Genomic DNA, 72,089 nt, shown 5'->3' with positions numbered 1-72,089 from the left:
GGCAGGCTGGAGCGAGCTGCGGTCGGCGAGTTGGTTCTGCATCGGGGCAGGGCAGGGCACCTCACTCTGGGAGGTCCACGGGTCGATGTAATTAGCCCCGATCCAGAACAAAGAGTTCAGCGTAGCGTCATCAAGCCCCGTCCACACAGCGATCCCGCAAAACTCGCGTGCAAACTCCCCTAGTGGGAGATCCTTATGGGCCAGGGCAGTAAGGCGATCGGCGAACTCCATAATCGGTATTGGTCTCAGTTTCTGTTACGGTTTTTAGTGGTTGTAGTAAATAAATAAAGGTTCAGGAGAACGAAGTCTCATCAACACACTTTTACCTTTTATTAAACAACATTAAACTGAGACAAAGTCAAGGGGAGAACTGAGGACTTATAAAGGGACAGGGACAAAAGAGCAAACAAGATGATTAATACAAAACGGGTGAATGCAATAAACGATGATTAACTAAACTAGAACAGGAAAAACCAAATAAGTTGACACGTGACAACAGCTCAGAGCTTTGCTTTGAGTTTGAGTTTTCACACTGCCACTGCTTGCATTCACACACACACACACACACCTGGAATATGTTTGGTTTGCAAATCCGTAGGAATGGGTTCTTTTTAAGGTTTGTAAATGAAAACGAAAAGTAAAAAAGAATTCAAAATTTGAGAAGTTTCAGTATGTAAAAGTGGTTTGGCTTCCTGTTTTTATTTTTATTTTATTATTTTATTTTTTGCTGTTGTCCTAGTGAAGTGCAAATGGTTTCGGCGGCTCTAATGTGTTGCGGCTACCGCATACATTTCTTAGCCGGAGTGTGTCGAGTGGAAGTTTTGAAGCTGAGAGTATGTGGCGAAACGTCTGGGTTATAAGGTCAGCGTTCTGGATGAGTTATAAGAGCTGAAGTCGAGACCTTACCTCGTTAGTATGATGTGAAGTCGGGATGTCACGATGTGACAGACTACACCAAACATGGCCCAGCATTCTGCTGTGTCACGGCCTCTTGGTTATAAATACCCGTGTTTCCATCGCCTAACTTCAATCTTTTTCTTTATTGCTTTCTCTTTCTGCTTTTTTTTATTGCTCAGTGGTTGCTCTTTCATATCTCAAGAGAATAGAGAATAGAGTTATTTGTATTTTAGTTGAGTTTCAACTGAGTCTCATACTGTATGTTTCTCCTTAAGAGAAATAAAAAATTATAGGGCTATAAAGTGAAAATATATTAGCTTAAATATTTCAGTATTGGAAGAACGTGATAATAATAGGATGTTGAATAATTAACTGAAAGGTCTGAAAAGTAAGAATTTTCCAAAAATAAAAAAATGAAATAAAATAAATGCAATGATAGAAAATACAACTTGTAAGATAATAATAATAAAAATAATTATAATAATAACTATTATTATTATTATTTCTCATAAAATTCTTACAAGACGAAAGCATCTGAGCCATACTATCTACATTCATTTTATAACTCTGTACTTTTTTTATTTTTATTTTATCTCTCTGAACTCCTAAGGAGAAACGTGAGATTATTAGGGTAATTTCAGAAGAATAACAGGAGAAATCCGAGAAGCAGAAGACTTCTACAGACTCCTCCTCTTCTATTCATTGGATTCCATTGCTGTCTACTATCAACAATTGAGATATTAAAGAGATCTTACGTCTTTCTTATGCAACTCTGTTTCACTTCTAATCTTCTAACTTCTAGCTTTCACGTCTAAAGAAGTCTTTTTCTTTTTCGTTCTCACCTCTACTCACTGTTCTTTGTTTTTCTTTCTCCCTTCCTTTCTCTCTTTCATCTCATAAAAGGACACAAAATGGCCAACAAATCCTCAAAACATGTTTATGCGTCCCGTGTTACCCTCTCTTTATTCATTTCTTAATTGCACCGACCAAACTTGTTTTCAAAAACCACACACTCCTTAAAAATCACCATCCAGTCTCTGTCCAGCCAATTTAACGCTCTTTCTTTCGCCATACACACATCTGGTTCAAATTTCTAAACCTTATATTATGTTCTACCTCCTCAGCAGCTCACAATGGCCTTTTATAAAAACGTCAACCCGTCCTACTGTACTACCATTGATTAAATGTTTGCTTTAACGTAATGTGCTTCCAGAGATATCCACTCATCTGGCCGAACAATAACTCAAATTATGTTTGACATTGTTTGATTGGTGTTTATGAGCGATACGTCCTCTCCGGGCCTCTGTGTGACACTGAGTTGAGGAATGCCAAGTTAATATGTTTTTAAAATTCGCAAGCTTGTTGTCCATGATCATCAATCATATTGAATTTTGTTGTCTTAAAGTTGCATTAGTAGCAAAAGAAGTGATAGATGATTTCTTTTTGCAAATCATATGCATCAGAGCACCCTATTGGATCCGTTAGGGACCAGGAATGCGTGTGATTGGTTGACATTTTATCCTTTAAAAGCCAATAAATGCTTCACAGCACAAAATATTCAGTTTCATTCTAACAGTAAGTGAGTTTAAGTGTTTTTCAATGGTTCAGACATGCATTGAGGTAAAAAAAAAAAAAAACTGCTGGATTTTGCATGAAGATGGAAGTGCTTTCCACAAGTAGCTCACTCATTTCTCTTTGTTTACAGTCAATAAGCTCCGGGTGCTATTTCAACCCAAGGGGCCAAAGGGCTCTGACCCCATTTATCAATATCTCAAAGGTATGGAAAGATATTCTTTCTTTCTGTTTTTCCTCTTGTCAAGCCAGTTCGTTCCTGATCACACACTCATTTCGGCACTCTCACTCTCAGAGATCAATTAGTGAATCGAGGTGGTTGCACACCCTCCAGCTTTCCTGCCATTGGCTTGGAACATTCCAGAATTGCACGAGGCATCGAGTAATAAGTCAGCAGCTTCTGAGGTCAGGGGTCAGAGGTCGCCAAACCATGAGGATCCCCAGGGCTATTTAAGGGGTGAAGGCTTTGCCCTTTTGAAGGGTCACCTGTAAATATCACCTGTAAGATGTGAAGGAACTTGAAGGGTTGAAGGATTAGTTCACAAAATTAAACTTCTGACATTATTTAAAGGGGTCATCGGATGCCCATTTTACACAAGTTGATATGATTCTTTATGGTCTTAAAGGGATACTCCACCCCGAAATAAAAATTTTCTCATGTCGTTCCAAACCCGTAAAAGCGTTGTTCGTCCTCGGAACACAATTTAAGATATTTTGGATGAAAACCAGGAGGCTTATGACTGTCCCATTGACTGCATAGTAAATTGCACTGTCAAGGTCCATAAAAGTATGAAAAGCATCGTCAGAATAGTCCATCTGCCATCAGTGGTTCAATCTGAATTTAATGAAGTGACGAGAACACTTTTTCTGCGCAAAGAAAAAATTTTTTATTCAACAATTTGTCTCCTCTGTGTCAGCGTAGCACTATTTTGGAGAATATCCACTGGACGCCAGCAGCATACACTGTTCTGTATCAGCTGCACCGCACAGATACATCTCCTACATTTGTTTACACTTTGAATTGAATGAAAACAGCGCATCCGTGTGGCTCGGCTGACACACTGCTTGCGTCCAGTGGATATTCTCCAAAATTGCTCTACGCTGACACAGAGGAGACAAATCGTTGAATAAAATAATTTTTTTTGTTTTCTTTGCGCAGGAAAAAAAATGTTCTCGTCGCTTCATTAAATTCAGATTGAACCACTGATGGCAGATGGACTATTCTGATAATGCTTTTCATACTTTTCATACTTACAATTTACTATGCAGTCAATGGGACAGTCATAAGCCTCCCGGTTTTCATTAAAAATATCTTAAATTGTGTTCTGAAGACGGACGAAGATTTTACGAGTTTGGAACAACATGGGGGTAAGAGATTAATGACAAAATTTTCATTTTGGGGTGGAGTATTCCTTTAATGAAAAGTCTATAACATACTTTGGTTAAAATTTCTCAGTGGTAGTGTAAAAACCACCTTAATCTTTACCCTGTAAAAAGCAGCTCCATCTTCAGCACGCTGGTCTAGTCAATGTTGCTTTAAATGCTAGTGAGCTCTGCTGACTCCAACCCTCTCTTCCGTGGAGTGACGAGCAGACCATAGATATGTGTAGAATCTCTATTCGACCGCTGCAGATATGTTGACGTGTCAGCCATCTCACATTCACCATAATAATCAATGAATATTCAAAGATATACAAGCGTATAACTTGCTGTTGCAGACTCACACAGTCATTGCACTCAAAGATTCGCAGATCGTTCCAAAAATGGCGGATGTCTTATGTCTCGCGGCCCATAGAAACAGTCGATAATGAGGAATCTAGGTATATATATCTATGGAGCATACTAAACTTCAGCCACGAAACTGGCTAACTAGCACATTATTAGGAAAGGCGATTTGCAAAGATTCATAAAAACCCTTATATTCACTTCTTCTGTAGATAAAGCTGGATCACGAATGATTTGCGTGAACATAGACACATTTAGGCAGGTCAGGATCGGCGCATTCACTTCAAAGCTAAAGTAACGTTAATCTTCTGCATCTTTAGCAGCTCAGATGTCGGGAGTAAATGGTGACTGCTATATTCAATATTACTTCGAACAACTAAACACTTCAATCGCTTAATCGGAGACATCTAGTCTTCCCCTGCACCGGAGCTGACACAATGGCGGACAGCTCTCAGCTCTCTCAGGGCGGGTCTAAGGTAAGACGGTCTTGTCTACGTCATTCTGACAGGAACCTCAGAACAACCTGATTTGAGAAAAAGGATTTTAAAATAGGGATTTTAAAAAAAAACACTGGGTGGATTTTTATCATTATAGGATGGATCTGTACACACACTGCCAACACACATTTATGTTCAAACAACTTGAAAAGTGAATTTGGCATCCGATGACCCCTTTAATCCCCTTCATGTCATTCCAAGCTTGTATAACTTTCTTCAGTGGAAGACAAAAGGAGACATTTTAAATTATTGTACTTGTCATGCAATGACAATGAAAGGGGAAATTGAACGGATCATTCACCCAAGAAAGAAGATATTTTGAAGAAAGCTGGGAATCAAACAACACTCCATTTGACTTTCATTGTGTAGAGAAAAAATACATATGTATAGACATAATAAAAAAGGTCATACAATTTTGGAGCGACATGAGGGTAAGGGATGCCAGACTTTAAAAAAGTATTTTAAAAAAGACGTAAATGCTTCATAACAGCAGCCCGTACAAGTCATAAGATAAATTTGTGTGAAAAACAGACATATTAATAAGTCATTTTTTACTGATAATCTGAGAGTTCTTAACCACTATGACTGGATCATTGAGTCACTAAGTTGGAATCAAGAACCAAATGAGTCATGAATGAATCATTTACTATTTTTGTGAACCGGATCAACTGATTCATTGGAAAGATCTGACTCAAAACAATGATTTGTTAATGAATCATACTGTAAATTGTCACTGTACTTCTCTCATGAACATGAAACTAACACAGATTTCAAGATTTTCAGCTGATAATTTAAATTCAGTGAGTAAATTACTTAAAGGTTTTCTTTTTGAAGTTGCATTACTAGCAAAAAAAGTGATAGATGATACTTTTGGCATGATTCATTCAAAAATTAATATACGCTAGAACAAAACCGGTGCGACTTAAATATACAAAGTTTGCATTATTTTTTGTGCTTTTTATCTGCAATGAAGATTAAAGATTGAAATGAGGGCCTAGAGTTAAACATGGTTTTTGTGGAAAATCTGTGTTTGTAAGCATATGTGTCTCTGTATATTCCTATGTGCCTCTGCGCTCTGTCTTTCATCCTTCTAATGGAGTAAGCTTTAAAAGAGAGGACCAGTGGTTTATTTAAGTAAAGCACATACATAACTTTCACAAAGCCAAACCCTCAAAGCCACACTGATCACCCCCACTGCACCGTCTCTAAATTTACCACAGTCATTTAAAAATGGCAGAATTTTTTATATTTAATTATAAAAAATTTCCTGAAGCACCTCATTTTTACCGCCACCACCCATGTAGCATCTGTAGGTGTCATATACATTCCTTGTTTTAAAAGCAGAGGGGAAGTGGAGCTGTCAGCGATGAACTCTCTGACCCTAATAACAGAGCTATCAGCTGCCTCTCTGGTCTTTTCTGCAGCTCTGGATTTAATTGCTCTGGCTGCATTGCTGCTGCTGCAACGCTGCTTTTGTTGTGTGTTTCTCTGTTTTGCTGCAGCGTTCTATAATCAACCACTGCATTGCTGCATCAGCCTGTTTGCTGCATTAGCAGCATCTCTGTATGTTTGTTTGTGCGGTTTCCTCAGCCTTATATTGTGCACCACATTTATTTGTGCATTCTGAGCTGCAGAATCTATCTGTATGATTACATACAGTATTCAGCCCTGGATAGTTTTAATGGTGCAATGCAACTTTGTTTTTTTGTAGACAGCTTTGTTGATTTAGTTTTAATGCTTCACACAATGCCACAATGTGTGATGATATAAGTACAGTGTAACTGTAGGTTGTCGGAGAAGTGTTGCAAAGACATGCAGTTCTGCATATATTGGCTATTTTGCAATAGTTTGCAAATGCAGTGATTTTTTTTTAGACATATTACTGTTTTGAGGTTTTTTTTTTCAACTTTGGTAAGACTTTACAATAAGGTGCACTAATATTGTTCAATACATTACATGAACTAGCAATGAACAGTTATATTTGAATAAAATAAAAAGCATTAATTAAGCATGCATTTTAATTAGGTTAGGGTTATGTACTGATTAGGGATGCACAATATTGGATTTTGCCGATATTTTTCATATAATTTTGGCCGATACCGATATATTTCCTTTTTTTTGGAAACAACACCAAGTCTCTCCTGCGCAGAAAATTATTTTTAATTTTGGTTAGTTTTTAACGAACTTATTTATTGGAATTAAATAAAAAATAATGAAGGTTTTTTTGACAGTACATTGAAGCTTTGAAAATAACTATAAATAAACCAGGGCTTGACATTAAGCATTCTCATGTGGTAAAAGTAAATTTGTCATTTACTTGTCCAAGCATAAACGTTACTTGCCCGGAGAGAGAATTTTTTTTTTAATTGAGTTATAAATATAATTATTTAACACATTTAGTTTATTTAGTTAGATTTTTCGTTTTAAATAAAATAAGTAAAAAAATAATAAAGTGCGATAATACTGTTGTATTTTAAAATAAAAAGGGAGTATTAATTACAAATACAATTATTTTATTTTATTTTAAACTTAAAAATAAAATGCTAATATTTACTTCTTTATATGGGAATTTTCAAACTTAAATTTTAAATATTTTAATTAGAGTTCAGTTTAATCTGACAATTAGTATAATAAGACATTTGGGCTGTTACCAAACAAATGAAATCAGTATCAACAAAATGCATCTTTGCAATGTAGAGGAAACACAGAAACTGCATCTGAAGTGGAATAGATATATTTACCCACTGTTAATGCAGCTCTGAGGGACATGGAATGCTTTAATCCGCAGTTACAAATGAATAAATAATGTTTTGATTCATAAAAAGTTGAATACTGATATTTGAAGTAAAAAAATAAATAAAAAAATACTGTAAATGTGAAATTAAAACCACCAGTAGGTGGCATCAAGTCACTGTTAATAAATGATTCATTGCGACTGAACCGAATCATTTAATCGGTTGATTCATTCAGGAACGAAACACCGGCATGTTGCTCAGAGACACAAAACAGTGCTGTAGCTGTGTTTGGGATTATTTTTGTTGGTGAAACAGAGCAAAAACAGGAAATATGGTGTCTAAAACGTAAGTCTCTTAATGTTAACTACTTGTTTATTGAACTGTTATAAAATCACATTTGTAATCATGATGGTTTTTGGAGAAAAAAAAAAACGGCGCTCGATCTTCGTGTGAAATTATATAAATATATAATATCCCATATCTTGAATTTTCTGATCATTCTTCATGTATTGTAATACTGAATCATGCAGTGAAAGAACGCTCTTGCACGTGCTCTAGTCTAACCTGGACGACTTTACGTAATTATGCGTGCACTCTGTAGGTGTGTTTTGATTCTTGCAGTACACTCGATAAAACAAAGAAATGATCGCAAAAGATATATATAATAACATCCCTATAACAAAGGCTAAATCATAAATAAAGGCAGTTATTATTGTTTTTGGTTATTGACTTTTTTAAGTTACTTGTCCGATTGGGCAAGTACATTTCTCTGTCACTTGCCCGACCAAAACATTCACTTGTCCCGGACAAGCGGACAAGCGTTAATGTCGATCCCTGAATAAACTATCAATTGCGCATTTTTTGCGCAAATTGGGGGTTGAATTCAAAGGAACTATACTAAATTGTAATTTAAAGAAAATTATGAAGTGAAAGGGGTGAATTTTATAATTTTATAAATTCTTGTAAAATAGGCAGTAATTAAAAGTATTTTTAATTTGGGGTTACATTTTAATTATACTGTAAAATACTCATTCCGTTTGAAATTTTGGTCACATGACAGCATACTGCAGATGGACGTTGCCTACAGTATGTCGTAGCGTGCATGTGAAATACAGTTAAACATTTGTTGTTTTTCCCATTGCTTCCCCTTGCTCTGTAATTATTTGGAAACCACCGCCAGGACATAATACAATTTTATTGAGTCTAAGCCCACACATGCTGGCCTGACTGCAGGTGTGTGAGTGAGTGATGGCAGCAGTTCATTAAGGGGACGGCCAGAAGTGGAGAAAGACCCTCAGGAGACACATACCGAATGTTATGATGGATGGTTGTATCAGTCACAACGGACCACTCACTTTTACTGTCAGAGGCTCCTGTTTTAATAGACCCACTACAGCATATGATAGGGAGACAGAAAGGCAGAAGGGTGTAGGGCGAATTATTCATAGAGAAAGACTCTCAAACCGAACGCCCCCCAAACCTTGTAGAGGTGTTCAAACGTCTGAACCGATCATAATGACTCATAAAAGGTGGAGAGAGGATCGAGACGAATGAAGAGGAAGAGAGACAAGGGATTGTAAAGGCCACATAAGAGTTGAGAGCAGGTCATGCGTTGTTGTCGACACAAGATGACATTTCTTAATGAGCTGATGGGACTGGCTCTAGAGGAGCTTGGACTAAAATCACTGCCACTTGTACACACACACTGAGTTTGCATATAGTGACATTTCGTCCCTAACAGACCCTTGAGAAGTCAGTGGAGCAGCACAAATGAGTGTTGTACTGAAGAAAAAGTGAGAAGAGATGCCATTGTCTGGAGATGTTTAGATGGTGCTGATAAAGGAAATTAGATTTTTTTAGAGTTGTGTTTGCCAGTGCCACGCTGCTAGGGTGTTATGGGTGTTTGCTAAGTAAATTTTCATGTTTTCCTCAAAGATCTTTTATTTAATGCAAAATTTAATGCAAACTTTTAAGAATTTAAGACTCCTTTTTTAACTAAACAATTAGTGCTGTCAAACGATTAATCGTGAATAATTGCATCCAAAATAAAAGTTTTTGTTTACATAATATATGTGTGTGTATTGTGCATATTTATTATGTAGGCTATATATAAATACACATACATACACCATATATTTTGAAAATATTTACATGTATATATTTATATTCATATAATTTATATCATATATAAATATATTTATATATATTTTTCTTTAATATATGTGTGAGTATTTATATACACATAATAAATGTACACAGTACACACACACATATATATTATGTAAACAAAAACTTTAATTTTGGATGTGATTAATCGCGATTAATCGCTTGAGAGCACAAAAAACAATCATATTTTGTGATTAAAATAACAAATGGTGTCACCAGTATAGTTTTATATACGTTTCTACTAATTACATATAGATTACATTATCTTTCTTTTTGTTATTAAATAATATGTTCAGTATTTACACAATTGCTCAAAACCTTGGGGTCTGTAAGATTTTAGAAATGTTTTTGAAAGAAGTCTCTTCTGCTCACCAAGGCTGCATTTATTTGATCAAATTTACAGTAAAAGCAGTAATAATGTGACATATTATTGTAGTTGAATAAAACCGTTTTCTAATTTAATAGATTTTAAAATGGAATTAATTCTTGTGATGGAAAAGCTGAATTTTCAGCAGCCATTACTCTAGTCTTTCAGAAATCATTCTGATATGCTCATTTGCTTCTGAAGAGACATTTCTTATTATTATCAATGTTGAAAACAGTTGTTCTGTTTACTTTTGTGGAAGCCATGTTATATTTTGCACTTATCACGTCACTCGCTCATCTTTTTTTGAAAGATTCTTTGAGTAGAAAGTTTAAAAGCAGCATTAATTTGAAATAGAAATCTTTTGTAACATTATAAATGTCTTCATTGTCACTTTTGATCAATTTAACGCATCCCGGCTGAATGAAAGTATTAATTTCTTTTAAAAAGCCAACTGCATTTTTAGTTGGCATGTATCAGTACAGATAAAATTACAAAGGCAATCTTGATTCTTTTCAGTTTGCCTTTTAAGGTTCGCGAACATCCTATGATCCAGGCCCCTCTTGGGATATATTTCACGTGTTTTTTCATCTACTTGGCAGTAACCATAATTTGTCTTAATTGCTTTCAGAATAAAGGGTGGTGGAATTTACTGTTTTTATAAAGTGGACAAGAAAATAGGTGAAAACAACAATTATTTGTAGCACAAACGATGCACACTAAGTCTAATAACCCATGCTACTGTAGTATGAGCAATAGTAATGATGAATATGAATGATCAACAGGATTGACTCTTTTAAAATGCCATCGGTGTATAAATATTAATGCGTGTGCTCTTAAAGCGTGTTTGTGCGTGTGTATATGGCAGAGATCGATGGATTGAAATGGCGTTAGCGCGGCCGGCTGATTTGACAGGAAGAGAGGATTTATTCAAGTTCAGAGAACACGGGCCCGCAGCTCCGTGAAGAAAAGGTCACCGTCTCATTAAAATGGCCTGTATGTGCAACACGATGTCCAATCCCACCCGTGCTTTCACACACAGATAAATGACAGTGTCAGATGTTGGAAAACATGTCAGCGCGGGATGGATGAGCTTTTCGCAAAGCATCCATCGATTGTGCTCCTGTCTCATTGAGTGATACACATCCGATAGACGTCTCTGTTTGGCAATGTCGCACTATTGATTAGTAAGCAGTTCTGTGTTAAAACATGTATCTCTGTATCGATCGGGGTCAACACGAGTCTCGGATACGAATGACCAATGGTAAATGTCATGCAAGGTCAGATATACTCGCCAAAAGCATGTTTGTGAGGCACTTTTTGATGCCAAAATCTGCAGTCTCAGAGTTATTTCCCTCTCATTAGGAGTCGTGGTCTTGTTTTTACTCCAGTCCCACAGTAAATAAACTCAATATGCTGGATTCTTGTCATCCAAGGCTTGGATTCGGTCCAAGCACTCATGCTCATTCAAAAGTTCCATTCACTGCCATTAAAATGGAGCTGTACCGAACCGCTGAATCCATCAAAAAGCCATGTTATTGTCTCCATAAGCACATAAACTGTCAAAGATGTGGCGAGCCTTGCATATCCCAAATAAATATTCTTGACGTCTCTGCAGTGGGATCTCACCCTGCTGCTCTGAAACAACAAATAAGAGCCAACGGAGAAACAACCAGAGAGAGAATGAGTTTAGGGAGAGCGATCCAGACACGCAGAGCGAACACAGACGGGAGAATGTTACAGGAAATAGTTTTACGGGGGGCTGGTGGGGTGGAGAGGAGGTAGACAAAGCAGAAACAAGAGGCAATAGCGATATTTTAAAGTGATATAGTACTAAAGTCATTCATTTCCTATCTATTATGTGGGAGATACAATCAGGAAGTGGTACATTTCCCTAAAGAGGGTCTGGGTCATGAGTAATAATGTAATCTCCTTATAAATGTTATTGTTTCACTGTTTATCCAGATTTGATCATATTGCTTAGGTCAGCGCCTAATGGCCTTTGGCACGGGTTATCTCCTGTTATGAATTATGATGAGGTTTGTCTTCATAGATCTCATCTGAATCAGTCTTTTTATTGTTAACTAAAACTACAACAGTTAATAATGATTTTTGATCATTGAAATGAGGCTAAATTGCAATAAAATATGAATATTAGATGAAAAACGTAAATAGAAAAACTCGAAACTAATTTAAATAATTTGAAGTACTGAAGTTATTAAAATTGAAATAAAGAAATGTAAGCTGTATATAAATAAAATAACTAATTGTATTAATTATTTTAAACATTTCTACATGTTTATTTTTTAATTTTCAGTTTGTCATTTTAACACTTCATACTAATGAGTATTAATTAGTTAGGTTTGCTAATTTTAGCACTTCAACTTAAATTTATTTTATTTCATTGCTTTTTATAAAAAATATACCAAACATAAAATGAAAATGAAAACTAAATATAAAACTAAAAGCTTATTTATAATATTACAAAACACTATAATAATACATAAACTACACTTTAATAACGCTGATCTGAATATACCGCACGTCTGTTTTCAGGCTCAAAAAGTGTCTTGCGGCTATAGAAATATTATGACAGTCATCATAAATCAACTGACCGCATCCCTCATGGGCTTTCAAAAAAAATATGAAATCAATTGAATTACCGTGGCAGCTTTAAAGTCAGACCGCAGTGGAAGTCAAAGGGCTTGTGTGTTTCTCCCGATGCGTCTGACCTCTGAGAGAGTTCATGTTGTATTTAAGTCAAATTAATGTCCAGAAGTGTGACCTCTGCACCTGTGGACTGTAAGAGTTGGGTGAATGGATAGTGTATCTTTCCATCTCCGTGTTGTTCTCTCTCTCACACACACACACACACACACACACCTGTGGTGAGAACCAGCGGAGGACGGTGGCGGATCACATGTCTATCTGGCTGTGTGGCAGTAAATTAAAATGAGGAGCAATTTCCTGAGCTCCAATTAGCAGAAAATTGGTCCTGTCTGTTTTCAGCTTCTCCCGCGAGCCCGGTCCAGGGAACGGTGTGTGTGTAACTGTGCCAGAGGAGTGTGAAGACATGGGGGGAGAGAGAGAAGCAAAAACAGTGGGGAAATTGTGGCCGAAATAGATAGCAGAAACAGTGTAGATGCTGCGTGAAAAGAAAGAGATGCGGACTAACCATCTCAAATTATGCTGCAAAAATTAAAATAAAACAGAAGAATAAAACTTTATTATATATATACTTTAATATATACTTTATTAAATTATACAGAAAAAAAGATCCTTTGTCCGCTACCGTTTGAATTATGTGTTATGCTACCCTGTGCTCCTGGATTTCATCCGTTTCTTCTGTGGATTATTATTAAAAGACTATTATTTGGAAAACTCCCGTGTTGTGTGCTTTTATAGCATAGCACCCGTAACACTAGTATAGAACTTTAGTTTTTTAAATTAATTTATTATTGCCTGAACTAATATTTTCATGTAGAAATTGCATGTGTTTTTCTGTAGTATTCGCTTCAGTACACTTTTTTTTTATCAGTGCATGGTTCAGTCAGACATTGAGAAAAGACTAAATAAATGCCAAGAGAATGATGGAGGGGGAAAACGCTATTGGGGAAATTGGATAGCTGTAGTGTTGGCCACTGCAGCATTATGGGTAATGAGCTGCACATGCAGTCTTGTCCCATAACAATTCGAACCGGAACGAATGGCTCATCAATGGCATTGACATGACGGCTAATACAGGCTTCAGGGTTTAGGTCAATGTCGTGCTGGTTCTTATCGACACGTGATCCTGGGTTTTAATGGAACCTGTGAAGCATTAAAGTTCAGTCATGCAAAGGTCGAATGCAACGAGGGACAAATGAATTTTCTTCACAGTCAGCACTAAAACAAAGTTGTTATAATGGCATGTAAAATGCTAAAATGCTTCATATTATTTTAATCAACACTCAGGTCTTTATTTGTATAGTCTACTCATCGGGCCCTTGAATTTAAGCTCTGACCCTGACTGTTCTCAGCAAACCCGTGCCGTTATTGATCCATTTCAAAGGCATCTATTGTCAACAGCACACATTAGTTTGTGTTGTAGCCAGGTTAGTCTGGCATGTGAATGCGGGGTTAATATTATCGGACAGCCTGACTCTGTCAATAAAGCATCAGTGTTGTGACTGACAGCATGCTGTGATTGATTGAACTGGATACCAGTCATGACTGTCATCGCTCTATTATCTTCTCCATCACATGCCCTGATAAGCAGCAACCTGTCCGCATGAAGCTCCTGTTTGTCTTCATCCTCCCCTCTCTTCCTGGCTCGGTTTCAGAAATGTACCTGTATTCTTTTTTTTGCCTTTGTCTCTTCTCCCCCTTCCTCCATCACAATCTGTCCCTCTTATATGTAGATAAGCTTTGGCTTGTCCAAATGTTGGCTCTTTCAACTCTGTCTTGGGCTGCCATTGGCTCTGTGTGTTGTGATATGCCCCAGGCACAGCAAACATGACACTTTGACCCTCGCTCTCTTGCCCGCGTCCATTAAGGGACTTTGTGTTAAACTAGTGACCCCTGTTCAAACACTGCTGAAGGGCTTGAGGGAAAATGTACTTTCAATATGGCTGCTGTTTTTTTGGCTAAAATGTGGAGTGATTGGCTGGTGGGAGCGCACACACCTAGACCACTTTGACATGGGTTAGTGTACAGCAAACTAAGGAAAAAAAAGACTACTTTTGAATAAATGAATAAAACTTATTCAAAAATAGGTGTTAAACAGACTCTGCGAGTATGTAGATGGGTCATTGACCAAAAAAAAAATATTTTTTAAAAGTCTTAATTAAAACACTTGTTCAAGTTAATTAAAATAAAAATCATAAATTGCCTCTAATTACTAAACAGTTACATAATATTTTTTGAGGATCTGTAATGATATTTTACAACCTGAATTAATCTTGCTTTGTAAAAAAAAATTACTCAAATTAACTGATATTTTAGGAGACTTACTGACTTTGTCACAAGTGTCTGTAAGCATTCTCTCTGTGATTATAAATATATTTTCTGCTTCTACATGTTTTTTGCACAACATGAATGACATTTTTCAGACAGTAATTTTCAAACATTAATAAGCAGTGAAAGTGTTTTATATTAGCAGTTTTAAAATGTATATTTTTATATAAAAACAGTAATAAAACATTTCAGGATTTTTAGTTCCTGTACTGTATAAGGACATTTGTATCAGTTTGACATTAAAAAAAATCAAAACGAAAAGTAAAAAATCCAATCAAAGTCCAGTCCAAATGCAGTGAAAAAAATTATCATGGAAGAGATTTATAAAAAAAAAAATTGTATGCATTTTTTATGTATTTTAGAATAAATTTATGGAAGAGATTGTAGATGGTTTGCACTCTGAAAAACTAGACAAAGTCTTTTACAAAAAGAATCAAATATTTTAATAGAGCAAGAGCAGACGTTTCAGCCATCCAGCTATTCTCAATGCTCATAATGAATAAATTTATGGGACATAAAAATGAGCATCTAATCACTGACCCAAAACTTTTTCGTTGTGGCCTTGGATGCTACTTGGCATTTGTCAGTATGGAATATCACCTATATGGGTCAGTTAGTCCATGACTGTACACATGGTGTCCATTTTTTTTGGTGGCTTGGCATTGGCTTTATTTGCTGTATGAGATATGGGAAGGTCAATTGATCATCCAGTAGTCTCCATTCACACAGCCAGCCATTGTTAACCTTGGGCTTGAGCCCTTGGGAAAGATGATTTTTGGGGGACACACAGGCTGTATTAGGCCGAACGGGTGGTGAGTTGTTGAGGGTGTAGGGACAAGCTGGAGCCATAGCCCCCAGGACCCCTCTGTATGTCTGAGCGTGATGTATGACTCGCCGTCTGCAAGGCTACAGAGAAACTTCAAAGAACAATAGAGTGTTTATGTGAGTACAGCCTGATGTGGGATTTATTAATGTCAGGCTCTCAATGTTATACCCCACCACACGGGTTTCATCCACTCACACACTCAAGAACACACTTGCATGCTTCATGTGTGCAGCACTCAGAGCCTTTGGTTTGTTACCAAGGTGGGTTGCACTGGACGTCAGGCCAGACCACATTCCTAAAGTCATTTCCAATGGAAGAAGGTTAATTGATTAAATTACTCCCTACTGACTCCTTGAGAATTTAATTTGACACTAAACAGAGCAGCATTATTGGTTAGTAAGGAAATAGGTGCCAAGGGATTTAGACGTGCTGCTCGGAATTACTGTGAATTTAAAGGATTAGTTCGTCCAAAAATAAAAAATCCATTATCATTTACTCTGCCTCATGTGATCCCCAGTGTTGGTATTGTTAAATAAAACCAGAACTATTAAAAACACTTTTACGAAATTAAAATATAAATACTTGATGAAAATTATAAATGAAATTAGAAAAGTTGCCTGAAATAAAATAGGATAAACTAAAATAAAATAAGCGCAAGTTGTAGTATTAGTAAAACTAAAACTAAAATAAATAAAATAGAAATAAAAACGGATGAATATATACATACGAGCACATAGCAAAAATACTAAACCTACTAAAAATAAATACTGAAAATATGAGAATAAATAAAAAGCTAATTAATTTATAATGTATAAATAAATAAAAAGCTAATTGAAAATGTCGTTAAATACTGTAATAGTGCAGAATTAATAGTATAGAAATAACACATTTCGGTGATCCTGAACCCATATGACTCTTTCTTCCTTGGGACATAAAAAAAGACGTTTAAAAGTATGTTCATGCTGCTCTTTTTTCATGCAGTGAAAGTGGATAGGGGAAAAAAATATAAAAGCATAAAAAATAGCAAAATAATCTAAAACCATAAAATGGAATTGTGTGAGGAACAGACTGAAATTTTAAAATATTGCCCTGAAAATCAAGCTCGACAGCTTTGGTCACCATTCATTTTCATTGTATGGGAAAGAGCAGCATGGAAATTCTTTAAATATCACTTTTTTTGTTCCACAGCAGTCATATAGGTTTGCCTAGAAATTAAGGTTTTTTTAGTGATGACAGAATTTTCATTTTGTCTGAATTATGCCTTTAAAATCTTTTATGTTCATAAAGCAGGCAAAGTCTCAGCTGAGATAACATCAGAATCTCTGGAAAACTTTGTTTAGTCTGCTGTGCAAAAATCATTTGGGAAAAAACAATTGCCACTGTGTAATTTCTCGGATAACATTTTTGAGATTCAAATAAGCATGTTAACAAGTTGGATAGAGTGTAAAGAGCACAAAAAGGCTTTAAGATGTGGGGCGTTTGTAGAGTTGGGGCTACCTCTCCGTGGGTGATCTCTCCACAGCAGGGTCCGCACCTCGGAGGTTAACAGCTACACATCATTAGCTGTACCGCACTGGAACACTGCTATTACTGCCGCGGAGCAGTCTGCTTTTCTTCGGCAACCTCTGGCTCTCAGAACAGTAGCGCACAGAGAGAGAGTCAGCAGGAAAGAGACAGTTTGTTGACGGAAAATGAGAAGATTTAGGGGGGAAGAATGTGGGCAAAAAGGACAGAATAACAAAAAGTTCAAGAGGCAATGCAATGTGTATTGTAGACGAAGAAAAAGGACTCAAGTGGGTTGAGCGAGGGGAAAAAAGTGAGAGTTGACGGGGGGAAAAAACATCAAGTGGCTCAGCCTGAAAAAGCGGAAGGTGCCAGGAAAGAAAGAATGAGATTTAAGGGAGCAGAGAAGTGGAAAATCTGATGATACACCTGGAAGCTCTCAGACAGTCATTCAGCTGGAGGTCACAGAGACGGATTACACATTACACTGACTCAGATTACATAGTACACTGATTTCAAATGTTCAATCCAGTGCGGTTTAGGTTTCTTTTGAACACGAACCGGTCCTGTTGCTGCGTATGGCCGGTCCGTCCCTGTTTATCGCACTGACACGGTCAGGAAAACACAGTCAGGCACATTTAGTAAAGTAGGCTGGGACTGGAATAATCAAACACATTACCTTGATAGAGTGTTGCTTGAGTGTATGACAGTTTTACAGACATTATGGCCGGAGGGAAGAGGGTTAGCGCAGTCAAACACATTACAGTGATTGAAAGGGAGGGGGACATTTCTAAACACATTATGGCGGAAAGGAGATGGTGTGCTTAAACACTCAACGGTGATGAAGAGGAGGGAGAGAGGAAGGTCAAGTGAGCCTCTGTTTTAACTCAGACAAGTTAGCGAGCTAGCGCCGCGCCTATAGCGATTCTTCAGCGCTGACTGAGTTTTGACAGCCTCACCTTGTGCAAACAAACAAGTTATGCGTAGTTGATCGCTGTCTCCTTTAACTCTGAAGTGTCTCTTGTTCTTCCTGTTGGGGGGATGTGTGATAGTGCCGAGTCTTTGTGCGAATTTGGAAATGGCAGATAAGAGTGCGCTTGCTAGCTTTGATTGGTATTTATATTTTTTGCAGGTATACTGGTAAAAAAAATGCAGCTGGGTCATTCTGGGTCTGTACTTCACCATAAATTTCCTAATATCTTGGATAAAATATTATGTTAAAATACTACACATTTTATGGCTGGAAATCATATTAGTTTTCTTTCATCACAATATCACAATTAAATGAACATGCGGTTCATGTTTAAATACTGCATATTAAAAATGTACTTTTTATGTTTTTATAATGGTTTAAACAGATGTTGCCATGTTTCAGGCATTTAAAATGAAAAATATTTAAATGCAACTTTAAAATCAAAATTATTTTAAGAAATTCTAAGAAAATTTAATTAATTAAGTTTCAATTAATTAAGAAATATTTCTGATGGTTCTTCATTTTTTTACATTCTACACTTTAAACAAAGAATGAAAAATGCTTTAAACAGCATGTTTAGGATGAATTAGGAATATTGTTTGTAAATTTATAGCTTTTTAAAATGTCCTCAATGTCATTGTGTCATCCTGTTAGTTTTTTTTTTAATATAACTCTTTGAAATATTGAATATAAAATTCTTTGAAACTTTATGTATTGTATATAATTCTAAAGTCTGTAGAAATGGTAATAATAATGTCTGTCGGGTTGTCTCATTCACTTATTTGTCAGTGTGCAATAATATTATTATTATTATTATTGTTATTTAATACATGCCATATATCAGGTGTGTCTTGTTTCCCATGTGTTACAACACTTGTAATGTGTTACGTACACATTACATTCAGTAATGTGTACGTAACCCAATTGCGGGTAGCATTTAGCAAAAGCATGTGTGCTCTCCAAAAGCGTGTCCTGCATTATATATGAAGATTTACTCTAGGTAACATGGAAATGTGTCTGTTCCACGGACTGTCAATCCTTGAAGAACGTTTTGAAACGGTGCCTCACACAACAATTCTGTTATGATTTACTCACCATCATGTCATTCCAAACCTGTATGACTTAATTTTAGAGTTTGGAATTGACACAAATTTCACAAATTGAAATTTGAATAGCCTATATCAGGTACAGTACATGTATTTTTCTCTTGTGGAAAAAATCTCTCTCAACTAATGCTGAAAACTATACAGGGAAGCCTGTCAGTTGGTATGTGTTCCCCATGTGTTTCCATGTCCTTATTTGGTTTTTCCTGTTCTTGTTTGGTCCCCATTCTGTTCATTTAGTCCCAGCCGTGTTTGGATTATATTCCAGGTGTGTCTCGTTAGTTCTGTCTATTTATAGTGTGTTCTGCGCCATGTTTCCTGTGTGCTGTTAAATGTTTTTTTTCATCGTTCACTCCGTGTTTTTCTTTGTTTGATTCCTGTGGATTATTAAAAGACTGTTATATTACAATACTCCAGCGTTTCCTCGTTCCTGGGTGAGACTGTGACACCATATTTGATAAAATTTATTATTATTATTATTATTTCAGATTTTTTTTGGGGAGGCTTTTTTGTCTTTTAGGCATCCTGTTAATCCAGTTTCTTTTCATTTTGTAAATTGTAGTTATAATTACTTATAATTAATAAAACTGACTTTTAACACAGTACATTTCTGAAAGTCCCTCTGTAGAAATTCTTAAATGAATAAATTACTAGATAAATAGATTCACTTTTTAGTTTTAGTGACAATTTCATATGTTAAAGTAAAGTCGTGATGTATTGTCAAGTATGGTGACCCATACTCGAAATTGGTGCTCTGCGTTTAACCCATCCAAGTGCACACACACAGCAGTGAGTAGTGAACAACACACACACACACACACCGTGAACACACACCCGGAGCAGTGGGCAGCAGGCGCCCGGGGAGCAGTTGGGGGTTCGGTGCCTTGCTCAAGGGCACCTCAGTCGTGGTATTGAGGGTGGAGAGAGCGCTGGACATTCCCTCCCCCCACCTACAATTCCTGCCGCCCGGGGGCTCGAACTCGCAACCTTTCAATTACGAGTCCGACTCTCTAACCATTAGGCCACGACTTCCCCGTTGTTGTCCCGTAACAGGAAAAACCTCAAGGCAAAAAACATCTAAAACGGATTAGCACGGTGCCCGCCATTCATAATAAAAGCAAGAAGAGAATTGACCTCCTCTTCTTTTGTGGCAGCACTTGAGTGGATCTTTTCTTGCCTATTAGTCAGGTTGACTTTAGATGGTTAAGTAAGTCCTCAGCTTGACAGGTTGTCAGACTCGTCCAAGCCTCTTATTGCGGGGTAAGCGCAGCAGGACTGCAGCGACGCAGCGCCACAAACCCAGACGGATTGGGTCCAGCTGGGACTGGATTAGCCGACGGATCGGGGGCCTGGAGCTAGTCTTTTCTGGAGAGCCCTGGAGTGTTTTGCCTGCACAGTTTGAGTTAATCTCCCACCCTCTGAGCAACCTCCCATCAAGACTCCCCTGACTCACCCCAACATGTGGCCAAAGCCTGAATATCGCGGATTATTGCGTGTGTAAGTTTATTTGCTTCTGTGACTCAAGCATGCAAAAAACTCTCTGATTGTTATTAATGCAATGTGTTTCTACATGCATCAACTCAATCTCCTTAACCACAAGTTTGTTGCTATAGTACATATTCTCCTTCAAATGAGTCATATCCCATAATCTCATGTATGTCAGGTTGTCAGGAAGAGATATTCACTTAGGGTGGTCTCCCTAAACACTGAATTAGACAGACAGGTGTGCATGCGCTTTCTGGAAGAGCATCGCATGAGCTATAAATGTATTTTTTTGACTCGATTGGCTTTATTTGTGATCGCACGCTGACAGAAATGTATAGATGGAGGGCAAGTCTGCTCGTTGCACTACTGTCTGGACAACATATTTCCCTGACAAATGTTGTTTTAGAGTAAATCTCCCATGCATGTTGCAAAGCTGCGATAATCATAAAGGAATTAGCCGAAAAGGTAAAACCTGTCTTCAGCACATGCAACGTTTACAAAACGTTTTCTTTGGGCGGCTAAACACTATTTAAGGGATTACATTAGCAAGCCAACAAACGCAAAGGTCTGTCTGCGTTTTTCCAAATCTGACTATTCAAGTTGTAACTTGAGAAACACATCAGGCTTTTTAAGTATGAGGGGAAAATGTTGCATCATACAGTTACTTACATTTATTTGTTAAAGTATCCTCTTAAAATGCTGTCTTGTACCCTGAGGCTTCGTATATGTGATTTAATATCATTATAAAGGGTTTACATAAAATTGTACAATAAATGAAAGCTCTAGATGACGTAATCACAATAGCTGGGAATCAAATGACAGGCTTCAAATGCCAGTTTCCCATAACTCTAAAGTGTCTCCTCGTCCAAAACTAACAATGCTAACAGGGATTCTCTGATCTGGGTATGACAGAGGAACCGGTCTCATTCAAAAGTCAGGGGTGAATCTGGCCAAAAACACCACTGGGACAACAGATAACCACATCAGAGGCAGAGCATGATGAGAGTGCAAACTCATAAAGACACATACAGAGCTTTTAAACTGACAGATGTTGCTCCAGATGCTTGTTTGGTTTCGTTGCCCAAGGGTGCTGCTCAATCTCTGCTCATTCTGTTGAGAGGAAAGGTGTGTTTTATGGCACAGTGTGAACCTTGTCGAGTACAATGACAAGTAATGGATGAAAAGTTGGCCCGAATGAGGCATTGTTAGTGACTGAGATGACTTGATGAATACAGCGCTCTCTTTGAAAGAGGGTGGTGTGATATTTAGACTAAGTGGACAGGAGACTTGAGGTATGCATTCCTCCAGGTACGGGGAAGGTTGCGAGTCATGGTTCTAACCGCACAGGTTATTGATGTGGCTTTTCCACCATCAGCCCCCATGTCTAACTTTACAATCTGCACAGGAGTCACATCAAAGTGAAGCTTCTTGCACATTTTATCCAGCAGTATCATCTTTTGTTATGGTAGCTAAAGGCCAGGATTATTATTAACTAAAGCTAAAAGCATTTAAAACATTTTCATTACTTTAAATAAAATGTCCTCTCAACTAAGGCCAAGCAATAAAATTAGCTCAACTTAAATATTTTTGCCCTTCTAACGTTTTGTTAATTAGATTTTTTACAGTGTAAGACTAATAATACTATATACTGTAGATAACTGACAGTATATACTCAACTATTGTTTAAAAACGACTATATTTCTTGCTTAAAATGAACCCAAAATAGGTTGTAAAATAAAAACCAGATACATAATTACTAGAGGCATCAGCAATAATCAAAAGACCCTTTAATAATATGCAATTTAAAAATGTTTTATTTATTATTTATTCAACTTATTAATCAATGTTCATTTATTATACATATTAATAAATGTTATTTAACAACCTATTTTGTTCAAAAATGTTTAATGCAATAAAGTAAAATTCTAGTTACATGCATCAAATGTTTTCCAAATTATTTTCTCTAAATGAGCACATGGAATAATATTTAATGATATTAATTCCTTAGATGTGCCAATGTACCAAGATATGGTAGGATATCTACCTACATATATGTTTTTTAAAACATTCAAATATATTGGAAGTTTCAGTCAGAAACTTTTGTGTGCATTTCTGAGTGATGACAGAAACGGGCTGTTGAATCGGAATTTTAAACTGGTTCATTTAAATGGATAGTTTGTCCCTTTTAGTAACAGAAATGAGCCAGATTTACCAGCTCTATGTAGTTTTATATTGTTATTGTAGTATTGTATTGTAAAATTGTAGTTTTTGTTCAACATATCACCCAGCCCTAATAGCTGCAATGTTCACACACAGCTATTCTCAGTGACTTTATGTCCTGCATGAATATAAGAGCATAGGCCGTGTGCATGTGTGTGTATGTGGATCTGATGAGGTATAATTCACGGTCATTAGCTGATCCTTTAGCTCTGTTCCCACCAGCAGGACAAGGGGTTGTTTTCAAAGTGGAGCACGTCAGATCTCTGAAGTGTCTCGCTGATGGGAGCGAGAGGATGATATTGTCTGTAAAGGAATGAATGAGACTGATCTTCTGCCAGGGAATTTCTGCTGCGGGTACATCCAGAAGAGCCTTGGCCTGCCCATAACTTTTCCGTTAAACAGCGCATACATGATAATAATGCGAACCATCTTCAATACAGAAGCGTTTATGAGATTAAGGCAGTTTTTGGTCATGATACTATGATTATGATCATTATATTTGTGTTTTATTAACTGTCCATCATGACAGTAGTGTACTTGTCATATCAGCATGTACAATAATATCTCAATGAGATGCCTGTTCCCAGCCAAGTCTTCATTGCATGAGCCAAAAGTTATTGTCACGAGTGCCAGTGCCAACAGTTGAATAGCCATTAGCGTTTCCCTAAAGCAACCACAGAATGCACACTAGACGTCTCTGATGGATGGCATGTCATATAGGAATGAGGACTGAAAGAAGGCTTATTTATGTACAAAGCCTGCAGACTCCAAGGATAGAATACATCTCATTTCAATTACAAATCTTGGTTAACTGAAGAATTCCCACTGAGTAAATCAATGCTGTCTTCATTCTAATCACTTAACCCCTTCTTCTGTGGGGAAATGCCCTAAACATGCTTATTATTTGACAATAAAAGATAATGGAGTGTTTCAATTGTGGTAAAAAAAAATGCAATATAAAATGTTGGTTAGAGAGCAGATCATATAATCAAATATTAATCAAAGTGCAATGAATGTTTGTCATATTACACAGAAAAATCAGTTTAACAACATGGATTTTTTTTTTCTGTTGAATGGATGGTTTTCTTGTGTGAATTAGGGTTTTGAAACATTAGAACGGAATTGAGAAAGCCTTTTGAATTCCAATTTAATAATGGAATTTGAATTGAAGTAGCAAATAGGCTGCTAAATTGCAATTCAGTTTTGAATGTAAGAGCAGTTTAAATTCATTTTAAATTCAAAGTATTACTTTTTTAACAAGGAAAACAAAAAGTGTTTTGCTTAACAAATTCATGAATGAATGGATGGATACATAGGCAGATGAATGGATTAGTTTGTATAATTAAATTTATTTACAATAGCTTTTGTGGATCCGGGTGGAAGAACATGTCATTTTCCAGAATGCTTTAGCTGCTTTGAATTTCTTCAAAGTCAGTACATTCCATTTCCTGTCATTCCAATTCAGACTCCAATTCAAAATCATTTGGAACCAGTCCAGTTCAAATTCACTTTTCTTTAATTGACTTTTGCCTGACCCTGATATGAACGCACTCGTGTGTTTTCCACACGCTCCCAATTCTGTTTCTACTTAATTTCAAATCAAATCGTGCAAGTTACAGATTTACTGGGTGGAGAAACACTATTTATTTTTCTGAAAGATGAAGTTGTTTGAAATCAGATATGCTGCTGGAATACATTTTCTATCCCTGGCTGTCCCATAAAAAGAGCCTTTCTTTGAAAGTAATTGGCCACACAGAATTAAATGAAAGTTTTTTTTATTATTGAGGAGATCTGCATTGTATCTCGTGCGCCTGTCAGTTGTGTTCGATGTACGATGAGGTTGAATGACCCCATAAGTGAAGCTTGTTTTTTTGAAAGCTTGATACTTTCGCTGCAGGGGGTTGATGAATGAGAGCAGGACAGTGGCGGTGTGGACGAGCGTGTGCCTGCGTTTCATTTGCATGCAGAAACATCCCTTCCTAAATGGCAACCGAACAATTTGTCTTGCCCTCCATTATTTCCTGAATAGCTCTTGACTTGCCTTATTCAGTAATGTGTACGTAACCCAATTGCGGGTAGCATTTAACAAAAGCATGTGTGCTCTCCAAAAGCGTGTCCTGCATTATATATGAAGATTTACTCTAGGTAACATGGAAATGTGTCTGTTAGTCTGTTCCACGGACTGTCAATCCTTGAAGAACGTTTTGAAGCGGTGCCTCACACAACAATTCTGTTATGATTTACTCACCATCATGTCATTCCAAACCTGTATGACTTAATTTTAGAGTTTGGAATTGACACACATTTCACAAATTGATTCAGTCTGATATATATGTATTTGAATAGCCTATATCAGGTACAGTACATGTATTTTTCTCTTGTGGAAAAAATCTCTCTCAACTAATGCTGAAAACTATACAGGGAAGCCTGTCAGTTGGTATGTTACTGTAATATTAAAGGTTAAAATTAACCTTCAATGATTTTTTTAAATGATTTTTTTTATGATCACTTTTTAATAATAGGATTTTAATAATATAATAATGTTTCTACTCTAATTAATTTTTGACATGTAAAATGGTGGCTGTCATTAAAAAAAGTTTTCATGATGGATTTATTCAAAAATACATTAAATGTTGAAGAACAGGTTAAGTAAAAATATAATGAATATTTAATATAGTGCATATATTTATCAATGCTAACTATCAAGCTTTTTTTTAGCAGTGATATATGTGATATATTTAATTTATATAAGTTAGGCTGTATCTTTTAACATTCTCTAACCTTCATTCATGTTTATTTTGTGCTATAACTAGTAGTACAGAGAAAGAGATGATCAGTTTGCATGCTGCTTGAATTCTGCCCAATTTTAACAATCTAAGCGTATGGTCTGAAGCGCATGGTGCAAGAGCACTTAGGCCATGTCTGAGCAAAGACTGAACACTTCTCCAGAGAAGAAACGGATCTGCTCATGCGCAAGGTTAAAACGCACAAGCAGTCCATCTATGGGACAAGCCAGATTTCACCAAAGCCCCCTACATTTATATTGTAATCCTTTCATTTTTAATATTTAGCATGTTTGTATACTGCTGCGCGTCCCTGTGTGTGTAATAAGGTACATAGTACTAACGTGCAAGTTGCCTCGTTTTCAGTTGCCTCAAAATACTGTAGCAATGCGCCAACAATACGCCTGAACACTCGTTTTCAGACCCATGGGCGAACAGATGGGCGCAAGTGCATTTGCTATTTAAACAACGTAGCACTGGACGATAAAATGATAACTTCATCTGGCTGAAAGTAGCAAAAAAAACACTTGCGTCACGCCTGGCGTCACATTACGTCGGGTGGATGATAGGGCTCAGAGACTGCTACAGACAGCAATGTCATGCCAGATTAAAGTGCATAAAAACTGTATTTATTGTTTGAATTGCATAATAAAATTGGCATAATTTGAAAGCTGAGTCTTCATTTCATATCAAAATTTAGAAAAGACAAAGTGATTTAATATTGAGATTTATTGGATGGGAGGTGCGCTATAAATAAGGTTTTGTTTTGTTATTAAAGTTTTGTTCAAACATGAGATGAATCAATAAAAATCAATAGAAGATTCAATATCAGTTCAAAATGGAGAAATCAATGTTGTCAGCCTAGCGCTACTTCATGTCTTCTGTGGAACACAAAAGGAGATATTTTGAGGAATGTTTAAACTGTTTTTATACATACAATGAAAGTCAATGAGGTCCAAAAACACCCCCATTGGACTCCATTGCCTTTCATTATATGGACACTTAGAAACTGACATCAGGTGAGAGACAAGGGAGGTTTTTAACATCTGCAACTGTCCCTTAAGTCATGTTGTGCGTCATTATCTTGTAAAAGCATGTTTCTCGCTTTATGAATGCAGCCGCTCGTGCCCACAGCTGGGTCTTGTCACTAGCGGCAAACACCCGGTGACTCAACACAACAGCACATTGCATTACACCGCTTTCACAGGAAACATTCAGTGTCAGAGAGAAGCACCTACGTTGAAGAGCATCCGGTTATTTGTGCAATCATCCTCCCGCATGCTTCTGTCACAAAGGCCTGTTTTTCCCGGTGACACTGTTGTGTTAATGTGTGATGTAAGCATTTCAAGTTCATAGACAGTCACATAAGGTTACCGAGGCACAGACTGACTCATTATATTTTTGCTTAAACACCAAAACGGTGCATAATAAAGCAAATCGAATTAAGCGTTACACCCCATATAAATGGATTTAACCACAGATCGTCAGGTTTCATTCGAAAGAGGATTACAGTTGCTGTTCTTTCTCTCTCCCTCTTTTACCCTGATATTTTTTGGCAGCACTTCAGCTCCGTATTAAATATGACTCCTCAGCTTGGCTGTAACGTGAGTGCCGGTGGTTAGTTTTTATTCATTTCACAAGCGTGTAAATGTTTAATGGAGATGCAGGCTGGACTGCAATGTCACTATGACAGTTTTCCCAAGCTGAAGAGCTCTGTGCCTGACAACAAGAGCAGAGGTACATGACGCACAGGTCAGATTTATATAAGCCTGCAGTGCAATTTGTTTTTTAAAAATTTTGATTTATAGGGCTGGGTCTGAATTCCACAATGTGATTTACCTTTGGCACAAACTAAGTTGGATAATGAGCAACAGTGTCTGGAAACATCAGCAATATTTTTGAGATGAGGCTTGAAGGCTTGATTTAACAATTTGGTGTCTGTCCAGAAGAAAGGTGCACTCAGTCATTTTTTTGCTTATTAAAAAAGTTGCATCTCTTACAAAATGAATGGGACTTAAAAAAAAGGACATTTATTTACATGAAAGAAACACTCCAGTCATATCAGTAGCCTAATCAAAGGTGATTTGTTTTTATATTATTTTATATCTTATATTTTTTATTTTATATGTATTTTCAATATTTCAAATGTTTCTTTATAGTAAAATTGTATGGTTTAGTATGCACACTCATTTTACATTATGAGTGTCTATTTACACTAAATGCAAATAGCCCTACGCCTATTTGCACTAACTCCGCCCACCAAAGTGTGGTTGGGCTGGAAACATTACAAAAGATGGCTGTCAATCGACGGCTTCAGTGGCATAGATGATAAACCGCTCCACTTAGTGCAAATAGCCGCTGCCTTATCTTAAATGTTATTTTATTTCAAATTTAGTTATTTGTATCCTCAAACTAAATTATAACATTTAAAATATTGATTTTTCTAGTGACATTGTGATTTAGTATATACTAATTTTTAAGTTATTTTAAATGATCTTATTTGAAAATTGGTGAATAGTATATATAAATTAATTATAAAACTTTAATTTATTAGAAATGTATCTCAAACCTGCTGTACCAAACAAATATATAATAAAAATAAAATAAATGCACATGGATACTTGTTACAGTTTACAGTTGAATGGAACAAAATGCTGCAGTATTGAGTGAACTGTAAATGTTTCAGAACTTTTGAAACTTTTTGAACTTGACACAGCAGCCTAAAAATGCTACAGTATAATGTTCACGGTGCAAGGCACTGAAAATAGTAATGAGATGCAACATATTGGCCAAAGATGTTCATACCTAACTTTCTGAACAGCAGTAATTTGTATGTCTTTGGTTGATTTTTAAACTTTTGTTTTGGTTATGGACAGCCTTTGCATGTAGAGTATATGGCGAACTTCTGTCACCTACTTTTCTTTGAAGAACTCTTCATTTTTGCTTAATGGTAGACTTAGTGAAGCCTACTTAACATTTCCAAACAAGCCTTGTGTATTGGTCCCAATACAGTAATTGATCCCTGTAGCTGAAACTCTCCATTTGATTTGGTTACATTTTAATTTCAGCAGCCATGCAAAGAAGCTAATGTTCTTTCTCTGTTCTTCTTAACCCCAATTCACCTTGACTGGGGGGCTGCAGTGGGGGATTTTCGCCGGCTTAAGCCTTCTGATTGGGTTACACAGATGGAATAATGAGTACTTTTCTGTTGTCTCAGCCGATCTGGAGTTAAGCTCTGCAGACCGGGCCATTCACTGACGCCACACAACATTTACATATACATGAGATTTAAAAAGACCTTTTGCCTCCTAGATTAGTTCAGCTTCCTCACAAACTCGACTAGGCCTTTCCACATCACTAGCGCTTTTTAGGAGCACTCCATTGGACAATGAACTCCTGTGATCCGGATCGGAGACCTGCACATCCATTCAAAACCAATTCAGTATCTATCCGGAAACTAGTGTTGTTTGTATAGACCTGAATACTTCAGCAACAGTTTAATGTTGCTGCTTTTTAGGAACAGAGGTCTATTAAAGCAAGTAATCAGGCTGCAATTCATCTTTTCTCCAACAAAAAAGTACCAAAATTGAATTAGACTTTTTGGACTATATGGGTTTGATTCACTAAGAGTAATTTGTTCAAGAATCAGATAACACTGGCTGTGTGGTGTGTTTTTGATTCACTAAATCGAACCGGAGTAACTTGTTTGGGAATCAGACTACACTAGTTGCACTGTATGGTTTTGATTTACTAAAAATGGTTGCTAAGAGTAATTTGTTGGAGAATTAGACTACACTGGTTGCACTGTATCTTGTTCTTTCACTAATAAAAGCAGTGGTATAGATCAAAAGCATTTAGTATTATGCTGTTTATACCAAAGTACCATGGTATTACCAACTGATACCATCACTCTGTCATGGTACGATCACACAACTTTATGGCACTTTAAGGTACTTTTTTTCTTTTTTAGCATTAGTATTTTATTTGGTTAACTGACAACCCCAAAAATCCACACTGAATGAGATCCAGGTGTGCAGAGCCTTTCCAATTGCATTTATTTTAACTTGAGATTCTCCCACGCCAAACTACACGGCGATATATCTCAACCTCATCCTGCTGCCTGCCACTCACATTACATCACCTGTAAGACAAGTCCAGGCACTGTCAGACTTTATGAATCAGATGAAAGTTTTTTTTCTTCTTCTCCTCTTTCTTCCTCTGTTCTGCTCTGTAAATCACTCCTGAAATCCGAAGACCCCACTGATGCACCTCTGGAACGGATGCATCTGTGGCAAAGACACTGCGGGATGCTTCCTCCACAGTGATAGATGGGAAGAAATTACTGATAAAAAATATTCGGCCCAGTTTCTCAACCCTGACGCTCTTTGGTTGATGTTTTTATGAGGGTGCCATTTTACCCATACATCATGGTTCATTACTGCTTGTTTACGTTGTGTTTACAAACTTTGTCAAAAAGATTTAATATCAAAAGCTTTTATGAGGGGGAGGATGTCAAGGTGGGGGCAAGTGGAGGGTGGGACGGTGGATTATGAAACTTCCGTTGCCCACTTGGCAGGCACTGTGACCTCTTTTGTGAAATGAAGGCTGACCTCTGACCTCTGCACCTCCGATGAAAGAGGAAACACCCCTTTTCCGAAATGGAAGTGGACAGGAGGTACTAAATGAGCCGAACACACCCTCAAGTTCTGAGGAAAATGGACAAATTCAATGCAGCTTCTGTGTGAAGTTCACAATGGTGAAATTAAACCAGCAGAAAAAGTTTTTAATGTCTTATATAAAATCCTTTGCATTTTTGCATCTATAGAAATGTCAAGAAGTTTCAAGCATTGAATTCTGAAGCGTAAAATTTAAGCATTGCAAGGTATCTTCACCTTGGCCCACAGCATCATCAGCGTTCACTCTCTCTCATCACCTCCTTCTCTGCTGGTGTAACACCTCTCTATTACATCAAGTAATGGAGGACGTGTTTCAAGGGGCTTTGCTGTTCCAGCAGGAATCTCTGGTAAAGTGATTATGCTCTGAGTTCTGTCTCTCTTTCTGAAGTGTGATGACGCCCTCGGGTTACTTGCATACTCTCTTGAGAGAGAGGCGCTTGTTTTTGGCGCTGTCTGCTGTGGTATTTCCACTTCATAGCTGTCATTACCATGCAAATTCTGTGTCATCCTGTGAAATGCTGAGTGATCCAAGGAGTTGTTTTTTGCTGGAGTATGTATATTTACATTTCACCGTATGCGAGTTTTATAGAGAAAACATAAATGAGTGGGATGTACAGATTTTATTTTATTTTATCTCTTTTTAATTATTGGTAACAGGGACCAATTCTCACTATTAACTAGTTGCTTATTAGCATGCCTATTATTAATAACATATTGACTGTTTATTATTACTTATAAAGCACTTATTCTGCATGACCATATTCTACATCCCATCCTACCCAATACTTAACAACTACCTTAATAACTAGTAATAAGCAGCAAATTAGGAGTTTATTGAGGTCATAGTTAATGGTTTGTTAATACCAAGAATTTACTGAAATAAAGTGTGACTGAATTATTTTATTCTATGAATATTGTGTTACTACTCCAATCTATCTATCTGTCTGTCTTTCTTTATAACAGCACTAAAATGTTTCACTGTTAGATATACAGAATTAAAATCTAAAATGGATTAGTATATGCAGTTCATTTTATTTTACTATAATTTATTATTTCATTTCATGTCTGTAATTATTTTTTGAATTTTTAACACTATTATGTGATCTTAGAGTTAAAATAGATTAGTATGTGCTTATTTTATTTTATTATATTTTATTTATTTTACAACAATTTCTGAGTTTTGTCATTTCTTTCATTTCAGGTCTTTTTTCATTTCAGTAAATGGGGCAGTCGTGACCTAATGTATAGAGAGTCGGACTTGTAACCCGAAGGTTGTGGGTTCGAGTCTCAGATCTGGCAGGGATTGTAGATGGGGGAGTGAATAACCAACACTCTCTCCACCCTCAATACCACGACTGAGGTGAGACCCTTGAGCAAGGCACTGAACCCCTAACCCCTAACTGTCTGTCTGTCTGTCTGTCCTCATAAGAGCACTAAAACAGCATTACTTGTGATGTTTGATACACAGAATTCCAGTCTATCAATCTTCAGGCTTGTTGTTCATGAGCAGATGTGATTTGTGTTTTTTACTGCTCTCTCTCTCTCTCTCTCTACCTCTCTCTCTTTCACTGGGCCATGTGTTGATTGAGCAGACCAAGGCGTCTGAGCTGTCATCAGGGCAAGTGGAGGATGTGGGTAGAGTGGAGACTGACTTCTACACCTCTCCTCTCTCTCTTTTTCCATCTATCCTTCCTCTCCTCCACTCCCATCATTCCCTTCTCACCTAAACCAAAACTCTTTCAGGAGTCACAGGGGAAGTGCATGTGGTTTACTGATATCTGCTGACTTACTGTACATGATTCGGAGAGACGTCACTGTTGTGTGTTACTCAGGCAGGAAGTGTAACCTCTCTAACAGGAAGTTCCTTCTGGTGGAGTGGAACCTTGAACGTGGCTGCCAGTTATCATAATCGTCATGATAATGACCTCTAAAGAACACAGTACAGGAAGGGAAAGGCTAGTTGAATGAGAGAATGAAGGTTCAATTCACGTAAAGAGGTGTTCACATAATTAAAACAAAAAAAAACTTGTAATTGTTTTTTTTATTTTAAATTTATTTTACATTTTAGATTGTTTGTGTATGTGTGTGTGTGTGTATACACAAAAAATAAATAAATAAATAAATATATATGTATATATATATATATACTGTATAGTATATATATTAGTGCTGCCAATCGATTAAAAAATTGCTGCCAATCGATTAAAAAATTTCAGTCACAGTCATGGACTGTGATTAATCACGAATAATCGCAAATTTAAAATGCTAGGATTTATCTGTAAATGTGTTGAAATACAGAAATGCATGACAAACTAGTTTAAGGAAACAGAACCTTTCACACCTCCGCCAAGTATGAGACATAATCCTTATTATTCTTTTTTTTTCCAGCCATTATCAGCCTTTATACTTGCAATAAAACGTTTACCAAGCCACATCACTTCAATCCCAGTATACAATTTACACAACTAATATCAAAAGTATTTCTAAATAAATACAACAAAACATTTTCTTGCGACCTTACATGAAGTATTATGACAAAAAGCAAGAAGAAGAATATGAAGAAGAATTGGACCTGTTCTGCAGGTGCGTTAGAGCTAACATTAGCATCAGAACTCACTTTAAACCACCATCGAGTGTTTGTAATAACTTCCTTTTGCGATCACATGTGTATACACTTTGGGCGGCCGCGGTACATTATAAAAGTAGCTAAAAAAAACCGCAACCCACTGCTCTGTAATTTTTCCCACGACTGTATTTTCAAAATAGCCCAATTGTGCAGGAAAACCACGACCCTGGCAACACTGGTTCGCTGTACCCTATTACATATGAGTATGCATATCTCTCGCACACTGTCTCTCTCTCTCGCTCGCTCTCTCTGCGTTCGCTTCACTTTTGTCTAGCCCGGCGCCTCTGTCACGAATCCCAGCCATGAACCTCCATTTGTTCACCACCAGAGGTCACCCGCTCACTACATGGACTTTCACACTACACAGCACATTGGACTCCATTTCCCATCATCCATTGCACTGACGACACACACACACACAGCTGATTACACTAATCACACTCACAGCTGAGAACTATCACCCAATCACACACGCTTTATAAGCCTTGGACTTCCTCTCTGTCACTGCCGAGTATTGTTTAGCATTTGTCACAGTCTCTGTCGATAGCTACTCTACCAAGCCATTCCAAGTCTTGCCTAGCCTGTTTTCCTGTGTTTTGATTCCTGCCCAAGTCTCCTGGATTAACCCCTTTGCCTTGCCGTTTGGACTCTGTTTGCCCCTCGTTTGGATCTTTGCTTGTGTACCTGGATTATCTCTCTGCCTCGCCCTATTGGATATTGTTCACCGATCGTCGACCCACGCTTGCCCTAGGATTACTCTGTCTTGCCCATGCCATACTTGTCTGCTGTCGTTTGACCCTGCCTGTGAATTGACTATGTTTATAAATAAAAGTTTGCATATGGATCTGCACGTCTCACGTCTTGTTCGTCCTGTAACAGACTCATAATCACACAATCCCTGCGTTCCAATGTGCATACTATCCACCCTAACTGCCCTAAATAGTATTGAAAATTACTAATATCATATAGAATTTAGGATGGATAGTGTGCACATTGCGACGCAGGCAATGATAGATTACCTTCTGGGCTGCGATGATGGCAAGAAGTTGGGGTCAAACCTTATCAAACGATTAATTTGCATGAAAAAAAATATTAACGTGTTAAAATTTTTAGATTAATCGCATGCGTTAATGTTGACAGCCCTAATATATATATAGAGAGAGAGATAAATACATAAAAAAACATTTTGTGGTATTTTGATGATCCTAGTTGATCCTGTTTGCATTTCTAAAGTAAAGTTTGAGGGATTTTGATATATTTTAACTGAAAAATTTGACAAAAATACTAATTTGTTTTTGTGTCACCAACCGTCAGTAATTTCTTGGAACAAAGAGTGAATACAAGAAGTCACCTACGTCTCAATGATTTGTACGTGCACATGTGTGCTTCTGCATGTATATACATGCCAGCAGTGTGAGCATTTGCCTATAGGCCTAGTCGTAAGTGACAGACACGTAATTATTTATATTTGTTATTTGTACAGTAGATTGCACAAATCATTCCACACCAACAGGTGTCAAAGACCCATTGCATTTGCACTAAAGATTACACAAACACTTAGCAAGCCTACATCCTCAACACAAATGCCATATTTATCAAAGCCTCTCTGACTGACAGGATCCATTCGCTGTGTTTCGAGGAGGCCGCTTCTATGTGGATCTCATGTATCACAGGCTATATTTACCACTTTGCTACTGACAGGCTTCTGGAAACTAGTTGTCAATGAGCTATCTTGTTTTAGCGCACGGCGAGTCGCAATTCATTAAGACATCATTAGTCAAAGCGCCCTGACAAATCCCCTCCACATAGTTGCGGTACAGAAGAGCGATGACCAGAGGAACACCTCGGCATGCCAGCGGATCTGCTGTGAGTAGGAGGTGTAGTGTCTGTCCATCTCCACAGGTCTATGTGGTATAAACACCTAAAGAGCATGTTTGGTTGTAAAGGTGATGAGACATTGGCACAGACCCGCTCATGGAAGCAGGAAACACTTATATACAGACATGCCAAAGGCATTGAGAGATCTGTCGATTTTTTTTTATTTTTTGCGCATTTGCGAGATTGTGAAATACTTTCACACACTCAGCTGGTGTTTGTGAGCCGCTTTTGTCTTTAGCACTCAGGGATAAAAAAAATCACACATTAACACCACTGTCTATCAGAGGCTTTGTTACAACAAGCAGAGAGTGAGGGGTAAGAAGGCAGGAAAGTCTAGCTCGATGTATTACTTTTTAATTTATGTTTAAAGTATTACTAGTAAATCTCATTTGATTGCTGCATATTTTAATAGAAAGGCTGAAGTTGGTTTATGGACACCAAAGAGGAACATTTCTCACAGTGACAAAAAGAGAAATAGTTTAAAGTAGCAAAGAATTTGTTCAGATTACAGTTTATTTATACATAAATCATAGATTGATAGAATTTCTTGTATTTTTATTTGTTTGTATTATATTTTTTTAATAATTAAAAATAAAGCATTTTTAATATAATAATTTTCGTTTTAATATTTTTAATGTTATTTTAATAAGTATGCTATATTATTTCATACAATTTTCATTATCACTATTTTATTATTACTCAAACACTTAAATCCTAGTGCACAGACAGACAGAAACATTCTAGAGGCTCAGAATGTGATGAAATATGATGGTCTGTCAGAAAGCCAAAAAGGAGAGAGCAGGTGGGAAGACAATGCACTGTAGGTGCAGCCTATAAGCAATGCAGAAAAGAAGGACACAGAGCAGCCAAACCTTTGCAGAAGAGTCTTTCGCATACCTCTCCTTTCAGCTCGGCTCCCTCGTCCTCCCCCTTCAGCTGCTCACCCTCCCTCTCCTCCCCTCCCCTCCCCTCCTGCGCTCCGGTGGAGGGTGTACTGCTCTCTCTCTCTCTCCCTCTCATTCAGGCTGAGCCGTGGACACAAGCAGCAGCAGTCTGTGAGAGTGTGTGTGAGAGCGTGTGTGCGCGAAGCCGGAGCAGAGAGAGAGGGTCTGCCGGATCCCTTACTGAAACTCTACATCTCCCACAAACACACAATCCCACTCACCGGTCCTCCCCGCCAGGGTCCGAGAACGCATACCTGAGGAGTACACCTTTACCCCCACGACCAGTGAAACGCCCCCCACATGGAGCCATGTGAACCCCCGTCTCCTGCTTCACTTGGGATCTGATTTCGGATTGCGTCCTTGGGGAGAAGCTCCAGGCACTGGATCTTTTGAAGTAAGGTGGGACTCCCAAGATCTCGGCTATCCCAGAGGGAAGCACTTTGCTCTGGGCACTGTGGGCTGCAAGCCCCCCTGGGCTGGAGGCCAGTGCTCCAGCACCATGGATTACCTAGTTGGGATTTTTCTGCTGTTGTGTGGGGTTGCGTTACCTGGAAGAGTTGCACCCCAGCACACCAAAGAGAGCGTGCCCAGACTCAAGCTCTCCTACAAGGGTAAGTTTTGCAACCAGTCCATCACCAATGCATACAAGCCTTTTTATCTTTTTAAATTCTCATTACCTCTTACACCAATTTACATTCTCAGATTTGACTTTTTTGCCATTATATATATTTGGATTCCTTCACTGTCACTCTGCTGTTTCGTTTTGACGGTCTCTCTCACTCTCTTGCATGTGATTTAGTCTCGTTTTGCCATGACAGATTGTTTCCATGTGTTCAAAGTGCATGTATTGGCTCTTCTATATAATTTTTTCCAGTTGCACTGTCCTGTCACTCTAAACTCTACACTGGTACCCTGCCATACAGCTTGTGAACTCTGAATGAGGTATCGTGGGTAATGACTCTGCATTTGCAGCCAGAAGGCTAATTTCTCATGCCTCCAAATTGATTTTACAGCAGTCCTTTAAGGAAATATTCCCGGTTCAATGCATGTTAAACTCAATTGACAGCATGCTGATTAGCACGTGTATATAATTTTGACGCCTCCGTCATTTTCTTAAAAAAAAAGATAGGAGATAAAAGAGTTTAAAGTGATTTTTTTTAAGTGAAACGTGAAGCATCTAATTCGATAAGAGCACTAGCATTGATTCTTCTGTTAAAATATGTGCTGTAAATCTATTTTTACAGTCATTTTAGGGTTTATGGTGTTCTATTGTCATGGCAACAAAGTTGTCGAAATTAGATGTAACTACACAGAAAAGCTTAGAAAGTGTTTTTTTTTCCACACTGAAATCATGTTAATGTATTATATAATGTTTTATGTTTTGTGGCTATACTCTTGAAACAGTGAGTGCTTTAACATTTACCGATGTTTCCCTTTTACTTCGATTGTAAGTATCTCATTTAGCCCAAAATTTTGCCTTTTTAGATGAAAGGGAAGGATAAGTATAAACTGCTGTCAATTCAACTTGTACTGAAGCCGAAATACCTTTGAGTTTACTAGTTTTGTCACAATAAATTGGCACGTGTACACATTCTCGCAAGTATGCATACTTATGCTTGCATACATTGTATATTTTAAAGCATTATTCTCTCAAACTGTACTCCATACGTTGCATTCGAAGGCACTGGCGATGCTGGCCGCTATGCGTGAATGGTGGTAACAGCAAACATGTTATTCTCCGGGCTGTGCTATTTTATAGGAGACAGCGGAGAGATCCAGACTATAGCAGCCTCTTTGTAACCCAGAGCTTTCATCTCTCACGGAAATAAGCGGCAGCATTTTTGGCATATTTTGGGCCGTTTTCCTTTTTAATGTAAGCTTAGCGGGCTTGCTGTGGTTCTTTGTTCAGGAACATGACCAAAAGTATACACATATATGTGTGGCGGTGATTTGGTAAATATAGCCTTCTGTTCTGTCAGTGAATCTGGGCTTCTGGTGTGTTGATTGTAAGGTCTGTGTGTGGCATGGGTTTACCCCACCAGGGTCCGTTTAACGCCCTCTCATTTCTTTTATAGAGACAGAGAATGAAGGAGGGGTGAAAAAGACCATTTATTTTTGTCTGAGAATGTGTTGTTAGGAAAGAGAGAGCCAGAGAACGGAGAGGATTTAAGAAACCAATTGTTGCTCCGAGCATCAGAATCTTCTAACTTTAAAAGGAAACGCTGGAGACTTTAATATATAAAAGATGCAGGTCCACCTGTGATCAATCACATGCTTCTCTGAGTTAATGCTGTTGTGCTTGGATGGCCCAAAGCATTGTAGGAAAACAGTCTCACATTGCGTCATCAAAATGCTTTGCAAACTTATGCCACCTGTGCACTTTATGGATATGTTTTTCTGAGTGTTTTTGTATGTCGTAATGGATTTGGATTTTTATTGACAGATGTAGTCCGATAAAAACACACACAAGCTGTACTGCTATGCAGAAAATCTGTTTGGGATGTCAAAATGGCAATAAGATGTTTTCGCATTGGATAATAACTTTTTTTTAATGAATTCTGAATCCTCTTAAACTGAGATCAAACCAGACGTTTCCAACGATTGCGAAAATGCTGTGTGACGTAACAGAACCGGCGCCAATCAAATGATAATTGGTGTTTGTGTAACACTTGTGTGGAATAGGATTTTGGACAAATTGGAACTCTAGAGCAGGGCAGCTTTCCAGTGCAGTGCCACAAAAAAATACATAACTAATCATTTGATAAAATGTTAAATGTCCTGTCACTCGTAAAATATGAACAAAAAGATTTAATCGCTTGTTACTTTATCGCTTTATGCCAGGTTAGAAGACAGTCTATTGCAGTATATATTATTATTAATTTTATCACCAGATACTGCATAAATAGTGCAAAAAGCACACACAAATACAAGACTTCCCTGTTGAAACAAACAGCATATGCTGGTTAGGTATGTTTTGAAGCATGGCGGCTGGTTTAAGCTGGTCCTTAGTTGAGCATGAGCTAGTTTAAGCTGGTCCTGATCTGGTTATAAGCTGGTTATGAGCTGGTCCTGAGCAGGAGCTAGTTGTTCAGGACCAGCGTTGGACCAGCACATGACCAGTTTAAACCAGCTCAAAACCAGCTTATAACCAGCTCAGGACCACCTTAAACCAGCTCAAAACCAGCTTATAACCAGCTCAGGACCACCTTAAACCAGCTCAAACCAGCTGCCATGCTAACCAGCATATGCTGTTTTTTTCAACAGGGTTATGGCATGCAAATAGCAACATATTGTTCAGAAGTCGGCATTCTACCTCCAAAATCTACTGACAGCCTTGGAAATGAAAAGTTTCCCTTTTTAATAATTGAGTGAATTTTGAGCAAATATTACTAGAAAGAATAGTTTTGATACAGAAATTGTGTTAATCTCATTTGCTGTCATGAAATTGTACTGTGTTTATTATGGGTGTAACGATTTATCGATACGATGTCTAATGATACAATGCATCGATGCCATGTGTAAAATATGGATATCTGTAGTATAAATAGGCACCTTTATTTTGGCCCTGTCCACATTTTCACATGTCTGTCTATGCATTACCACCAACACGTGCATTCTCGTTCAAACTCACGTCTCAGGACTCGATATAAGGACTGCCCGAAGGCATAGGGTGAGCATAAAAGACGCTCGGGATTGTTGGCGGAACAGTTGCACGCTGTGTTAGAAGTTTTCTGCGCACACATCTGAAGCGCACGCACATATACTGCCACATCTACACCACACGCACGAATACTAAATTGAACTCTCTTCCTCTTTTTTGTGCATGGATGAATCAATACAGACATAATGATATCAAAATGCGCATTTTGGCAAATATCCTAGTAAACTCAGTTAGGCATATGTCTTAATGTAAACAGCTGAGAAAGAAAACCCATGTGTATCAGTATATTAAATCCGTGCTTTCTTCTTAAAGTGAAAACAAATGCTGTCAAAGAAAAATACTAGTGCTCACTGCTCCTGACTTAATAACCTTTGTAACATCAAAAATTATTCATCTATATTTAATTTATACAGTGAAGACTATGCAGTTATTTTACATTTGATTGTGTACCTGAAAATGTATTTTAGCCTGAGCTGAAAAACCTGAAAAGTACTGTTTATTGAACTTGTGTCTTTGTTCTAATGTATTTATTTTCTGCTATTGCTTGCAATTTGGTATAGGTATATAATATCATAATATCAAATTATTGATCGATATACTCCTGAATCGAATCGTAATCGTATCGTAGAATTTTTTGAGGTATCGACAAATATCGTATCGCTGGGTCTGAGAATCGATATCGTATCGATATTTATATAATATATTAATATACTTCATATATTTTTGCTGTCATATATATATATCAAATATCGTATCGCTGGGTCTGAGAATCGATATCGTATCGATATTTATATAATATATTAATATACTTCATATATTTTTGCTGTCATATATATGTGTGTGTGTGTGTGTGTGTGTATAATATTAAAACTTTTATATATATTTATTTATGCATATAAATTACAGATAGATAGATAGATAGATAGATAGATAGATAGATAGATAGATAGATAGATAGATAGATAGATAGATAGATAGATAGATAGATATACATTTATTTATGATAAATATATCAGGCCCCATATACAGTAACTTGTACTGTACAATAACTTGTTTTCCTGTTGGATAATTGTGAGACATTATATGTGTGTGAGAGACAGAAAATGTGTCTGATGTGTTTTTGGCCAACAAGATGTGTGAGAATGGAGGCAGGCTTAGATAATTAGACACCTGGCCATGGTGATAGAGCTGTTTGTGTATGTGTGTGTGTGTAATGGAGAGGCATAGTCCACAGGTGCTTGATGGCTCTTTTGATGCTCTGCAGTATGACAGATCGCTGTTCACACCCACACAGTGTCTGAGTGTTAAAACGAGAGAGAGGAAGAGAGGAAAGGATGGAGGAAGAGTGGCAAAGAGGGAGCGGGAGGGGAAAAGAGCGGCTGTTTTAATGAAGGCGGTGGGCAGACAGTAGTTGGCCAGGAGAGGATAGTCGTTAAGTGAAGTGTCATTCATTCTCACTCCCCCTGTGAATGCAGCATAGTAATTAAGCCAAATAAACGCGCAGACATGCTCTCCAGAGACGCACACTCCAACGAGCGCTGAGAAGGGGGACGGCTATCTCTTTCTCACACACATACAGATTTATCATGAGTTGCACACAGAGTTTGCAATTCAGTCATGCCGCCTCCAGGGAGGCCAGTCGGACGATCACAGACGGAGAGATCCATCTTAGTTGTTAAACGATGGCCGAGTGATAGATTTTCCTCTTCGTTTCCCCTCCCTGTAATTATACCAGCGCTATGTCTTCTCTTTACTCCCCTCTTACGCTTTAAACTACCGTCTGTGAAAATTGCTCTTGTCAGAGCTATCAACGGCCCGTTCATCTGCCAGTACGTTGTGGGATAGGCCTTCACATGCTTGTCAGATTGCCTTTCGGATCTCAAACTTGTGGTTACGAGGTTGTGAATTCACACTGTAGGATTAGCAGCGAGTTACAGGGTCCATGTGTGCCCAAAACCCCACATAAAAACCATCCGAGATGCCAGATTAGGGCGGAGGTGGTCGGTGCATATGAAGACACTGCCCCCTGCAGGTGGCAAAGTGCGGACACACACCTCTAATGGGGGGGGGGCCCTTTGTGAAAAAGGCCATCCCACCATCACACGCTGGTAAAATGGTGCATCGGGCACTTTAAAGTGCTTGTGAAACAACCTGATAATCAGTGGTGTAGTGGAGGGTATACGCAGGTATACGGCGTATACCCACTTCTTTATCAGTCGGCATTCCGTATACCCACTTCTAAATCCCCTCTGATGCGCACCATTCAGTAGTGTCCTGCATTAGCCAAATCACGACAGTCCAGCATACGAGTAACTAATCCAATCGCATGTGAATATGCGCAAATATTCTCTAAAAACATCCAGTAAAGACAGTGATGCGGTCAGGAATGAGACGTAAACACACTCATGCAGTGTATGTTTCATTTATACTCGAAGCCGGATATCCCTGAAACGGCCTCATAGAAGTAACTTACGAGTCACGACGTGTAAGAATCCAGCTATCGCTGTGGCCAAAGCCATCTCTACTGTAGCTAAGCTGAATAAAAAGAAACGTGAAGACAGTAAACGCATGATTGCGACATTATGGTTTGTGTGTGTTTTTCCAAGTCATCTACAGGTAATCAAAAACGGAGTGTCTATTTACACTAAGTGCAAATAGCCCATCTTGTTGGCAAAGGCTATTTACATTAACTCCGCCCACTAACGTGTGATTGAGTTAGTCAAGAATAACAAAAGAAGTTAATTCAACATTAGTTTCAGTGGCGTAGATGGTAAGGCGCATGCTTTTTGACGCGATCGACCCGAGTTCGCGCCCACCTTTTGCCAAACATTTTTTTCCCCTTTTCAAATCGCATATCGCTAACTTCTTAAATGATTGAGAATCATGATTTTTTGTTTGTTTCAAATAGGGATCACAATTCTCCCACAATTCTGAACAGACAACTAAACAAAATAGCATGTAATTTACTAGAGATTCTGACAAAATGTCAGTTGCTGCAGTCTATTTATACATTTATTTTAATTGCAAAATCTGCACCTCTTCTGTGGATAATATTATTTTCATAATGATCCTTACTCAAGCAGAAGTAGTTAAGTAACTACTGTGCAAAATATTACTGGCCCATTTTTGAGTGAACTAAATATGCAAGACTATTTTACATGTCACTGTTTTTGACACAGGTAGTTCATCCTTTGCAGAGCTGCTTAAAAAAAAAAAAAAAAACCTGGGGGCATAAATTAAGAGTATACCCACTTCTCCAGGCACCACTACACCACTGCTGATAATTACTCACTACAGCGTAATTACCAGGCTTCCCATTTCATTACCCTGCCCCATGGCCTCCTGGGATTGATTGGGATGGGCGACACTGGGACGACAAGAGACTGCGAGTCGTCGGAATTCAGCCTAAACCTTCTGAAATAGACACTCCGCGCCCGACCGCACTGGACGCAGACTGGAGGCATCCTATAATAGCGGGCTGTTCGCTGGCTGCCGGGTGAAGTGCAAACTGGCTTCGGGCCAGGATTTGGGGTGGATGGGAGTGATTATATGGAGAGGCTTGGAATGATGCTGGTTTCTCTTTCTCTCACGGCCTCATCTGCATCCGTCTCTTGCCTGTCTGTTTTCACCCTCTTCACCAGAAGTAGATCTCTCTCTTTTTCTTTGTCTCGTTATATATCTCTGTCTTTTTCTCTGTCCGTCTAATTTTCACATAATGAAGCTACTTTTAAAATATAGTTTGTCAAGCTACTTTAGATAGTTGTTACAGTTAAACTATTATTATTACTATTATTATTAATTACATTGAAGGCATTTAAAATGGTAAAAATACCCCATTTAAAATAATTTTCTAATAATATATAATATAATGTAATATATGTTTTTATTTTCCCACATTTTAGTTCAATTTTGGTTGGGTTTTTTTCTTTTCTTCTTTATGTAGTTAAATAATCACCACAGTATAATTATATTAAAACAAGGGAATTTATTAGTAGTCATGTGACCCAAGTTTATGTAAAATAAAAAAAATGTGGCCACAAATGACTAAATTGTGGGAATAATTTCTTAATTTGTGGCCACAATATCTATTTTTTTCTTCTGCATGTCATGGACGGGGCTCCATAATCAACAGCTGAATTTAACTTTTGATTGTTTTTTAAAGTTTAAGCAAATGACAGTTATAAATATTAGAATACTCTTTTGTGAATTATTTATTTATTTATTTATTTATTTACTGAAACATCTGAATGAACTGGTTCACTAAAAATATCTGGATTCCCAAAGCTTCGTTATAAGATAAAGACCGAACACATTTGAGAGTGTATATTGTTGTCTGTAATGTTCTTGTTGTTCACTGCTTCTTGGAAAAGTAGCTTGTTACTGGTCTCTATCTCTGAGTCTATGTGTGTTTATTTTATATTTCATGTCCTTCCTCTCATTCACTCTCTCGCTCTATTTTGCTCTCTTCTTCTGTCTGGAGTGCTGTAAGGAACTTGAAGGTCATCTGAAGTCTTTGTGTTGCATGAATTATTTACTCTGTGGCTGTGGAAGGTCTTCGTCCTTATTGACCTTTTTACGTATCGCATCCTGTTGTGTTGAGTCTTCTGTTGGCCCTATTAGACGTTAGACTCCTTTAATGACCCTCAGAAAGCCCTTGGCTCAGGGATTTGCACATTTAGCTTCCTCTTCATAACACATAGTTATTTATAAGCAGAGTGTTTTATTATTCAGATGCAGTGTGTGTGTTTACACATGTGTCATATGTTGTGTATTAGGTTACTAATTAGATACTGAGTGCAGTGTGTTGGGAAGTGGTGCACCTGTTATTGAATTTCAATGGTGTCCTTAGACAAGTGTTTCCAGATGAGTCAGATTTCGTAAGACTTAAGTGGCTATGTGTATTAGTTTGCGTGTGTGCTTGTTTGCTTGTCAGGGCTCAATCCAGAATCAATCAGTATTTACTTATGAGCTTTTAACCTTAAAGTGCAATTTTTATTTTATTAGGGTTTTTTATTATTACTTAAACATGTGGTTTTACTAGTTGAATACAGTATTCATATGTACCAGCTTTGATGTTGTCGTATTTTTACATGTTGTCATGTACATGTATACTAAACAATCCTAATATTTAGTGGACTATATCACAGAAATGGTTTCTGGTCCTTTGCGAATTGTACCAAAAAAATTACTTGCAGTTAAGTGAGGGACTCAGTATGAACTCAGTAACGTCTCTGAACAATTCACTGAACAATAGAGTCCGATTCGAATGAACATATGAGACAGTTTGAAGCTTTTTATGACTTTAATTAAAAAGAACCGGTTCATGAATGGAGTCTGGAGCCCAGCTTGTGAAGGCCATATTTCTGTCAGTTCAAGTCAATATAGTCGACCTAAATATAGAACCTAAAAATAAGAGGTCTAAAAAGTGAATAAAAGATCCGTACTAATGTAGCTCTCTTTCATCACTTTGTCTCTCGCTCTCACTCTTGTAAACCTCCTCTCTTGGCTATTTGTTTTAATGTCACATTATCTCTGGCTGTCAGTCTCGCTCTCTGTACATGCGCTGTGTTTTGAGTGTCATCTGGAGCTGTGGAGAGCGGATTGTGCTTTCTCTGCACGGTCTGTGGCCGGGGGCCAGTTTTAAACAGACTCTGCGGTTCACCCGTCATGTCGCGAGCAGATCCAGGGGTAATTAAACGGTTCCACATACTCTCCCCTCTCTCTGTGGATCAGGGCAACACAGGAATTTCATGCGGTCACGCACAAATATTGTGTTGCATTCTGCAACAAAGGACATCAGGGAGAGCTCTGGTTTTTAGTGGCGTGCACAGACAGACTTTCAGGCTTACAGTGCAACAGAAGAAAGTGCATAAATGCAACCGCTGACAACATGACATTTACATTTTTGGCACAGATGCTTATGTTTTAAGCTCAAAAATCATTCAGTTTAATTAGGCCTTTTGTATTTTGAAAGAGTTTAGTTTTATAAATTAAAACCGCTATATTTTATTTAAAAGAGACTGCAAAGAGATCATTTTAAAAGGATAGTTCAAAGAAATTTTTGAATTCTTGTGATTATTTTCTTAGCTTTATGTTGCTCCAATCCTGTAACATTCACAAATAGCAAAAATGCACCATTAAAGTGTTATAAAGATATCCATATGGAACGTACACTTTATTCCAAGTCCTGTATTGTTCCAATGTACTGTACTTTATGAAGTAATACAAAAACTTTGTGTGATAATTAAACCAAGATGTAATATATTATTGACTGATAATCTGCTCCTCCAGTGGGCTGTTAAACACTGTGACTGGATCATTGAGTTGGTGAATGAATGAATCATTCAGACTGTTTTGGTGAAAATGAGTGAATTGGACTACTTTCTCATGAACACGCCAATGTTTATTTGTGAATAAAGACTCATACAAACTATTGTGTGTCTTCATTAACCTTCAGAATTTTGGGTAGAAGTACTTTTAAGATATTTTTATGGTGCTCTTTTGTCATTGTCGAGATTGGCATTCCCTGTCCTCATTTGCATGTAAAAAGAATTTCCTGGTGGCAACACTTAAAAATTCATACAGTACATGAGGTTGAGTAAATAATGATACAGAGTTCATTTTTGGTTAAATTATTCATTTAAGCTAAACAAATTCATCTTTATAACTGCCACATGCGTCTTGCAAAAAGCAGACATCGGTCTTTTCCTCACCGTTTGGCTTTGAGAATGGAAACTTGAACCAGTTGTCTGTGACATAAATCAGTTCATACAGAGGCGTCTTTTATTAAAACTAACGTGCATTAAGAAATCTGACACAGTGATTATATTTCCTGTTGGTGTCAGTGGAATTAAATGTTGTCCTGCACTCAGCTGTCAATCCAACAGACCGAGCTCCAGCACGGTTACTGGGGAAACTTACCAAAACCTGCGGCCGGTTGCATGCAAGAGCTAATTAAAATGAAGCGAAACTTCAAGCTTATTCATATCCCAGAGCTTGAAGCAATATGCGAAACAGCGTGTTAAGCAAATCTCTGTTTCTAAAATCTAAGTTCTCTCAAGCACAAAACCGGCAAGACCGAACCACACACTTAGCCCATTGAGAGAACAGAGAGAAGGAGAAATTTTGCCAAAACCGTGTCACGATCGAAGACGTGTGTTTTGAAGCGCGCCATTGTTCTGGCTTAAACAAACAGGTAGCGCCCAAAACCATCTGCAGCACTCTTTCACTTTTTATTCCTTCTTTCCTCACTTTGCTTTGCTCTCCTGGGGCGGCTGGTAGCCCGAGGCAGAGCTAAAGCACAGTGGCAGCAGCATGCACACACATTTTCCCATCTCTCAAACACACAGATGCAGAGATACATAACTGTACACCTCACCAAAATCCAAAACTGCTTTTTGTCCTTTAGACTGTGCATATTATTAGTTTTACACTCATTTTCACATCCTAAACACTGGTCTGTTAACTCTTAAGTCACGTGGGTTGAGTTGGACATACTGCTTTTACATTTTTGTCCTTTAATCGACTTTATTTTTTATTTTTATTTTAGGCATGTGTCACTTAATTAATTGGTAAATTAATTAATTGGTTAATTAATTCATTAATTGGACAATTAATTTATTAGTGAGGTCGACTTTTATATTTGTATATTTTTCTCATTTATATAGAAATTTTTCTGCATATATTTCCAGAGTTGTAAGTTTTTACATGTAATTTTTTTAGTAGATGTTTGTTTTATATATATATATATATATATATATATATATATATATATATATATATATATATATATATATATATATATATATATATATATATATATATATATATATATATATAACTTTTTTTTTCAAAAATCATGTTTTTTTTTAAATATGTTATCATGTTTTATTGTGTTAGTTAGCTGTATTTTTTAGTTATTTTTTACCTAATCAAAATAAGTTTGATTGAGATTAATTGGAATGCACAATTACACATTTTTGAAAATTGTTAAAAACAGTGTTATCTGTTTTTGCAAATGAACTCTCTCTCTATATATTCCTTTTTTCCCTTTATTTTAAACTCGTTTAACCAAGCCCTTGTTGTTGTTGTTTTTTTGCATTTAAGGCATTAACATGTGCTTTATAAGTAGTAATAAACAGCCAATAATGCTATAGTAATATGCATGCTAATAGTGTATAGTGTTCTGGTCTGAACTGTTACCAACGTTGTTAAAATGTGCAGTTTTGCAACTTTGTATTACTGAGTTAAACGTGCATCGCGGCTCAGCATGTTTTCAGCAAGTGTTTCATTTTCAGTTCTAAGTTTAGAACTTTCAGTTGTGCATTTTTAGTTTAGTATTGGCTTTTAGTTTTCATGTACCAACTATTGGAAACAGAGGTGTATGGATGAAAATGTGGCAGTGTATAAATCAAGTGTATGAGAGACTTTTCTATGATTTATGAAGAGTTGACAGCACAGTTCTCAGTCTGCAGGACAGAGAGACTGAGAAAGAGTGAGATACATTTGTTAAGTTTCCTTTTTTAAATCTCACACTCCATTTACTCTAAGCTCCAATCCAGGTTGATGTATCTCCGGATAAAGTGTGTGTGTTTGTGTAATCACACACCATATTATGGCTACCTTTTGTAATGGTCTTGCCAAGGCAGCTTTTTAAGAAAAAAAAAAAAAGCCTGGTCTTCAGAGTTCAAGCACCAGTCACTCACTTTGAGCAGGGGAAGAGTGAAACTGCCAGACGCGGCTGTCATATTTTGAGCCAGAATGGAAGGAGAGTGAGGCTTTGGAGAAGTTCACCTAACGCTAGTTACAGACACTGGCAGAAAAAAAGATGCTAAGAATAAGAATATTTGGCACATGGAGCGATGCAAAGACTAGATGAGTGAGAATAATAGAGTCAGGGGAGTGAAAAAATATCTCTCTTCCAGGATGTCCTCATGTTCTCTCAGGCCTCCCCTGAAGTCTGGCAAGAAGGAATCAGTGTAGCTTTCTTTTATTTCCTGAATACAATCTACTTTTGACTATTAATATTTCTTATTAAATGTGTTAGCCAGTAGCAGCACATGGCAGAAATTCCTTTAGATTCTTTAATGGTGGTTCTTCTACTCAAGAACCTTGATTTACTGTATAGGCTTCTTGAGTTGATTATATGGTTTTTCATGATATAACGTTCTTCATGCAAACTTTATTATACATTTTTGACTCAGAGAATCAATTTGTGTAACTCTGTAACCTCTGTTTTCATCTCCGTTTATTTATTAGTTTGGCAACCTTTCGTAAGTTTGGGGTTGGTAAAATATTTAATGTTTTCGATAGAAGTCTCTTTTAGATTAGATTAGATTAGATTAGATTAGATTCAAGATTTTGCTCACCAAGATTCATTAGATTTTGCTCACCAAGGCTGCATTTATTTGATTAAAAAACTGTAAAAACAGTAATGTTGTGAAATATTATTACAATTTAAAATAGCTGTTTTCTATTTTAATATATTTTAACATTTGATTTATTGCTTGTGATGGAAAAGCTCAATTTTCAGCATCATTACTTCAGACGTCAGATCCTTCAGAAATCATTTTAACATGCTAATTTGTTGTGGAAATATTTCTTATTATTATCAATGTTGATTTTTTGAAGAATAGAAAGTTCAAACAAAGATAATTTATTACTCATACTGTCATTTTTGATCATTTCAAGTATTTATTTTCTTTCAAAAAACTAAAAAACAGCCACTTTTAAACAGTAGTGCAAGTTAACCAATAAATGTTGTCTATATAGAAGTGCTGATACAGATCTTTTTCCCATGTGATATTGTTTAAATAAACCCATTCAAGACCCCTACATTTCTTCTTACATAAAAGAGAACTTGCTCAATATTCTGACTCAGCCAGAGTCCGTCAGACAGGCCTGGCATCCGTTTATATATCTGGATATTGCTTGCGATCGCTTAATGAAACTCAGAGTGAGCCATGCCCGTTCTGCATTCGGTCCTGCGGGAACGCTGTTCTACATTTGATATGCAGCGTTATTGACACAGGCAAAGTAAGGATGGTCTGTTTCTCCTTAACGCTCTCCCTCTCCCACAACCCCACAGATGTCCAGAATCTTAGCGGCGAGAAACACAGATGGCTACTATAGGAGCGGATTGATCTGGGCTCTGGAGACGAGCTGCAGTCTCGGCGTGTCATTGTTGATTATGATTCGTGTGCGTGTTGCAGAAATGTTGCAGAGATGTTGACCTCACCCTCTCCCATGAGCAGATGTGCTGGCCGGTGGCTCCTGCAAGCTCTTTTCCAAAGCCATTTCTCTCTTTCACCTCTTCCTTATCATTCTCACTTCATCTCCTCTTCACTTTTCTTTCCCTTCTTATCCGACCTTGTTTTCTGTGGCAAATTTGGCAGATTTCGTGCCTCAGGTCATTATATTTTCACAGTGTCTGGTTGAACAGATAGTTTCTTTGGCTGTATCTGCCATAACAACAGCAGTTTTTGCTTGATTAGCTGTTCCTTTGACCCAAGTTACTAGGATTCCAAATAAAGCGGTACTAATTTTGTCTTGTGCAGTCTAACTAACTGTGTGTGGTCGCTTTGCGGGTGTATTGCAAGTGATTTACTGAATTATTGTGCAAATAAGTTTGACACACCCAAATTTAAAGGAGGCTTTTAGTGCTGGTGTTGAAAGATGTACTCGGCGAACTACATTAGTAGATCAGATTCTTGTATTATGATGTTGCAGTGTATTTCTACACACAAATGCTAAATCAGGCCCTCTGGCTTCATATAGACTATGCGATGTAGATGTAAGTGCCAAAGTGCAAGAAGAACTATTAAATAAGCTGTATATACCAACATGTCTAAGACCTGTTCTGATACTACCTCAAACCCAAGCACACACACACACACACACACAATTTTGGTTATTCAGCCATGTGTTAATCTCATATGAATGATTACGTGGGTCAGCTGGTGATACACTTGATTTGGTCCTTGTGATTCGATCATACAGTGTTTTCCTCAGCAATTTTCATGCTATGGTTGAAAGGATACAGTTGTGGTCCACTAACCACCAAGGTGGTTTTAAAGAAATTGTGACTAAACACATGACTAGTGTTGTTTTTCAAATATGCATAAAGTGCAACAAATAACTTTCAAAGTAGCCTTTCTGAAAACATTTAAATAAATGAAATATTTGTAAATATTTTTGTTTATTGTAGTTTATATATAAAACAAATATGTATTTATATTACGTTTATATTTTCAAATGTGTTATTTAAAAATGTATTACTTAAAATGTTTAAGTTTATTTAAAAATGTAAAATTTAGATAAATATTATATAAAATGTGTAGCAATATCAGCAATGTATTATTTAAGATGATTTTAAATATAAATGAATGAATGTTATATTATATGAAAGTATATAGCGTTATCAGCAATAAATTATGGGACCTACTTATTAAGTTTTCTGCTAACCTGACACAAAATATAATTTATTATTATTATTAATTTAAATAAATGGGTGCATATTTAAATTTGTAATTATAAATACATAAATTGATATTCAGCAATACATTTTGGTACCTACCTACAGTATATGTATGTATAAATAACATTTATGAGCATTGTGGGACCTACACTGTGGAAAAAAAAGAAGTTGAGCCAACTTAAAATTTTAAGGCGTCCAGCTTCAGCAGATTTTTTAACTTATTTTTGTAGGAGATTCTCATCTTTTTGTTGTATAAACTCAAAAATCTGCTGAAGCTGGTTGCCTTCAAATTTTAAGTTGGCTCAACTTTTAGTTTTTACAGTGATACTTGTTGGACTTTCTTCTAACCTGAGACAAGCTTCTTTCTGTTTACTTATAAAGCAAATGAGTTTGAAGTTATGTATGCCTTCTTTTTTTGTTCTGTTCTTCAGAAATGCTGGAATCCAGTAATCTAATGACTTTCACTGGGTTGGCAAACAGTTCAGGTTACGACACGTTCCGGATGGATGAGGAGAGAGGAAGATTACTTGTTGGAGCGGAGGATCACGTCTTCTCTTTTGACCTGGTCAACATCAACAGAGACGTCAAACAGGTGACACACCACACTAGCTTGCCTTAACATCAGCATAGATGAATGTGTTCCTGGTCTTATTGTGAGCGATTCATGTTGCATGCTATTTGAAGAGTCTTCATATTCCAATTAATTAGAACACCACATGTCAGTTAGGCCGCACAGCGTGCTAATCATTTTTTTAAGCATAAACTTGCATTCAAGAAACTCAATTTTTCATGATAGAATCAAACTGCGTCCCACCTGCTTAACATGGAAACATGTCACATTTTAGCAGTAAAATATGTTGTGAATGGTAATTCATGCTGTTTCCCCTCTGTCTGCATTTAGCAAGAATGATCGGTGAGGGATTTTATGGAGTGTGTCAGAGAAACCCTGGGTCAACAGAAACGTCCATCTCGCTCTTATTAGATACACAACCCAGATCTGCAATCACTTTCTCCTTCTTTCCATCTGCCCATTTGATCTCAGCCTGCCTCCCTCTGTTTTTCATTCCCTGATCATATCTGCAGCATAATGCTTCTCTTTCTATCTCTCTCACTCGCTCTTTCTTTCTTTCTCTCTCTCTGGATTCCATTACTTTGATTTCCTTTTTCTTTTTCGTGCTTTTATTCTTTCTTTGTCCTGGAGGCTGCAGACCATTTGCTTTATATTCCATCCTCGTAAGGGTTATAGCTGGCTTTTATTGAACACACACAGAAAACATGCATACTTCAGCAATGCCATCGTTTTAAAGATAAGAACTTGGCAAATTATCGCAATTAACCAAATTATTTTCGCAGACAGAATACCTTAGCAGATCTTAGAAGACGATAGCACAGAATAAAAAACGCTTTGTAGGCCTATGTATGTGTGTGTGTATGTATCTCGTGCTCCCTGGATAAGAGGAATGGTAGTTTTTATCCTCTGTCTTCATCGTCGTCACAGATGGAGGTGGCAGAAGGACGGCAGGCAGCAGTCGTTGATTATTTTACAGCCAGGTTTCATGCCAAGTGCCTTAGTCAGTCATTTGCAGTTCATTGTGTTCGCTCCGCACACATTCTCACACCTTCTCTGTTTCCTTGTTTTATAGATCGCCTGGCCTGCCACACCTTCCAAACGCGATGAGTGCAAGTGGGCTGGAAAAGGCCTTGGGGTAAGTGTGGGGCGACAAGAAAACTTCCTTTGAAATCAGAACTGCATCAAACTACTTTGATCTTTTGAGTATATTTAGGGTATGTGACTCACTTCAGATATATTCAAATTTGCACTACCATTTAAATGATTTTTTTTTTTCTTTAAACTATTTAGCAATTGATCAGAAGTGACAATATGGACTTTTTCACTGTTTAAAAAATTCTGTTTCAAGTAAAGGCTTTTAGATGCTTTCTGTTCATGAAAGAATCTTGATAAAAATGTATTATGGTTTTCACACAAATATTAAGCAACTGTTTTTAACACTGATAATATTATACATGTTTCTTGAGCACCAAATCATCAACCCACTGTCCACTGTAAAAAATGTGTTTGACGAATGTTTTACAAAAACTATTTTTATTTGTATAAAAATGCTATTATAGTTTTTCTACGAGTTACTTGCCATTTCTATGTAATTGTTTGAATTTTTTTTTTACTAGCGATCTCTATGGAAGCCGTTTCTTCCACTGAATACAACATTTTTAAAAGGTCATTTGCGACTTATCTCGCAATTCTTACTTTTTTCTCAGAATTGCACATTTATATCTCTCATTTGTGACTTTTTTTTATAACGCATTGCACGCATATTTTAATAGTGAGTTTATATTCTGCTATTCTGACTTTATAACTTGCAATTGTGAGTTTATATCACGCAATTCTGAGAAGAAAAGTCAAAATTGTGAGACGTAAAAAGTCAGAATTGTGAGATAAAATCATGAAATCTATTTTTTTATTCAGTGGTGGAAACGGGCTTTCATAGATTTCAAAGTGAAAATTGTTTCTACTCAATTTTTTAGTGTAGCTATAACCAATACACTGATCTGAAAAACTATCAAGAGCTTTTTTAATCTCTAAAGCACTATTAACATGGTTCTTGATGGTTTTCTAAAGCACCATGGACATGAAAAATGATTCATGATAAGAAAAGCGTTCATTAAAGAACCTTTACTATATGTGTATGTGTGACCTGCATTACTCAGGCCGGGTGTTTCGTGTGCACTTTGGCTTGATTGATTACGGTTGCCTTTAACAAAGGAGTTTTGCTGGTGCACACGCTCTGCTGTTCCTCTCGAGAGTTTATATTCTGTGTTTGGATCCAGCAACCCTTGGCCCTTCTGTAAAACAGAAATGGTTTATTTATCAACCTGGCTCTCGCTCGCTCTGTACGTGTGTGTGTGTTGTATCTGATGGTAATTTCACGGCTGGGTTCCCGTTGAGATGGGGGGCAGAAGGGGAGCAGGATTATTACAGATAACTCACCAGACCTACATCTGAGACGTACACCCTTAATTAAAGTCACCTGATATTGCAACGAGGTGCATGAATCACGTTTACCACATGCATCCTGAAAGAACCATAGCTTTTGGCACTGGCTGTGAAGGGTTTATCTGGCGTTACATACACACAAATTCACCAGCTCAGAATAATGGCGTTTGCGTGCTGTGAAAATGTTTGTTCTGGAGACAGAGTTGTTGAAAGCTGCTAGCGAGCGGGCGTGAATGCTTGATTAGGGTATTACCAGTGCATTTCCCTCTCTGCAACCATAAATCTCTTCATTCTCACATTTGGCTTGGCCAGCCAAGGCAAAAACAAGCCCAGAACGACAGCTGGTACAACTGCCTCGCTGCTCGGTCGAAACTCTGGGTGATTCATGTGAGATGAGGGTTAAATATCTCAGCAACACTCTTCATAACTGTTCGTTCAAGTCTCAGCACTATATATACAGTATTTACAATAAATGCATCATTTACAAAGAATTAGTGAGATTCAGTTCACTTTGTAAATACTTATGATAGTGAAGCACAGTAAAAAAAATGCTGAGGGTGGTTAGTGTACTCCTGGCTACTAGTTGCTGTAGTTGACAACTGTATACTGTGTAACAACATTATGCAGTGAATCACAAATATTAGCTGTGTTAATGGTTTTAAATGTATCTTATGCATGTTTATGAATTAACTGTAATAGTGTGATGTCCACATATTGGCTATTTTCAATCATTATAGTTCCATATATATTTTCACTTCCTCTGCATTCTTTGTGAAATATTTATTTATTTTATAAATTATCTAGTTTTTTGTGCTATTTACTGATTTGCTTTTACCTTTTGTCACTTTAAGTCACTTGTTTTGTAATATTTTTTAATAATATAATTTTTTTTATCTCAAATTGTTGATCAGTTATTTTTTAATAACTTAAAATGTTGTTACTTTGCCATTTCATACTTAAATCTGTGCTATCTAGTCAGCGGTTGAGTAATTTTTAATAAACCATATTATGAATTATGATTAAATTAGTGCTGTCAAATCGATTAATCATGTTTAATTGCATCCAAAATAAAGGCTTGTGTTTACATATAATATATATGTGTGCGTAAAAGTAAAAGTAAAAATATTTAAGAAATATTTACATACATATGAAAATGTGTGTATATACACACACACACACACACACACACACACATATATATATATATATATATATATACAAGGTTGTATTTTGTATGCGATTAATCGATTTGACAGCACTAGAATAAATGTGAAGTATTCTTATCCAAATTAAAGTAAATCACTGAAGTTATCTTTTTTTTTTTTCTTTTTTTTTCAAGTAACAGTTCAACCCATGACACCGGCTGTGAGAAGATTAATTAAAAGGCAAAAGGTCCCGGCCAAAGCGAACACAAATCATTATAATGAAGCTATTTTCATCATCTAATGACACAGTACAGCATTACTATTTTAAAATCATCTATTCTGTTATCAAGAAATTAAAATAGCTTGCATTGATGTTACAGTGAAGTTCTGAATATTTATATGTTAATCTAATCATGTAAAACCCTGGTAATATATTTAAAATTTGCCAGATTGATGCAGGCTAATCTACAGGAGCTGCACTTTTTAAAAACTGTGCTTTAGTTTTGACATTGACAAGCCCTATACTGTTATTATCTTTTCATGACTTCACTCATGTGTGAATGAAATTAGTCACTACTGTGTTGTTAGTATTGTACGTAATTACAGATGTGTCTTAATCGTAATCCCCAACACTCTTCGCTTATCTTATCTGAAAGGGTATCATACATCTCTCACTCTTATGAAGGTACACTCACTTTTCTGCTTCGCAGCTTTGGCCGCTTCTTTATGGACCTTGAAGATAAAACAGCAGGGTTATATGTGTCTAATTACACAGTAGTTACACGGTAATTACAGTACACCACCCAGTTATTACAACTTGAGGTTTGTATACATAGTAAACTCTGAAGAGTGCCAGTTCAGCCACCTCTCTCTCACGTGAACGCCACACTTGGCTCTATCAGAGCAGGCGAGGGCCTTAAAAACAATACCGGCCATGGGAAACTTAAAACATTCCACCTGGTGCAGGAAGGGATGAATTTTATAGCGCACGTGGAATTATTATGTTAGGAATACACACATTTCCTTTAGCTTGGAAAAGCCATTAAATTGACACACTAAAGTGCCTTTGTGTGGGTTGACCAAGATGGGTCACACATATGTGTGAAGCAGCGATCTGATTGGCTGTCGTAAGGCGGTTGCAGGTGATTGAGGTCACTGGATTTGTAAGAAAACTGAACATGTTGCCAGAAAATCTGAGCCTTATACAAGCATTTATTATCTGCTTTCAATAGCTTGTTCAAACTGAACTGAACTGGATGTAATCGAGGGAAACAGGCATGCATTTATCTATTCTTCTGTTTGGCTTTCTTCACACACACACAAGTGTGTGTGCTGAATAAGAGTGTGTATGTGTCTTTTTGTGGTGAAAACACACACAGAGATGGCAACACCCTTTCCTGTGCTCTTAAATGACAACTCGCATTCAGACGGCACACATCGGGCCGAGACCATCAGTGTTTACACAGATGGACCTGCTTTATTTTCTCAATAGCTGTGGAAAGGTGTGTGCGTGCGCATAAGTGTGTGTTTGTTCGTGCAGTGTGTTTATAATGTGTCGGTTTATTATTGTTGAACCTGGTCCTCGCATATCTTGCAAATGAAAGGGAGTTAAAGAGCATTCATTCACATGAAACAATTCACTCATCGGCTCTCGCCAACTCATTCAGATTGCCTTAAGACATGTGCTATACTTTTACCTTTCATCAAAACCAGACACACACACACACTTTCAGCGCTAATGAGAGTTGGCTGACAGGATTTTGAGATGGATAAAACAGGTGGGATCGTCATCACTCAACCGGCAGGAACTCAAAGGCATTTTAATGACATTAAATGTTTAAATATTAGGCTTACATAGATTTTAAATGTCTCATTTACCTATTTATTACAGATCTTGTGTCAAAATGTTCTCAAATTGAATGTGCAGTATTTCATCTTGAATTATTATAACTGCATTAGAGGAGTTAGACAGAACCAGAGAGTCTGAAAGGGAGAAATTATAATAATTACAAACTATTTTCACATTTTTAGAAGAAAATATGTGTGGTTCTTGCTTAGGCAAAAGTAGGTTGATAAGTTGTTCTGGGTGGTTGCTTAATGTTCCATATCCAAGTTTTGGTCACTATTATGTGTTATTTAAATATTATTATTATTATTAAATAAAATTAATTTTATTATTAAAAATATAATAAATTATGCAATTATATTTTTTGTCTGATTTCCATTTAATGTTGTATATTATAGAGTATCTTTTTAATAGGCATGTTTTATGTTATCTTGGTTAACAGATATTTTTTATGTTCTCTTTTTCAGAAAGAATGCTCAAACTTTGTGCGTGTGCTGCAGCCATATAACCAGACGCATATTTACATATGTGGCACCGGAGCTTTCCATCCTATCTGTTCTTACCTGGAGATAGGCAAGCGAGCAGAGGTACACAACACAATATTAATAATTGATCAAAATTAATTATCTTAGTCCAGTTCAATCTCAGGAAAGCAATGGCACTTAAACATACTTGCACGCTCATGCGCATACATACAATATCTCCAAGGCACATTGACCAAAACGTTTAAAGGAATGAAAAGGAAATGAATGGTGGCTAATCTGCTGCTAACGTCTACCCTGTTAACAATTTCGGCCCAGTGAAGTAGAAAATGAGAGCATCACAAAGCAGCGAGTGTGTTATTTAGAAGTGCCTCAACTGTGGGAAATGAGATGGCCTTTACATGGTGGAAAAATGTCAGTGAATTTCAAGATTTGATCCACGCAAATTAATCATGGCTTGAGCGCACTCAACATTATAATAGATAACGTGAGTGTTTTTTGAGGTTTTTTTGCTGTGAGTTTAGAGATCCATTTCTAAAGTAGGTTTTTATAAATGTTTTTCTTCAAAAACAGCATCTTTTTGACTACTTGAATATTGAGAGAGTCTTGAACAAGTTCCTAATGGCACGTTTTAAAATTCACTTCTCCATTTACTATTCATGCCTTGCTGTGGTTGGTTAATTCATTATCCCTTTCCTCAGGACAACATCTTCAGACTGGATGCCAACTACTTTGAGAACGGACGTGGGAAAAGTCCCTATGATCCAAAGATGCAGTCCTCATCCCTCCTGATTGGTGAGTTAGTCAGATATGGTGTTGTTTTAGATTTAGAATCAGTGTTAACTGATTGGAGATTTCAAGCTCTTATTAATTTTTCAGATGGAGAACTGTATTCTGGAACATCAGCAGACTTCATGGGACGAGACTTTGCCATTTTCCGAACACTTGGGTCACGTCATCCAATCAGAACTGAGCAGCATGATTCTAGATGGCTGAATGGTAAAGATGCTTATTCTGAATAACTTAGGGCTGGTTATTGAATATATAAACTATTTGTTGAATTTTTTTTTTTGGCAAGATGTTTACATTGAGATGCACGCCAAATGATATGAATCAAGTGACTCTCTGAGTAAGTTACTGAATTATTCACCAGATTTGTTCAATGAGTGAGTCTTTTTGAGTGAGTAACTGAATCATTCATTTAACTCTTTTTTTTTTTTTTTTTTACAATTCTGAATTATTTAGGAATCAATCAAGTGACTGTTGCTGTGAGCAAGTGATTAAATCATTCCGTCAAATGGATCTGTTCAAAAATTTAGATCAGTTCAGGAACTAATGAATCTTTATAAGTGATTCGCTGAATCTTTATTCAACTGATTTGTCAAAATGCTGATTCATTCAGGAATTAATCAAGTGACTGCCTTTGAGCATTGATTGAATCATTCATTCAACTAGCTTGTTCAAAAATGCTGATTAATTCAGGAACGAATCAAGTGACTGTCTTTGACTGAACCACAGATTAATTTATTTTAACTGATTTGTTCAAAACTGCTGATTTATTCATTAATGTGTGTTGTTTGGTGAGGCACAACAGTTAAATCTGCTTCTGCCTCGTACTGTGATATGAGATATTAGTCATGCTGCCCACTCCTAGTTGAAATATTGTCTCAGTCTGTATTTTTAAGGGGTTTAGAAAGACCCTATCTATACATATGCTTGCGTATGTGTCTGTCCATGTGGTTTTATAGACCCTTTATGATTTTCATCATAACACTCAATTTCTGTCCTCCAGCTGCCTGGTGAAATCATCACACAGTATATGTTACTTTGCTAAGCATGTGTCTGCCAAGAGCAAATGTGTGAAATAAATATAAATTTATGGGTTTTCTTTTGTGTGCACAAGTTTCTGTCCCTTCACACGAGTGTGTATGTGCCCATATTTGTGTGAGAGAAAGAAAGAACCTCTTTGTGAACGTCTGCAGGAGAGATTAGCTCGGCCGGGGTGTTGAGTGTTTCCTCTAACATCCCGCCTGCATTTTTGCAGATTTATGGAACACAAAAGGTCAATATCAAGATAGGAGAGTCAGTCAGTGTTTTCCCATGAAGTTAATCCCGTCTCAGCTGTTCCTGCGAGTGGCTCTCGTTTCAGTCCTCACACAGGGTCAGCGTCCATGCCATCAATACCCTCCTATATTCGCGAGGAAAGGTGCTTTTGAAAACGCTCATTTCACCTTAATCCTTGCCGTCTGTTACCACAGATACATTGGACGTTAGTTCTATTTCGCCCGCTCTGAAAGCTGTCTCTCTCGCACAAAAGAGCCAGTGTCATTTGGAGGATTAGTCACATGGATATTCTATTAAGCCTTGTCAATAGAAACACGGGCCTCTCGCTATCTTCAGACAATGCAGCCGATGACTGTTGATGGTTATTCTTCCCACACTTCAAAGAGGATCAGCCTTTACAGAGCAAACATTCAAAAGTTTGGCTGGAATAAGTTTAATGTCTTTGGGAAACAGTCGGTGTATTGAATGGCATGGGCGGCACTGTTTCATTGGCGTCTCTACAGACACATACACACTCTCAGTGCAAGAACGGAGTCACTCTTTGGTAAATGTTCGTTCCGCTGTTTAAGCTTCACATCCTGTTGGGTCTGTTGGGCCGTAATGCAGCACTGCATGTCGCTTTAAGCGTGTGCCGCCCACGTGGGTGGGGGATGTGTTACATTTCGTTTCTGCAAGAGAGAACGGTCACGGCTGGGTAAGAGTGATCCCCCTGTAACTGGCGATACTGAGGTCTCGGCTCATTTTGGAACAGCTAAAAGGGATTCAATGAAGTGTGCAATCATTTCTGTGGGCTTGAACTTCCCAAAATGCTGATTTTAAACAACTCAATTTATTCTGTATCTTTTTCAGTCTTGTGGAAATTGAAGTTCTGATGCATTGTGTTTATTCCAGACCCCAGGTTTCTAGGAATACACCTGATCCCGGAGAGCGATAATCCTGAAGACGACAAGATCTTCCTGTTCTTCAAAGAGAACGCCATGGATGGTGAACATACAGGCAAAGCTACTATCTCCAGGATAGGACAACTGTGTAAGGTATCATCACATACAGAAACATAAATCATCAGTGCATTTGTACACACAGTATTAACATGTAATGTCTGTATTCAAAGCTTTATGTGGTTTTTAAAGAACATGTGACTGCTTGCATTTTCTCTAGAATGACATGGGTGGACATAGGAGTCTCGTGAACAAATGGACAACCTTCTTGAAAGCCAAGCTGACTTGCTCAGTTCCCGGCCTCAATGGAATAGACACATATTTTGATGAACTACGTAAGAAATATCTATGAGTGTTTAGCCTGAACATAATTATATGAACACAATTGTGTTTAATATAAATTCAGAAAAGCATATTTAAAGGAATCTTGTGGGAAATGCATGAAATAGTTAAGTTGACAGCATCCATGGTATGCTATCACCGCTGGAAACAATTTCTACTCATCCCTCAAGCTGTAAAAAACATGGACGTTAATGGGGCAAACTTGCAACAGCTGGCCCATAAACTTCCATTGCAACATTCCAGATGCTGTCAATAGAGTTTAAGGTGTGTTTATCCACTTTTAATAACTCCAAATGTTTCTTTATTTCACTTCCAGAGGATGTGTTTCTGATGAGTGCTAAAGACCCAAAGAATCCAGTGATCTACGCTGTGTTTACAACATCCAGGTAATACAGACATACTTAAAATACATGCAGTTAACTTTGCATATTAAACATTTTAAAAGAAGTTGCAGAGAACTTTTCCTTTCCTTTTCTTTCCTTTCCTACCTATATTCTTTGTTTTCCCTTCCTTTTCTGCCTTTCCCTTCCTTCCTCCCTTCCTTCCTTTTTCCCTCTCTTTCCTTTTCTTTCTTTCACGTTTGCTTTTTCCTCTGTTTCCTTCCTTAAATTTATAGTTTTTCCATACTATTCCTTTCCTTTCCTACCTATATTCTTTGTTTTTCCTTCCTTTTCCCTTCATTCCTTCCTTTTCCCCTCTCTCTTACCTTTCCTTTCTTTGCTTTTTTACTGTTCTTCTTTCTTTTCTTCCTGTTTCCTATCTTTTTCATACTATCCCTACCTTCTTTCCTTTCCTTTCCTTTCCTTTCCTTTCCTTTCCTTTCCTTTCCTTTCCTTTCCTTTCCTTTCCTTTCCTTTCCTTTCCTTTCCTTCCCCATATTCTTTTTTCCTTCCTTCCTTAATTATCCCTTTGTTCTTTTTTCATTCTTTTCTTCCTTTTTCCAATCCTTTTTTCTCTTCTCTTTTATGAGATGGCGGTGATTTTGTGATGTGTGATATGTTTGGCCCTTTAGAAGCTTTGCAGTGCAGTAATCTGGTTAGACTCAGTCAGACAGGTGCTTCACATCGCTGCACTTTGGATGGGAATTTCCTCCTTATCCTGGTCTCTGCCCTCTCTTACCATTCAGCTTCGGCTCAGCACAGCTCAGAGGAAATATGATTAAGGTGGTAACCTGAATCTCACTCCCCAGCCAGACACCCTCATCTCTGGGCCTGCTGGGCGAGGAGCAGAGGGTTGGGGAGGGGTGAAGGCAGTAACAAAAGCAGATAAACGATGTTCAAAAGAAGAAAAGACTTTTAAGATGATGGATGAGCACACTGTGTGTGCATGCATGTAAACACGAGATGAGGAAGAGGACAAACATATCACGATTAATCACTGTCAAAAAGCGAGAGAGGCGAAAGCGGCGGTCGTCCAAGCCTGCACATCCTGTTCATGTGTTCCCACCTCACTGATTTCCTAATGTATGCAGGGAACACAACACTCGAAAATTCAATTACGGACTTTAAAGAATTAGACTGCTTTAATTGGTTTTCTAAGTGCCCCTTTTCTGAGATGAATAGAAGTGCATTCTAGAGACTTGCTTTTAATATTGCCACTTAATGAGGCCTGAACGCTGGGGTGATGGATCAGTATTTTATGACTCGCTTTATCTGGGTATGTGTGTTAGAGTGGGTAAGCACATGTATGTGTGTGTGCATTTTTATTTCTGGGACCCTGACTGTGTGATGAGCAATTAGTTTATTCATGTGCCCTATGGTTAATTGATTTTCTCGCTAATTAACATTGCACAAATGCAATGGGCTGATCACCACAGTGTGTTTGTTCTCATGGCTGTTTACGGGGAATAAGTGCTTGGATACTCACATATACACTGCAATACAAATGCTAATTTTATACATCACATGAAATCAAAATCAACCCTATTAACTTTCTTAACACACGTTTCTGCTCTTATTGTGTGTGATACATTTGTGCATATTTTAAATTTGTCTTCATGAGCTTTCATCAAAATGCAAAAACTCAGATAACGTTGCCAAGCCCTCTTATTTTTCATTTATTTTCATAAAGATTTTGTGAAATCCTGATCCCAAAAAAAAATCCACACATTTGTCCTGCTCGATTTTTTTCTTGCTAAATTGAAACAATTTAAATGCATTGAAATAGATAATTTACTTTTGATATATACACTTCTGGAAAAATGTACACAAAATGTCAAAATATTTTGTATTGTATCAATGATTTAGCCTCCATTCTCTCTTCTTCTTTCCTCAGTAATATCTTTCGTGGATCTGCTATATGCATGTATAGTATGGCAGACATCCGAAGGGTATTTCTAGGTCCATATGCCCACAGGGACGGGCCAAACTACCAGTGGGTTCCCTTCCAGGGCAGAGTGCCATACCCCCGTCCTGGCACAGTGAGTACTGGCCAATATATCTGGCATTATCACAAAACTGACAAACTACAGCTTCATATATGTGCACTTTTGTTAAAATACTTGATTGCATTATTTTTCCAACAAGTAATATACTGTTCTTTATTACCCTGACTGTTTGCTTGCACATTTAAAACTAAATTAGTCTAAAAATCATCCTTGAAAAAATGCATTGCTGCATTACTTTGAATGCATACACTGGAAAAAATGGAACGAGCTATTTACTTAAAAAATTATGGTAACAATATTACACTTAATATTTTTGAGTAGTTTTTACGATTTTTGAAGTAGATTTGAATCTACTTGAATAAATCATGAAAATCTCCTAAATTAATTAATCTATGACACAATGAATTTAATATAATTAGTGAAATGTGCTCATTTATTTTTAAGTTGATTCTCAAAATTCTGTGATTTGAGTGAGGCCTGTTTTTATTTGATTTTGAGTTATTTTGTACATTTAAAAGACTGTATACAGCCACACACGTAAAATAGCATTTAGTTTCAAAATTTACTCTCCATATGCAGCCATATGCAAAGCATGCTGGGAACTAACAATCACCTCTAAAATAAAACTGCAAAGTTGAGCTAATTCTCTTCAAATAAATAGTTAGCCTTCTTTCCTTAATTTTTTTATTTAATCAGTTCCTCAATTCATGCCTCAAAGCCTCTGAAGTTTCACTGAATCACAATTTCTTTAATGAAATATACGCACTATTTTTAAGTATCACCTTAATTTTTTTAATGAAAATTACAAGACCCATGATTAATTTTTTACAGTGTACTAAAATAACTAAAACCACACTACATTATTCAGAGTGCAACACTGAAATTTGAACCTGTGCATCAATGAGATTTTTTTTAACCCTTAATCTCCCCTCCTTTACCCACCATAGTGTCCCAGCAAAACGTTCGGAGGCTTTGACTCCACCAAAGACCTTCCTGATGATGTAATCACATTCGCACGCCTGCACCCAGCCATGTATAACCCCGTGCAACCCATGGGTGGGAAACCCATCATGGTGCGCACGAACGTGGAGTACCAGTTCACTCAGCTGGTGGTGGATCGTGTGGAAGCTGAGGACGGCCAGTACGATGTCATGTTCATCGGCACAGGTTAGTAAAACCAACAAGCACGTCAATACAGAAATAGAACTGCTGTATAAACACAACAAAGGCTTAAGCCAAGAAATCACTCCACTTTTACACTTCTCAAGGCAGAGGTTTACAACCTTTCTGACTTATTCTTTACAACAATATTCGAAGGCTCTATGACTTTTCCAGTTGCTTTTGATTTACAGGATGAATATATGGATTTCACGAGTTCTAGAAATCACAGTTTTAAAATTTCCACATATTTCCAGGTTTTTTGTGGGAATTCTGGTTCCTCAATAAGAAACAATTGTTTGTGGGTCAATACAAAAAAGAATATCTAGATTTTTTTTAATTGTTCCAGCTTATTTAATGTTTGTTTTGTCTTATTTTAAATCATCTTGAGGCCCCTTTGGAAGTTTCCCCACACTCTTAAAAATAAAGGTTCTTTATTGTCAAAAACCTCCTTTTAGAACCTTAAGTTTCATAAAAATAATAAAAAATTGATATTTTTTCATTTACCTACAAGTCATTTCAAATCATACTTTCTCTCTCTCTCTGTATATATATATATATATATATATATATATATATATATATATATATATATATATATATATATATATCTGTATATATATATATTTTTTTTTTTTTCATATAAAATTTTTTTGTTACAATTACTAAGAGATATTGTTCAAATAATGAATATTAAAAAAATCTAATCCTAATCAGATTTAGGAACTGTGCTGAAGGTGGTGACCATTCCCAGGGAAAGCTGGCATGATCTGGAGGAAGTGGTGCTGGAAGAGATGACGGTGTTCAGGGTATGAGCGCCAACTGTTCATTACCCAGAGAGCTGTGCGTTTCTGCTTGCTATTGGAATCGAAATCCTCCAACTATAATTTTCACCTTAGTACATTTAATTGCTCCCCCATAAATCTGTCTGCACAGCCACAGCATGTCATCAAAAAAATATCCTCGGATCTTAAAATGAGATTAAACTTGTTCTGTTTTCCCTTCTAGGAGCCAACACCTATTACTTCCATGGAGCTCTCCACTAAACAAGTATGTCTGCTTGATATTACTCTTCACCAGCCATTAGCAGAGAGCAAACCGTGTCCTAATAGACTTATATGTTCATCTGTCAACAGCAACAGCTGTACCTCGGGTCAGATTTAGGGATTTCCCAGATGCCCCTACACCGCTGTGAGGTCTACGGGAAGGCCTGTGCCGAGTGCTGCCTGGCAAGAGATCCGTATTGTGCCTGGGACGGGACAGAGTGCTCTCGATATTTTCCAACTGCTAAGAGGTCATTTGATAAGGATTATTTTATTCTTTAACATTTTGGTAGCTTTATTTTGGAATATGGATCAAATGACATATTCTTAAAGTGACAGTTCACCCAAAAATAAAAGTCTTGGCATTATTTACGCATTTTCTTTCCTCTGTGAAACATAAAAGTAAATATTAAAAATTATTTATTTTGGACCCCATTGACTTTGGATAAAAAACATTAAAAAAAATGTTTTAATTATAGCACCATATTCACTGTTCAGGTGTTTAGTGCACTACAAATTCTGCATCTCAACACACATGCGTCGACAAGCACAAACACCTGGATCCAAGTATTTCAGGCTGCTTTTAAACACGCTATTAACACATGCTCTCAATAAGCCACGTACCCACTGTTAACACACACACACACACACACACTCTGCATGCTTTGCCAGCTTCACCTTCACAGAGGAAGAAGAGGGCCATGGCTTTGGTCTCGACACACCCTTATGGTCCATAGCACTAGGATGGTCCACACCACTCCAAATATTTTCAGTGTGCCTAAAATGCAAAACAGACGTCCTTACCGCACCTCTTGCATGTGCTGAGACGGCCAGAGTCAAGGAATGTGTGTATATGTGTGTGTGTGTGTGCACGCCTTAGCAAAACATGTTACAGAAATGAGAAGACACAGAGAGCTATGCACTGAAATACAAGAACAGAACAGGAAAAGAAAATGACAGATCCTGAAAAATGACAAAGAGGCTGTTTCAAACATGAGAATCTCAGCAAGTTTTCATATTTCACTTATCGTTCCTTAAGATCTACTGCAGCTCAACCTCATTCTTCACACCAGATCCTGAATGTTTTCAGTCAGGCACAGGAAATCTTCTCAGTCTTTCAGTGCAGTTGTGAATGGATAAGAGTGCCGTCCTTGGCAAAGTCCCTGGCCGATGTTAGCATTTAAGAGGTGAAGCTGCTCTCTTAAAGTGGAACAAAACTCTTCTGATGGAGACTGAAAGACCCTTTTAGCTGAGAATGACGTGCAGAGCTGTTATTACAAGATATTTGAAGGTTGTGAGGTTAGAAATTCAATAATGAACATCCTGAAAGATCTCTCCATGAATCATGTTTCTGAATTAAAACTAGGGCACCAACACATTAAGCACATTCTTTCCTGCATACACCTAAAAGTGTGACACATTGTTTACACATGGTTAAATTATTGTTGTATAAAGCTAAAGTATTTTACCATATAAATCTCACGTCATCCTTAAGTCTCCATGACAATATGGTACAATGTAATTGTTTGATTGAAACAACAGTGCCCTCTAGTGGCCGAGAGTGGTGGTGTTGCAAATACTAAACTAAATACAAGGGTCAATTTTAGTGTTTTAGAAGATGCAAAGATCTATATCACACGTGTCTAATTCAATATTTTTTATTCAACAGGAGAACGAGGCGTCAGGACATCAGAAATGGGGATCCTCTTTCCCAGTGCTCTGATCTACACCACAATGGTAAGGATATTCATTTATTTCTGAAACCTAAACCAACATTAGGACATGCACAGTTGTTGCAAGTCATTTCAAGAAACAAAAATGCATGAAAAAAGATCTTCTATAATACAGCAAGGACCATTCATTACATCGCTTCTGTAATATAATGTTTTGAATATTGTGCAATTGTGATCTACTAAAATTGCACCTCAAAAGCAATATCCTGTAACTAAATGTTAATACAGACAATCGGTAGCACATTAGAATTAAATCAGCATGCCTGAACATTTGAGAAGGACCCATGCATTATAATCTTTCATTTGTGTAGGCGCCACTGATCCATCGTTCTATTTCAGTACTGAACATTACCTCCTTGTGTGTATTTGTGTGTGTGTTAGATGATCTGGAAGGATACACCAGTGTGGAGGAGAGAAGTGTGTATGGTGTAGAGAACAGCAGCATGTTTCTGGAATGCAGCCCGAAGTCTCAGAGAGCTCTAATCTACTGGCAGCTACAGAGACCCAACGATGAGCGTAAACATGAGGTACACACACAAACAAACTTATAAATAACATAGGTCAGCAAAACATGCACTTAAATGACATCCTGTCATTGTGATCAAAATCCATGCAGGACTGCAAAGAATATCGACTAAATGTATTTGAAGCGTTTTTTCTCAGTTCTCTTGCCATGGTCAGTTTCCAGATTCTTCACACATTAGATCAGTTGGCAGTCTTAACTGTTTTAACGGTCTAAAACTGTTGAATTAACTTAAAGGTTACTGCTATTCCTATTCTGTCTATCTGTACAAAGTAGCAGTCAGAAAGAGAAAGAAAGAACATTTTTAATTTTCATATTACAAATGTCATTTCTGTGGCATAAGCTTTGCCAAACACACGTAGAATCGCATCAGTCTGCCATTGGTTGGCCAAACAGATACAGTAGCACCGGCCCAAATTCACACTATTGGTTATATTAGTATTGCAGTGTCGGATTAGCCGTGGGGGTCAAAAATTGGGGGTCTGTACTTTTTCTTTTTGAAAGAAATTAATGCTTTTATTTAACAAGGATGCATTAAATTGATCAAAGGTTAATGATTTTAAAAAAAGTATTTTTTTCCAAATAAACAGTTTCTTTACAATCCTGAAAATAAATTAATAGGTGTATAGATGATTCATGTAGTCTCCCCAGATTTTAATTTTGATCGGTGATACAATGCTCCGTTTGTCATCTTATGTATCATTTTGTTTTTGTATTATCTTTTGTTGTATATGAGGCAGCGTGTGTATGTTTCTGTTTTATATTGTGTTGAAAGTTATAAAAAAATAATAATAATAATTAATTAATTAATGGAAATTTTATATAAATATAAATTTAATATGAATGAATTAATTTCCACAAAATGGAATTTTAAACAAAAATCATAAAAATATTTCAAATTTTATTTTTATAGATATACTGAGCTATTATAATAGTTATACTGTAGTTAAACAGATAAATGTTTAATAGTAATAAAAAAATGACAGACTTCAGCTGTATTGTAATTAGCAGTAAGTAAAATGTTGCTTTTTTACAAAAAAAGAAGGGGAATGTTATTACTACTAAATTAAGGTATTTTATTGAACAATATATGACATAATGACCCCCTTACCACCTATCATCACATACACCAGCTGTGTTTCTCTTTCAGATATGATCAGGCAAAAAATAGTGATAAAGTAACACCTCACCCCAGACGGTCATTATGTTAATGTAATAATGGTCAGATTTCAGCCTTCCTGCTGTGTAAGAAAATCCCCCAACTGTGCTGTAGTTTTCCTTGCACCCCAGATGTAACCTCAGCAGTTAAGTTCTGGTCTGGGACCATCTTTGAGGTCAAAATCTATGAAAAAGTGTTAATAAACTCAATCTGTTTTTCTCCATGTCAGATTGTGATTGATGAAAGGCTGAGTCTTACAGGCCAGGGTCTGCTGATCCGAAGTCTAACCCAGGCCGATTCGGGAGTGTACCACTGCCATGCCGTCGAGCACGGCTTCATCCAGCCCCTGTGGCGTATTAATCTCCAGGTCATCCCATCTCAGCGCGTGGGCGAGCTGCTGCTCCGAGCGGGCGCCAACGATAAGGATCCCTCCCCTAAACTCAAACTGTGGTACCGGGATTTCATGAGCCTCCTGGAGCACCCAGACCTCAACAGCGTGGATGAGTTCTGCGAGCGCATTTGGAAGCGAGAGAAGAAGCCAAAGGGAAAGAAAACCCCCAGAGTCAACCCCATAGCTGGCGTCGGGACAAAAACAGATAAGACCCCTCAAATGACGGCTCAGAGTTTGCAGAACCCAACGCAGAGGGTGCAAAACACACCCAAAGTGCCGAACAACCCAACTGCTCAGATTCTCCCAAAGTCTACAGGTTTGCAAAGAAGTCAAATCCCAGGAAGTACAGTGAGCACGGAGAGCCAAAGCATCAAACCGGACACTCAAACCACGCAGAAGGTCCAAAGTTCTCCCGAGAGCCAAAAAGCACAACCCAACCAGGGAAAAAGAGGTACCCAGACCCAACAAAGAGGACCTCCTAACACAGCCAAGTGGAAACAGCTTCAGGAGAACAAGAGGGGGCGCAACCGCAGGACCCACGAACAGCAGAGACCACCACGCAGCGTGTGAGATACACTCACTCACGCACACTCAACATCTGCATCAGTCACTCATACAACAGACAAGCGTGCATAATCGATAGCACAAAACTCAAAAACGGTGAATCCTGCTCATGTCACTCGTTCACCAGGGAAAGCACATTGGCTTTGTTGTTGTGATGGGACAGCAAAGACCTTTTACACTCCTAGTGTTACAGATCCGACGTCATACACGTGATGTTTTCATCAAAGGATGCGCGACGGTCGTTTGCCAGAAATCCTTTGCGATACGATGGGATAGTGCCAATGGAAAAAGAAGAACCCTTTTGTCGAAATGACAAAATACGTAAAAAAGACATGGTGGAGTGAATTGGGCACCTGGAAAACTGGAAGCCAGTTGTTTAGATTTGTAAAGACTGTAATATATAAGCAAGCATTGTACTGTACATAGAACAACACTAAGTAATTATGGACACAATTGGTCAAAGGTGAAATTAAGGCATGCCTTAGTAACAGCTTGTCTAACCTCTGATCCTCAGAAGCGTTTTGATGTTCGTGTTAATTATGTTTCAGATAATCAAGTGGGCCTGACTGACTAAAAACAGTCAATAACTGTGGTGACCATTTCTGCCAAAATTTAGGTTTCAAATACAACGTGCATGAGTTGAATGAATAAGCTCTTCCAAGCCAGTTGCATAGTCGAACTATCTGCGGACTACAGCCGTCTAGATGATCGTTTTAAATGTTGGTTGCGTAAAAATGAAAGAACGTCTTTTGAAAGATGTTTTTAGATATTTCCATAATGTCTGTAGTGTATTTCTAAATTATTATTACTCATATTTCATACGTTCGCATCATTGATTTGCTAAATCAGTCTATGTTAGGCTGAATGCTGAGTGACCCTAGTATATGTATATATATATATATATATATACAGCAGAACACCACTTGATTATTTATTGCTGGTTATTGTTTATTGTTCAAAGGGTTGCATTTATTTTTGATATTATTTTTTCTATTCAGATGTAAACTCACATAGACGGACCAATTATTTGTTTTTAGGCTCAGATTCTTGTTGAGTGTTTGCAGATCTGTATTCTTTTAATTCAGTTTTACATGCTTACTTTCTTCATTTCGGTCGTTCTTTCTTTTTTCTGTCTTAAGCTTATCTTTAAGTCTTGTTTTAACTTCATCGTGCAAAACTAACGAGAAATATTAAATCATCTCCAATGATTAGCTGTGAATCTCCCTAAAAAAAATGTGTGGGTTAGGACAGATTAGATGCCGTGGAGAACACACTGCATGTGAATTCTGCCTGTGTGCATCTTTTTTTTTTTTTATTGTCAGTGTGTCGTGCGAGAGGTCATTTCTGTGCCATGCAAGATGTGCGAGATGTGAATATTTTTTGCCATTTGCATCTAGACATACCCTGTCCCTTTTTTATGTATTATAGGTCTATAGTCTTTTCTCACATACAGGTTTCCCCCCACTGTTCGGCAAAATTGTCATGTCAATGCAATACAGAGGTATATCCACCAGATGGCGCTCCCGTCCACTCCCTGACCCAGATGGAGTTGATTTGGAGCTGGCTGGTTCAACAAGGGAGGAGAAGGGAGCTGTCAGTTATGTAAAATTGGTGTTTCTGGCATGCATTTGGTTGTCTAAATAAATATTTCCTCTATAATTTCAGGGTGGTCGTGGGTGGATTATTTGTATATTTCTTTGATGTGTTTTTGGCAGCATTTGGAGGACACATGTAGTCTATCTGTGAATGTTGTTGACTCCCATATTGTGTTCGGTGAGAGGTGAAGCTATCACATCATGTAGTTTACGGTCTCATTTTTTAAATGGTCACAATAATTAGTGAACTAGCCAATTTTGGGGCACTGCCAAGTTTTCAAACTGTACCTGAGCTTTAAGGCGTGCAACATCAGTGAATTGGTGTGTATTGTAATACAAATCTGATATTGTTGCAGCAAATACCAGCTGCTTTTAATTTCAGCTACACATTTGTTAGTTTAGTTAGTCAGATATTTTGCTAAAATACCTGTTGCCTTGATGGAAGCTCGACCTTGACCTTTGCAGAGAGCTCAACGCGCTGCAAATAGAAAAATAAAACAAATTTATTTGCACTGCAAATAAAATGTATTTGGTTGTATTGTGAGCATTTGCAGTGTGTTTATTTATTTGTTTGTGTTGTGAGCATTTGCAGCGTGTGCGTT

At 37.3% G+C, this 72,089-nt stretch overlaps 1 protein-coding gene across 1 annotated transcript; it reads left to right on the top strand.

Annotated features, from left to right (window-relative positions):
- Positions 1 to 36,042: 36,042 nt before the first annotated feature.
- LOC306861368 (semaphorin-3aa-like) lies at positions 36,043 to 71,555 on the top strand. Its single transcript, XM_079403591.1, has 17 exons — positions 36,043 to 36,579; positions 51,537 to 51,697; positions 52,749 to 52,811; positions 57,577 to 57,696; positions 58,293 to 58,386; positions 58,471 to 58,590; positions 60,547 to 60,689; positions 60,814 to 60,928; positions 61,252 to 61,321; positions 63,210 to 63,354; positions 64,269 to 64,488; positions 65,197 to 65,288; positions 65,488 to 65,529; positions 65,616 to 65,773; positions 67,192 to 67,259; positions 67,637 to 67,782; positions 69,167 to 71,555. Exons 1-17 carry the CDS (start codon positions 36,468 to 36,470, stop codon positions 69,896 to 69,898), a joined length of 2,601 nt encoding a protein of 866 aa, XP_079259717.1. The 5' UTR covers positions 36,043 to 36,467; the 3' UTR covers positions 69,899 to 71,555.
- Positions 71,556 to 72,089: the final 534 nt, after the last annotated feature.

Source organism: Barbus barbus (assembly GCF_936440315.1).
Source record: "Barbus barbus genome assembly, chromosome: 42".
NCBI lineage: Eukaryota > Metazoa > Chordata > Actinopteri > Cypriniformes > Cyprinidae > Barbus > Barbus barbus.
This window is presented reverse-complemented; position numbering and strand designations above follow the sequence as displayed.

Coding starts and splice junctions, on each gene's coding strand:
- LOC306861368 (XM_079403591.1), top strand. CDS start 36,468: ATGGATTACCTAGTTGGGATTTTTCTGCTGTTGTGTGGGGTTGCGTTA. Junction 51,698..52,748: donor TCAACAGAGACGTCAAACAG/GTGACACACCAC, acceptor CTTGTTTTATAG/ATCGCCTGGCCTGCCACACC. Junction 60,690..60,813: donor GGATAGGACAACTGTGTAAG/GTATCATCACAT, acceptor CATTTTCTCTAG/AATGACATGGGTGGACATAG.